The 72,089-nt window shown below is 34.5% G+C and overlaps 1 protein-coding gene and 1 non-coding gene across 3 annotated transcripts; one reads left to right on the forward strand and one right to left on the reverse strand.

The window, feature by feature from the left end:
* Nucleotides 1–19,555: 19,555 nt before the first annotated feature.
* Nucleotides 19,556–38,872, reverse strand: LOC110659184 (YTH domain-containing protein ECT2). 2 transcript variants are annotated; one of them, XM_021817048.2, is made up of 8 exons: nucleotides 38,676–38,872; nucleotides 37,558–37,595; nucleotides 37,276–37,453; nucleotides 36,470–36,546; nucleotides 35,985–36,389; nucleotides 32,508–32,969; nucleotides 29,551–29,763; nucleotides 19,556–20,324 (listed from the first exon to the last, which is right to left on the reverse strand). In XM_021817048.2, exons 1-8 carry the CDS (start codon nucleotides 38,719–38,721, stop codon nucleotides 20,037–20,039), a joined length of 1,707 nt encoding a protein of 568 aa, XP_021672740.2. In that variant the 5' UTR covers nucleotides 38,722–38,872; the 3' UTR covers nucleotides 19,556–20,036. The 2 variants fall into 2 exon arrangements, with proteins under 2 accessions (XP_021672740.2, XP_021672739.2); XM_021817047.2 differs by having other exon boundaries at nucleotides 32,508–33,032; nucleotides 38,676–38,870.
* A 28,687-nt stretch (nucleotides 38,873–67,559) lies between these two features.
* Nucleotides 67,560–67,666, forward strand: LOC131175187 (small nucleolar RNA R71). The gene has a single exon (XR_009145349.1). It is a non-coding gene; the product is annotated as a small nucleolar RNA R71 (small nucleolar RNA).
* Nucleotides 67,667–72,089: the final 4,423 nt, after the last annotated feature.

Here is a 72,089-nt window from a genome sequence, read left to right on the forward strand (position 1 = left end):
TTACCAGTGGTTTGATTCTATTAGGATTGTATGAAGTGCATGTCTAGGAAATGTTGTCTAAGGAGGTGGTACTTAAGTGAGACCATTGTGACTCCACCATCTTTTCTAGGCATTACCTGGTGCATTTTATATAATTCCAATAGATGATATTTCGCCTTACGCCCCCCTCCCCACACCTAACAACATACAGGTATCTATAATTTTCTCAAATTCCAGTAAGATTCGCAAAACCCATCCATTACCCAACAAATTTATAGCAAGATTAAACATCAAAAAAGTAGTGAATGGTTTAAGTAGTACATAAAAATTGAGAAGAAGAAATGCATTCCACGCAAAGAAGAATTATGAAGTTTTTCATCATCGGAAAAGGGCACTAACTAGTGTGAGGTAACGCCACCAGTGAGGTGTGATAATGAGGAAGGTTGGCATTTGGTTGTCGGGCGAGGCAAATGCAATGGTGGTGGTAAGAAGAGTCGTGCGATGGTAGGTGCAGCGCATTGAAGAAGGAGAGAGAGAGAGAGAGAGAGAGAGAGAGAGAGAGAGAGAGAGAGAGAGAGAGAAGGAATGAGATTTATGGCTTATGAAGATGGTATAGGAAATGGAAGAGTTGAGATTCGAGTTTGATGATGATTGTTGAGATATATTGAGGGTGGGTATAGAAGGTAAAAGTGAAATAATAAAGTAAAAAGAGAAATGGCATTGGAAAGAGTGATGGACATTAATTAGAGTTTTATGGGATCGAGTTTATTCAAATTTTAAATGCCCAAAAAAAAAGGTTAGGGAATCTATGAGAATCTCTTGGCTAAATTTTTTAAAAAGGCATGAAAGTAAATGAAAGTCCAATATCCTACCAGAATTAAGTGAAAGTCCAGTATCCTACTAGAATTAATTGTCCACCTAGAATGGCTTAATCAATGCTGTGGGCAATTGTTTACACTAAAATAATTTATTTATTTATTTATTATTTTGACCTAAAATTAATTAAATTATTTTTTTGTAACATTAATTTGATTAATTTTATTAATTTGGTTAATTAAAGGCCTGTAGCAGTTAATAAATAAAAATCAAAGAAGTTATCAGGTGTATTTTTAAGGAGTTACAAGGTAGTGGGCGGGTAACTGCTAACAAGCAGAACGTGAATGTGGCTTCCAAACTCTTCCAAATATACCTGTAGGAGAGATATAAAATTAGATAGGCAACAATGTTTACAATCGCAAAAACACAAATCAGACTTTATTAGTCTATTTATCTTTTATTTTATTAGTCTTTAATTTTTCAAGCTTTTGCATTAAATTTCAAGCCTTGTATTGACTTTGTAGTCAATCAATCAAAGCATTCTTTTAGTTTCTAGTTCACTTATCTTTAATTTACAAGTGAGATTGACGAAGCTGTATTTAGTTTAGTCAGTTCCCATAACCATTTGATTTAAAAAATCTATTGCATATTTAGGTGATTATTCAATATTTGGCATGCCCGCAAACCGTAAGCTGTGATGCAGCCAAAATTTCTTTTAAAGAAACAAACCCTTTTCTCTCCAGGAGTATTAGTCAAACTCAATTGGCAAGAGTCCTCCACATTTGAACTAAATGATACCTCTGACTTATGCAAAATCACCTTATGATATCTTAGTATTAGACATTGGCAATGTAGTAGTTCAGTCTATATTTTTAAAGGTGCATTGAGTTTTAACTTGATGCAATGGTAAGAAATGTGGATGTAGTGAGGTGCAACAAGTCCTACTGAAATTTTAGCAGCATTTCCCCATAGAAATTGCTTTGCAAAAATTTTCTCAACAACATTAGAGACACAAACAAGCTCATAAGTCATAAAATCCCAATATGCAGTTCAAGTTTCTTAATATTCAGTTGTCACATCATAGTTTTTCAAGATGCAGTGAACAATTTATCATCAATCAAGGTCCAAGCAAGTTCATAGGTGTACTAATTCAAAAGATTAAACAAGTTTCTTCATGATTTAGCATAACAACACATGGTGCAGTGAACAAAATTACAAGGTGCAGCATCAAAATTGTCAATTTTTCATTGTGCAGCAATGAGATCTTTTCAAGAAATTGCAGTAACCCAAAAAGAGAAGAAAATCAAAGAAACTCACCTAGTCCTTTCTTCTTTCCTTTACCTTTCTCTTCTTTTATTTTCTTTTCTTTTCCTTTCTTTTCTTTCCCTACGCCTTTCATTATACGCTGATTAGTCTCCCTCCCTCATCTTCATCTTTTCCTTCTGTCTCTTTCTTCCTTTCTTCTCCTTATTTTCCCCACCAATGTGCCTTTTCCTTCCTTACCACCACTTCTCTGTTCCCTCATGCGTCAATTCCCCTTCCCTGCTAGCGTGTTTTCTCTCCTTCTCTCCTCTTTTTACTGTCAAAAGTGGTGGTGGCTAGTTCCTTGTGGCCGCCAATGATGGTGAGCGTGTGAGTGTTTGTGGGTTTTAGGTTGTTAAGTGAGATTAAGTTGTGGTTTTGTTTAAGAAAGAAATTGAATGGGTATTTTATTTAGGTTGATTCAATTTTGGAGAGTGAGAGAGCTGTTTGGGTAGTTTTAGGAGAGAGAAATTAATTGAGAGCTAAAATTAAATGAATTTTGATTGGAGGAGAGAAGAATTAAGAGTTTGGGTAACTTTAGGTCTCTTAGGCAGGAGAGATTTTGCAAATTAGGTTTAGAAAAATTTAAATAAAAATTAGTTTTGTTTTATTTTTCGAAATAAGGTCTGAGTTGAATGAAATTAGGCTGTGAATTTGTGAGAGAGTTAAAAAGGAAAGCTGTGATTAAAAAAATAAATTGTTTGAGAGAAGATTAGGAGTTTTAGTTTTTAGAAAATTAAATTTTAATCTTATTGAGTAAATTTTGGATTGTAAATTATTAGTTAATAATTATTTAGTAAATTAAAATTACCTTTCTCTAATTTATTGGATAGAATTTTAGCTTTTAACTTTTATTATCCAATTTTTATTCAATAAATTAAAATTATTTTCTCAAAAGAACATCTCAAGATGGATGCAACAAATGGAGTAGTGTCACAGGAGAAACAATAGAAATTCAAGATTCTGTCCAAATTAAGCAGTAGTGAGACTGCCAAGGTAACAATTAAATACTTCCAACATTTATTCAGCTTAAATTCTCAAGTTATACCATAATTTGATTTTTTTTATTTTGGGCTCGAATTAAATAATATATTTGAGATATAAAATTAAATTATGTAATTAAAATGACCTCTCCCATGGTTCAAGCTAGTAGAAGATCAAAAGTCAGAGTCTAATAATTATTCTATAGCTAAAAGCAGTTAAGATGATTACCTGAACCAATGAGTGGTTACCTGAATCAAGGAAGTGATTACAAATCTTGGAGCACCACCTATTAGTTTCCTAAAATCAAGTAACAGAGGATAAGGTTGTTGCAAGGTAGTTACCACGCGTAGAAAGTAGTGAAAGTAGTGCAAGTAATGGGCAAAGAGGTTACAAGCATCAAAATCACATGATTTTATTAAGATAGCTGAATGTAACAGTGAATTTAAGGTGCAGAAAGCTAATGCAATGGGTTATAAATAGATGTATCATGGTTGTTCACCAAGTTTTACCTAATGCAATACTTGGTCACAAAGCAACTCAAGTCTATAAATACAGGATCAAAGCTTCATTTCAACATGCAATCAATCAACCAACACAAATCAACACAAACACAATGTCTTAGTTCAATTTCTCCTTAGTTCAATACCCTTTTTATTTCTTAACGTCATTTTAGTTTAGCCCAACAATCAATTTCAATTCCATTTATAACATCCCCACTTTTGGTATGTCACACCTTACTCCTCTGTAAGGCATAACATGATCCCATAGTATACCTAATGAATTACTGAACTTTGCCTACAGGTAACCCATTAAATATACTACAAGGGATTTTAAACTAATTTCTATTCCTTTTTAAAGTGGTGGGAAATTTTGAGCAGGTATTCAAAACCTCTAATTGAAAATAAGTCATGAATCAAATTTTTTAATTAATTTAAAACTCTTCGCAAATTTTATGGAAAATTCGACAGAGTGCCGTCTATAATTTAGGAAAACAGTTCTTCAAAAACCTGTGAAAAGCACTTCCAATATACATTTAAATCCCAACTCCATTATTCAATTTCATTTCACAAATCAGCACAAGCAACCCAATATATAGTTTAAATTAAATCAAACATTGAAACATCTCATTAAGGTAACAAAATTAATATTTACATTCATAGGAGTATTAAAAATTTAGTAATACAAAACTTTATAAGTACATAAAATCTCAAGATAATATTACAACAATTTGTATTTGATTACATTCTAAAAATAATATTACAAAAGAGTTGATGCAACTGCTCAAATGAAATTACATATATATAATTAAATAATTACATCAAAATCTAATGTACAAGGGTATACCTATGATATACCCGAAGATAGTCCCACTGTGTCTTCAAGTAATCTCACTCAGCTGCTCTATATTTTCTTTCACCTGCCACAGCATACAAAGCTATCGCTGAGTGGTGAACTCAGTGGTGCACAAACTAATAATTTAAAACTTAATACAAGTTATGCTTTGACAACTCATAACAGATAAAAATTTAAAATTTCTAAATTCTTCAAAATTCATGACATCCAAAAATCAATATTTTCAATCATACAAATTATTCATTTGAATAATATTTTGATCAAATAGTAACTATTTATCTACATTTCTTTTAAATCATGAAACAATATAATATTTTTGAATCAGTGACAAAATATTTATTTCAGTCATAATTTATCAAATTATGCATAATTTAAAGGGCGTTGCTAACAATTCACACAGTTGTACCCATGACACAAAATTTCATGATCGATGTCGTGTTGTAAACCACGACAAGGCAAACTCTCCCTATAATTGAGGCTGAAGGGAGGAACAAAGACTAGCTAGTATTTATGAGTACTCATCCAAACCCTTCCCCAACTGGCAAGCCAGAGAGGAAGGAACTCACCCCATCTAATGAAGGAGATATCTCACTAGACAAGCTAATGAAAACACAAAGCATATTGCCATGTCAACTGTGGTTTCAAATCATACTCAAAATAATTTCTATTCACAAAAGTGTTTACAAACTATTAACATATTTAATTCAAATCATATTTAAAACAATTTCTATTCATAAAAGTATTTACAAACCATTAACATATTTAATCATTATAAATTCATGCTCAAGGTTGGCAACACATCAAACTCACAATTTACAATTCTCAAAACCATGCAATAAATCCTTAAATGTATAAGAAAATTTATATTTAATTTATACAATTTCATTCAACAAGTTATAGTTCTCAACACAACAAAAATCATAAATCATACAATAAACTTATTCAAATTAATTTGGAAGTGAAAAATAACAAAAAGAGTTAGTTGCGCACAAACCTCTTTTGTTGACTTAGTTTAATCCAATTTTCTTTCTTCCTTTGAAAACTCCTTTCCAACTGATACACATAAATTTAAAGTGCTTCAGTATTCCTTCAAACCATTTCTAATAACTAATTCCAATAATTTTATTTTTGTATACTAAATTTACCTATTAGGTCTTATAAGTTGGATTCTTGTATTTAGGGTTATGGAGTTACTATTCATTTGACTAATTGGGCCAAATATTGACTTTTTCATACTTACTAAGTATACTAGTTCTAATTACACTCACATACCACATTTTGGGCCACAATTTTGTTGGCATTTTTTGCCAATTGAAATTCAAAGCTCCTTAAGAGTATTTCCAAAATTTCAATTTAGGTCACTCAATTCTACTGTTCCATTGGACCTTCTACAGTGAAAATTTGGCCAATTTTCCCTCATCAAAGTTGTTGCTTAATGTCTTACCTTTAATTTCCTTTTTGAATCACTCCATTTGGAGTTTTGTACCTCAAGTTATGGCCATTTAACCATAATTGATGGGATTGACTAAAGTCCAGATTTCTAGGCAAATTTTAGATTATGGCAGATTTGGTGACCCAATTTCGGTTGACAATTTGATTTGGTTATAGTCAGAATTTGAGTTTGTGTCCTGCATGAAAGTTGTTCTAATATCTCATAGCTTTCTAATGGTTTAAAAATTAGGTCATTTGGACCTTTCTACACCAAGTTATGACCATTTGAACATGTACAGTTTATATGGTCAGTTTTGCCCAGAGGCAGAGTTCCTAATCCAAATTCAACCTAATTTTAGACCAACTTGTAATCAGTTTTAGAGCAAGGTTTCTTCATCAAAATTGTGGCTTTGGGTCTTAATTTTCATCTCCAATTAGCCTCACACCAATTGGAGTAACAGATTACAAATTATAACCTTCTAAGTGGACAGGGGTCAGGCTGTCTAGATTGGGGCAGCACAACATTCACAATTTCACTCAATTCCAATCATTCAATTACACTCAATAGCTCACCAATTGACCAATTCAAGTACCAATTATGTCAATTGTTCATCAATTGACCAACACCCCCCCCCCCAAAATTTTACCCAAATCCTTAATGCCATAAACCCTAATTTTTCCAATCATCACAATTCCATGAAATTTTATGTCACTTAGTATTCTAACCATACATACCACATTATTTAAGCTCTAATTTATGTTTAATTTAACTAAACACCATCAAAACCCTAGGGTGCTATGGCTGGCCGAAATTTTATCTCCCTCTAACATACATGATTTTTCAATTTTTAAGCAAGTTTCTAGTTGTTCACCTTAGTCCTACAAATATAAACTAATTTAAATGTAGAGAGACAACTCCCCTATGTGAAGCTTTTCAATCTTCTTAAATCCTTCAATTTTCTTCTTTCCTTCTCCTTCAATCTTCACCTTGAAGCTTAATTTAAAGGTTTTAAATGGTAATTTAGAAAAATCATAGGAGAAGAGGTGGATTTATCAAGCTTTTATGGTGTGAAAATGGTGGAATTTGAGAGAGTAATTGAGAGAGAGAGGGACGGCATTCCTTGGTGGAAGAAGACCAAAATTGTGCTTTTTAATTTTCATTTTATTTTCTTTATACTTATCCATAATTAGTTAATTAAATTATAATTATTTTTTTGATGTCATGCTTACCTCACTAGGATGATGTCATAAAGATTTATTTTAATTTCTTTTCTTTTCTTTTCCTTTCTTTTTCCATAACCTCTTCAATTTAAATCTATATTTTGAAATTTTAATTTCTTACATTTTATTGGACATTTAGGCCAAGAGTCACCTCTAAGGGTAAATTAACCAAATTGCCCCTTACCGATCTGATCCAATTTTTCAATAACACTATATTGCTTCCGGAACCCTGATCCAATTATTTGATCTGGTTCTTTATCTTTTTCTGTGATTTTCTTATTTTTCCTAGCTTCGCAATTATTCCTAGGCCCACGGTGTCACAGTGTCTCATATGAATGTAGGGCAGCAACTGACCTCACAGTCACTTCCCGGTACGGTTACCTATCGCTGTGACCCCGACTCATTTAACCCTTTATGCGTTATTTCTCTTATTTCAATTTTTCCTTCTGGTAATTACTATTAATTTTTATTCATAGCTTTTCTAGGTGCCTTAATTATGGTTCTGAACATCCTAATTTTTCGGACAAACATCTATCGCTTGAATAGCAAACTATACAGGACTGTCCAATGTGAGGGTGTCACAAGGTAGTTCGTACATTCTACTATTCTGGTGACTAACATCTGTCCGGACGATTGGAATGTCTAGAAATACCCTTAAATTTAAGTAAGGAGTCATAATTTAAATTAATAAAGATCAAGTAAGGTTGAAGAACAAATAAAAGAAGTGAAGTAAAAATCTGTTAAATATGCACAAGTCCCGACGATGGGTAACACCACTGGAAAGTGACTATGGGCTTGGTTGCTACTCCACTTCATGTAGGACCTTTTAAGATTCTTGATTAAGGCTTAATTGAAGTATTATTATGAATTAATGAGTCAAAGAAATAAAAAGAGATAAGTTAAAATAGGCAGATTAAAAACTAAAGTGAAAAAAGGAGTCAAGGACTTATTGGGTATGATGAAAAAGATGAACAGAAACCTGGTAAGAGCAAGATTAGTGAATTAGATTTAAAAGTCAAATATTGACCAAAAATAAAATTATTTAAGTTAATGAAGTTGGATTAGCTTAATTAATTATAATTAAGATAATTAAGCATAATTAAATTAATTAGTCAAACCTAATGATTAGAAATTTTAAAATAATTACAAGTTTGTCATTTTCAAATAATTACAAATTTGCCATTAGGGATTAAAATAAGATAAAAATCAATTAAAAAATGACAAAGCATCATCTTCTTCTTTCCATCTCCTTTTACCGTCCCACTCTCTCTCTCTATCCATCCATTAAAGCTTCATCTTCCAAGCTTTAAAACCCATAAATTCCTCCATAATTTTTTATAGGAAATTAAGAGAAAACCTTGTATCAAGCCTTGATTTGAAGAAAGCAAGTAAGGATTACAAGAAATTTGGAAGATTAGTGAAGAAGAATTATTGACCAATTGAGATAAGTTATGATTTAAGCTTAGTTAGCTGTAAATTAATGGAATTTAAGCTTGATTATGGAGATTTCTATGCATATTGATTAAAATTATGGAAGCTATTGAAGGAGGGGATTTCGGTTTGGGGGAGAACAAGAAGGAAAGTCAAGGTTTTGGTGAATTGAAGGTTGATTGAGGGTGATTAGGACTTGTAATCAAGGTTAGTGCTAAGAAATTTCATGAATTTCTAAAGTTATTACTAATTAAGTTAGGATTTTTATACAATTAGGGTTTTCATTGTATGAAGCCTATTTAATGCTATTATGGTTGTATTATGATTACTAGATGTGTATTTATTAAGAAACATTAATGATATGGTGAAGAAATTAAATGAAATGGGTATTGTGCATTAAGTGTGAATCTGGATGGCTTGAGTCCAATGAGATTAAATGCTCATAACTTGAGCTACATAATTCCAAATGATGTGAAACTAATGGCAAATTAAAGATAAGATAATATACTAAAATTTTTGTGGAGACAAGTTGCTTTAATTCTATGTGTAGATACTTTGAATAATTGCTAGAAGTTGAGTTACAAAGCCTTGAACCTAGGAGCAGGGCACCCTAAACAGTCTAGATTAAAATGAGTATAACTCCCTCTAGGAAACTCCAAATGAGGTAATTCTTAATTTTTTGAAAAGCTAAAACATAAAGAAATAACTCTCATGAAGAACAAAATGACAAATTCTAATTGCAACTTGTTCAATTCTAGGCTCTAAAAACTACCTAGAACCTATCCTGTGAATTGTACCTTGTTGGAAAGCTAGGACACAAAGAAACAATTTGTATGAAGACCATGATGCTAAATTATGAATGTAACCTATCCAAATTTACTTGAAAAAGTAAGTCTATAAATTTGCCTGGATTTAGGAAGTAACCTGAAACTTGAGATTTGGTCACCTGAACAGTTTTGGCAAAATGGCCATAACTCAAGCTACACAAATGCAAATTGAATGATTCCAAAGCCAAAAGAAACATAATACATAGATATACAATTCTCATGAAGAAGGTATGACCTAATTTTTGCTGTACTTTGGCCAAATCTATTAACGAAGTTGAAGTACCAAATCTGGAATTTATGAAATGTAAGCATAATTGTTTAAAATGTGAATTGTGATAAATGCCAATGGCATGTTAAGCATAAATGGCATGTGAAATTGTGTTTGGGACCTATGTTGCCCGTGATGAATGAGATGATTACGGAATGATGAAAGAATGATAACGAAATGATGAAATAATGATAACGAAATGATGAAATAATGAGAACTTTGAATTGGTAATGGTAATAAATTAGCCTGAGTATGCCTAAACAGTAGTGCATGGGTTAGATAGATTGGCTTGCCAAAAAGGGATGAGATTAGCAGTACTGCCCATAGCTTCTATGCCTAGATAACATTGGCAGGCACTAAGTGTCCAATATGGTTATCCCTTATTCATGATTGCTTTGAATAGTCATTGGCAGGTGCCTAGTGTTCGATATGATATTTTCCATGGATTTTATGCCCAATTATATTGCATACCTGGTAGGCACCAATGTGTCCGATGACATGATGGCCCAAGGTACCGAGTGTCCAGTGCCAGTAAAACCCACGTATCTAATCCAAACAGTCCTATTAAAGGTTACTTTGGGCACTGAAATAAATTGAGTAAGTTGAATATCAAAATAACGAAAAGGAAAGATCCTATTAAAATAACTATTTCCAAAGATCATTAAAATATAAAAATATGAGAAAATGAGAGAAAAACACTGTGAAAGATATCCAAAACCATTATGTAATTAAACAAATGAAATGACAACAAAATTTTGATGTTATAAATTCTATATTCTTTTTAAATGATTTATGAATATTTAAAATTGTATTTTCCTTATTTTATACAAGCATGAAGAATATTTTTGTTTGTATATAGTATTTTTATTATGTTAGAGCACCACTAAGCAGAGGTTGTAATTAAATTTTGAGATGTATGATAAATGTGTACATTTTGTAAATGAATGTAATGAAGGAAATTTATGTAGAGAAATAGGTGTGAATAGATAAGGAAATATGATTTATGACTTGAAATTGTTATGTATTTGAGATTTTTCAATATGGAAAAATTAAACCGGACAATTGTTTAATAGGTCAATTATTAAGAATATGGGAAAACTCTTGCAATTTCCATTTAAATTTTCCTTGATGAAATTATGATGGAATTAAATTGATTATAAATTGAATAAGATAATATTAGGTGCTTTGGCACAAAATGTGGCATTCCTTTGCTCGGCTACATTGTAGATCAGGTAAGGGGGTGTTACACCATTATTATTTTCATTTCAAGCAATCAATTCATAATTCTTCTGTGACTATTTACATTTCTGCAATCAAGTTTTTTAGCTTTTAATGCAATTTACAAATTCTTGTTCATATTTCAATTCCTTCAAGTCAACTCTCTTTAATTTTCTCAAAGCTCACATTTACATTTTCCTATACATATTTACATTTTCTTAGCAATCAATTTATTTTTCAGTCAAGCACTCATGTCATGACCAGATTTTTAGGCCAGACCAGCACTAGGACTTGGGTCAGCATAAGACCTCCGAAGCCTGTAGTAAGTCTAACTATTTCTAATCCATTCATAAAGTCCATTAAGGTAGCCCAATTTTAAGAAAACAAAAGAACAGAGTGCAGCCATGAATTGGACTATCCAACGGAGAGCATTAACTTACCCAGTACTAGGACTTGGATTAGCATAAGGCACCCGAAGCCTGTAGTAAGCCTAACTATTTCTAATCCATTCATAAAGTCCATTAAGGTAACCTAATTTCAAGAAAAAAAAAATGAACAGAGTACGACCATGAATTGGACTATCCAACGAAGAGCATTAACTTACCCAACTTGTAAACAAATAATATCAATAATACGGGGAGCTCAACTCACCCTTACAATCCTTAAATCACATATTTAAATATTTGGGAGCTCAACTCCTTCCCTCATCAATAATAAACATCTCATATATCCATGCAATCTCACATAATTAATTTTACAACTCTAGAACTAAGTTATTATAGCCTAGATAAAAATACAACTATTAGTTCATGCGAAGTTCTAGATTTAAATAAAAGGCAATAAAAGCAAATCAAAATATTTTTCTATTTAAACCTATGGGGAAAGAAAGTAGGTTAATCACAAATAAAGCCACTTATCACCTGAGGAGAAATAGTTAAACAGGAGTAAGCATTCGACTCAGAGAGTAAGATATTGATTTTAAATATAATTTCTATAACTATCTAAATCTAATGCATTCCTATGTATGAAATGCAACACGTTCACATAGTTCAAACAATTGAACCAATATTCGCACAAAAGATAATTTGGAGTACGCACACACCCATGTGTCACATCAATATATATATATATGGGAGTTGATCCCTATAAAGCTCTCTTAATCCAATATCTATCAGTGAGGTCAACTCAAGCCAGACTTTTGCTTAATAATCCAAGTGCGGAGGCTAGCGAGATCAACTCAAAGTCGTGCTCAACCTGACTTATCCATATATAAGGATCGAGTCCCAGCGAGTCAAGCTCCAGCCGCGACTACCCGTCCTACCCATATCCATATCTACACCATACTCATACCAACACACACACATAGAGCTCCAAGTTATCTTAAGGCGACATCCACTGTAACACCCTCCCTGTAGCAATTCCGTACATTTTACTGTTCTAGTGATCGGTGTCGGTCCGGACAGCTAGAACGTCTGGAAAAATATTTAAACTAAAGTGAGGAACCATAATTAACTCAAATATTGATAAGAAAAATTTAGAAACAAATTTTAGAAATAAAATACAACCAAGTTAAATGAACCGGTGCCCAAGTGATGGGTAACCTAGTGAGAAGTTGCGGTTCTCGCAACTAGGAGCCCTAGACCCGAGAGAAAAATTATAAAATAATTTTTGGGACTCTAGAGAAGGGTCATTGAGGTTCCTATGGCATTAGAATGCCAAGAAAATATTTAGAAAAATTTTTCAATCGGTATAGACAATTTTGACCCATTAAGCCAAACGGAGGGCATTTTGGTCATTTCGCCTTCAGAGGCGATTTTTGGCTGACTTGTCCAATTACGTAAATAATTATTATGATCTAAAATATGAATAAATATTGCTAAAAATTGAATTGAAAATGAGTAGAAAAGAAAAGAAAAGAAAATGAAATAAAAGTCATATTTATGACATGAGCATGATGCAATTAAAATATTTTCACCCAACCAAATTTTGACACATCATTAAAAACTACTTAAACATGAATAAAAGGAGATAAAAATTGAAAAAGTGGACAGCCATCTTCAATCTTTGGGCTGCAGAAACGTTGAGAGAGAGAGAGAGGAGAAAAAAACTCCATGAAAGCTCTTGTTCAAGCTTGATTTTCCCTAAGCTCTCCACCCCAAAACCCTAAACTTCCTTCACAAAAAATTATCCCTAAACCTTGAGGAAGCATAAGGCAGCAGAAATTTGAGGAAATTTTGAAGTTGGGCAAGTCCAAGTTAGGTCACAAGTGAGGTTAGTGCCATCTTTCTTTTTTTTCTTTGGATAATCATGTTAAGGCACTAAGTTAGGCTAAGAAATTGTGGGATTTGAAGGGAATTATGCATGCTAGGGTAGAGGTAAATTTTGGCAGCCTATTGGGAGTGGGGATTTGATTGTTTTGATGGGCTTAGAATGGATTAGAGATGGTGTTTGAAGTGTATATACATATTGATAATGAATTAGTGTGTTTAACTAATGCATGTTGTGTGAATTGGAATGGGGAATTAGGGTTTTGAAGAGAAATTTGGACTTTGTTTATGTAATGTTGAATGAACATTCTAAGGGTCAATTAGTGACCATTTGAGGGAGATTGACCATAACTTGGAGTGAATTATAGCATTAGAAAACTGATTTGGTATGCTGCCTAGTGAGAGCAGCAGGTTTGGATGTAAGTCCAGCCTGTTTGGATAGCCACAACTTGGGCTGTGTAGGTTCAATTGGTATTTGGCCAATTGGACATGAAACTAGACACATAATGGCACAACTTTGGTGAAGAAACCATGCCCAAAAGACCAAACCAAGTGGACCAAAAACTTGCCTTAATCCGGGTGTCCTGCAACCAGTTTCTGCAGAATGACCAAATGAACAGTGATTATTCATTTGGCCATAACTCAGTGTAGAATGGCCCAATTGACCTGAAATTTTACCAGCAACAAGCTGAGATATAGACCAACAACTTTCATGGAGGAACCTACCCCAAATTATGACCTGAACCTATTCAACAAGAGAGTGGAAGTTATTGTTTACTGCACTGTAGATATGGTCAGTTCTGAAATTTTTCAATCCGACCAGTTGTGGTTTTTGGACCATAACTTGAGCTACAAAACTCCAAATGGAGTGATTCAAAAAAAAGAAATTCAACTAGACAAAATAAGGAACAACTTCATGTTTATCATTTTCCCAAATTCCCACTGCAACAGCAACTAATGGAACAGTAAAGATTAGGTATGAAAACTGAAAATTCTGCTCCATTAATTTTAAGCTTAGAAATGGTATTGTTAACCAATACCAACAAATTTTGAATGCAAAATGTGGTATGTTGAGAGTGTTAAAACCAATGTACCTATTTTCTATGCAAAAGTCAACATTTTTGTTGACTAATGAAGGGAATAGTAACACCAAAACTTGAAATTCAAAAATTGTAAAATTCAAAAGTATCAAATGCCCTAGTATACCTAAAAAGATTGGTTTGGATAGTTTGGCATGCCAATAGGGTTCAGTTAGCAGTACTGCACATGGCATTATGCCATTCTGTGATTTCATGGCTTTTAGCCATTCTGACATTGTGTTGATATTTGGCCTTGTGCCTATTGTTATTACAGCTTATTAGCTATTCTGTTGCACACCGGGAGATGGATATGTGACCGATGGTGTGACGGCCCGAGGTACTAGATACCCAGTGCCAGTTTACCCGTTTATCCAAATTCGATTCAAAGATAGGTTACTTGGGCAACCAAAAATGAAAGTGAATAAATTTAATGAAATAATGAATATAACAAGTACAAAATAAGTAAGACTACAAATACTCATCGAAAATTTATTTGCAATAAGACACCGATACATTCACTGCATATTTACTTCCTGTTATTTCTTTTTATTTTATTATTGGCACCACTAAGCATTATTGCTTAGCGTGTTGCTTTTGCCACGCATAGGTTCTAGAGATACTGACCGAGAGCCCAGTAGACCACAAGCTGGGTGAGACCTCCTGCAGTTCTGTATAGTGTCCGTGTCACCTCACCATCTTCAGTGCATTGGTAGGACACTAGGTCTCATTTTGGTATTTTGTAACTAAATTTTATTTTCTTTTGTGTAATTGAAACTTATGTAATATATTTTGATGTTCATGTAAATAATGGAAATTGTGTTTGTGAATGGAAAAGTGAATATTTATTTATGACTTTTACATGATTATTACATGAGATGAATGATTGAGAAATGGAAATGTTGTTGAAAAACATATTGAGATTTTGATATTGGAGTTTGAGAATGATTGAATATGATTATTGGAAGTGTTTTTCACAGGTTCCGAAGAACTGTTTTCTCCATTTTTAGCCGGTACTCTGCCGTATTTTTTATAAAATTTTCGGAACCTCAAATAAATTATAATTTCAATAAATGACTTAAATGAATTATATTTCATAAATTATATTCAAAACTATGATAAAAGTAAATTAAAGAAGAATAAAAATGATTGAGATAAAGTAGAGTGTTCCGGTACACCGTGTGACATATCTTACTCGGATATACTGTAGACGGATAAGGGGTGTCACATCCACAAATAAATTCAATAACATATGCAATAAAAGAGCATGCCTAGCATTTAAATAATTATATATATACATATAAGTGAATGCATGAGCATGCCTTGAATATAAATTAATACTATTGAAATTACAAATAAAATTAATATCAAACTCACAAATTATCCAGGTGTTATTGGGGCGACTGAGAAGAAGAGGAATGTTGACTCAGATCACCTAAACAATTATATTTAAGAAATTTATCAATAATAAATCAAAACAAAGAACTAAAGAGTCAAAGACACCCTAAATTTATGCCGAAAATACGGTAGAGTTTTCTCCTATACCTAGGACATACCCAACCTGCAAAACAACTCAACTAACACTTCTTAATCCAAAAGGCCTCAGGCCCACAACACAACAACAATACAATGCCTCTCCTGGGCTTGCCAAACCAGTCAATTCTCACATAAATACATAATTAAGCTATTAAGCTTAAAACTAACATTTGGCAAAAAAAAAAACTATCCAAATTAACCTCAAAAATTCTATAATTATTCCCTGCAATCCTTAACAATGTCATTCTACTATTGCAATTGGAATTATAATTTTCTAACTACCCATGAATATTTTATGAATATTTATTCTAAACTCAACATTAGGTACAAAGGAGAATTCAGAGTACGGGCTTACCTACACCAATTCTAACACCTGGAATGCATCTGAGGTGTTTGAAATGGTAGAAAACACTGTAATATTGACCCCACTTTTTAAGTGAGTCTGGTAGCCTACGCACCTGGCCCGAAATTTCAGTCTTGGTCTCTAATAAAATTTCTTGGAAACCAAAACACCTATGCAAAGCCTACAATATCAAGAGTTATAATATAATTTTTATTTAATTGAAAGAATCAAAAAATTACAGGCAAGTTTGTGGGACCCACCAAATTTTTTGTGTCAGAAAAATTCCACATTGGTGTCATTGTAAAGCTCTCAACATGTAAGATGCGCTAGTGGTCTTAGATTTTTGGTAGAATTTACGTTTTGGAAGAAATCTAGCCTAGAAGTCAAAAAGAGCTAAAACATTCAGGGCTTGATTCGCACAAACTGCATAATAAAAATTCATAAAATTGGTGTCTATGGAAAGCTTGTAAAATATAGAACAAGAAGGAAATAAGACACGGTCTAATTGGTGGCCGGAATCACCAAAAATGACGAGGGAAAGGGAGGTTTGAAGCATGTTTTCTTGCCGAAAAAATGACTGTAGACAGCGGGGAAGGAGACTAAGGGGCACGCCAGCGAGGGAGAAAGGCTGCAGATGGTGGCTGGCGATGGTGGGGAGGGAGGAAAGAGAAAAGAGAGAGTCAGGGCGGCGCAAAGGGGAACAAGAAAAGAAAAAGAAGACCAGTCCAATTTGATCGGTTCAATTCGGACCAGTTCGATTTAATCGATTCGATTCAAACACTCAAAATTTATTTTTGCTCTGCCCTAAGATCCAAAATGATACCCAAAAATTCCAAAAAAAATTACAGAAAACTTAGAAAAATTTAGAGTTAAAAAATATTTTCAAACTTGTCACTTGATCTTTAAATTAATTTTAAAAAATTAATAAAATTAATTACCTTGAAAATTTTAAAAACTAGAAAATTGAAATTAAAATACCACAATATTTAATACATTAAAATATCAAAATTTACACAAATGATAATTATTTAAAAATTTAGAACGTTACAGCTTAATTTATATTCCTTGCACAAATTTATTTTTTCAAATAAACCTTTAATTTTTTGCAATGAAGAACTTTTACTTTTCAAGTACAATCTTTAATTTTCATGCACAAGCATTCTTCCAATTCCAACAACCAAATTCTATTTTTCTCAAGCTTTCAAAGGTGATTTAGTAGAAATCTTGACCAAGCGCATCCTAGTGGAGTCAAGGAACCCAAGGAAAAATTCAATTCTTTATTTTCTGCTAATCATTCAAATTAGACGTCAAACCCACACATTCATATTTACAATTAGGATCTTAGTGTCCCTGGCACCCTACAATCCAATTCATATATGAGAAAATGCAATACGTGCTTTTGACACACTCAAATTGAGTAAAATTAATTTAGCGCAAAAACAGTTAATTGTTTTTTATGTTTGTTAATTGTCAAAAATTTATAAGATATAATTTTTTTTTATAGAGTAGAAAATTATAATTTTTTTAATTTTACAAATTGAAGATAGTTTAAGGAGTGAGAACAAATGAATTTTCATTATAAAATTATACTAAACATGAATTATATGAAATTCAAATTAATTCTACATTTTAAGTCGTGCCATATCAAAAGTAGAATTCATTTCAAATGAATTCTAGTTAGAATTCATTAAGTTTATAGTAAAATTAAACCAAACATTGTGATAATAATAATAATAATAATAATAATAATAATAATAATAATAATAATAATAATAATAATAATAATAATAATGAGTACAGTGGAGATATCATTATGTTAAGTAATAATAATAATAAGTTTATGTCTATCTATATCTGTCTATTTATATTTATATCTATATTTGTGTTTTTATTTCTGTCTATGTCCGTGTATGTCTATTTAAGGTCATATATGTCAGTATCTATCTATGTCTGTATCTATATATATTTTTTTGTTTGTATCTGTCTGTCTATGTCTATATATATTTGTGTCTATTTGTATTTGTATCTATGTCTATATTTATGTATATCCGTGTTTAACTGTCTATATTTGTATATAGTCTGTGTTTGTGTTTGTCTGTCTATGTTCATATATGTCTATATTTATTTCTTTTTATTTATGTCTGTGCTTGTGTCTATGCTGATTTTTATGTATGTCTATGTCTACGTTTGTACTTGTCTCCGTCTATGTCTGTGTTCGTCTGCGTATATTTGTGTTTGTCTATGTCTGCATCTGTGTTTGTCTTTTTATATTTGTGTATTTATGTTTGTATCTATTTGCACCTATCTTTCTATCTATGTATGTGTTTGTGTTTTTGTGTGTTTGTGTTTTTGTATCTTTGTTCTTATCTGTGTCTGTGTTTGCTTATGTGTGTCAATGTCTATGTCTATCTATGTATGTGTGTGTTTATGTCTATTTTTGTCATAGTCTATCTATGTCTATCTATATATTTGTGTATGTTTGTATATGTGTCTCAGTATTTGTATGTGTTTGTATCTATGTCTACACATATATCTATTTATGTTTATGTCTGTGTTCATGCTTGTATCAATATCTATTTATGTTAGTCTATATCCGTGTCAATATCTGTTTATGTTAGTCTATATCCGTGTCTGTATTTATATTTATTTATATATTTGTGTATCTATTACATAGACGAAATGCGATAATATAAATGAAAATAAAATAAAATAGAATGATATACAATAAGAGAGGGTAATTTTGCCATAAATTTGAAATTTATTTGCAAATTCTATTAATTTTAATAAAATTTGATTTAATTACAATAAATTTCATGAAATTGATTACTAAGAATTCGAAATAAATTTTCATTTAAATCAAATACTTAGATTTGAAATTTGCAAATGAATTTCATAAAATTTTATGAAATTCATTTATACCAGACAAGATTTAATTTTATTAATAAAATTTCATGAAACTTGTTTATACTAAACAAGATTTAAGTTTATAGTGGAAATGAAACAAAGCTATAATAATAATAATAATAATAATAATAATAATAATAATAATAATAATAATAATGAGTGTAGTAGAAATATAATCACCATAGATGATTTCTTTATAGAAAGAAGGTCTCTATCTCTCTATATTAGTCATTGATACTAAACGAGTAGCGACTGATTTAATTACTCCTTTCAAAAGCAACATTTAGCCTTCCCCTGTACCAAACACAACCTAATTAGTGTCATTTTTTAAACTTATCATTACTTTTGATGTAGTCAAACTTTATTTACTTTGATTTAATATTTCATTTCAATAAAATCATTATTTCTAGACCCTGATAGATTTCAGGCATGCTAAGTAAAATTTTATCTAATAAATTAAAAATAAATTAAGAGCAAATTCTTACCTCATTATGACAACAAAAATAAATTTTAAAAAAATGACAAATAAAAAATAAATGATTATATTAAAGCAAATTGAATTTCAAGATTTACCAATGGGTGAAAATTCAACAAGACAATTTTTGCAATTTTTCTCCTTTTAATTATTATAATTTTGTTACCCAAAAAGGGGGCAACTCTACAAATCTTTTCCACTAGCCAAGAGTCCTGAGAAAACTACAGAACCTAAAATTACATCCAAATTAGGCATCAAGCACAATAGTATGCAATCTACCCCCACATTCTGCAGCCAGTTTTAGCATCCGAAAAAGAAATCCAAAGAAAATCAAACATTTAATACCAAATTAGTGAGATACTAAAACTGTTGACTTCCTGGCCTGACCAACCTCCCAACATCTGGCACAGAAGCATCAACTACAAGCCAACTCCACTCTGTTAATACAACCTGTGGTCCGCTTATCGACAGCCTTAACCCTCGTGCTTACCATCCAAAGCGGGAGCCAGAACCTTGTTGCCCTCTTCTAAATTCAAAGTTTTTGACAAGCTATGACTAATGGAATTCTCAACAAATGAAAGCTCAGTGTTCAGATCATTAGTAGATTAAACTCCACAATCAGGAGTTGAGCTACAATTCGCTACCATTGCTGATGTTTCTTTACTACCATCTTCCAAGTGGAGATTTTGGGCAAAACTACCAGATATTTGATTTACAGTATCATCAGCAAGTAGACATGAAGTATCTGCAGTCAGATTTGCTGCTTGTTTGGCCCTCCTTTCCTTTAAAGCTTTCTCCCGCTGATTGTAAAAACCAAAATCATCTAGAATAGATGTGTGCACAGAGTGTTCCTTGAAAATTCTCAACATTTCAATACCTTGTTCCAGTTTCACCTGATCATGTTTCATGACCAAAAAGAAAAAAATCAGGTAAAAGAACCTCTTAACAAAGAAAATCAAAAGTTGATGCCCTATGACCAAAAAGAGCTATGATAAAATAACATATTCATCTAAGTGGGTAATAATTAAGGATTAACACTGATGAGAAACATGATGAAGAAGTAGATGACATGAGATGAGCTGGCTAATGAAAATGTATACTGAGAAGATAAAAAGGACTTCCAGGCGGACATGAGGCTCCCCACTTTGTGAGAGTTGAAAGAACATTATCAGGCAAGGGCAGGAAGAGAGAACCAGCAAATTGCCTGTTAACAGACATTTTCCCAGCTGACAGGTTGATCATTTCAGGCACCATAATGTATGCAGTTGATCATACAAAAACCAAGCAAACCAACCAACCATCCTCCCCCCCACCCAAAAAAAAAATGCCCGTTTGATGGTAGCAAAAAAAAATTAAGGGAAAAAAGTTGGTAGATGTTTTCATGTTCAATGTGTCAGTCCAACAGACAGTTGCAGCACAAGACTACAATATTTCCTCCAGAACAGAAAAGATCAGCAACCACAAATATGGCATAGTTTCACTGCCCTCTCAATGATAAGCAAGAACAAATTTACCCAAATGCCAAGAAAAAAGAGCAAAACAAGGTGTACACAAGGCCATACAAAAAGTTATTTGTGAAGAACATTATGCAGTTCACTTTACCATTTAGAGCTATAGTTATTGTTGTATCTATCCTAATACCAAATTCACGAAGTCCTAGTTAGACTCATTCACAGCCCAAGAAACCGCCTGGCCCACAAAAATGCCAGGCTTGGACAACAGATTTTTCCCTCTGAACCTAGCTTGATTCAACCTATTCCTAACCCTGACTAATTTTTGGGCATTTAAAGAATATTTTAGCTCAGACCAACCTGGCTCGAGTATATATTTATTATGTATTATACAAATATTTTATAAACATATTAACTTATACCTAGAGGTAGCAATTCTGGTTCTAAAAAGCCCTTTTATGGCACCAACTGACAATACGATTCAGTTGGAAGGCGTAGTTATCAACCGACTCAACGAAATTATCGAGGGCTGCAGCAGCCAACAAAAATAATAGGGAAGCAACCAATGTTGACGAGTGACAAATGCAAGAGTATAGTGCCTTATAGTGGACCAAACAATTCTATTTCTTGCACAGTTAAGGGAGGCAGCTATACCCAGATTCAATGTTTTGCTTTCCTACAATGAAAGGTGAACCAAGCAGAATTAAAGGAAGAGTTGGAACCAGTTTATGATGACTTTGATGAGGAGATAAGAGGAAGTTGATGTTAATCCTGCACAAGGTTAGTTCTTGGTGGTGTGAAGAGTGATGACAACAACAAACAACAACAGAAATGAAGATTGGAGGTGTTGTATCTTTCCTATACGTGTTGTTAATGAAAGGAAGGTTTGTGATCTTGTCATTGATGGAGGAAGCATGGAGAATATCATCTTGAAAGAGGCTGTACACCAACTGAAGTTCCCTACAAATAAACATCCTCATCCCTACAAAATCAGGTGGCACAAGAAACAGCACAAGATACCAATAACTTCTCAATGTATGGTAAAATTCGCTAAGGGAGTGATGTAGCACCAGAACAAGAACAAAGACAAAACAAGGGAAAAGCGAACTAATTCCCAATTGTATTATTCTCAATTAATAATCATAGCCCAAAGCTACTAATTAATAGAAAATTAGCTCTATTTATAGAGCTTACAACCCTAATAAAATTAGGATTAGGAAACCCTAATTCATATCTAATTAAGAATATTAGACTCTAATCAACTCAACTCAACTAAACTATACTAAACCTTTATCCTAAAAATTTGGGGTCAGCTATATGAATTCTCTTTCTTCACTCTAAACGATTTTTGATTAAATCCTCTGAAATGTGTAATGCTTCTAGGTCGTGTTGTACTACTCTCCTCCAAGTCAGTTTAGGTCTACCCCTTCTTTTCTTTCTATTCTCTAACCTAATGTGCTCTACTTGTCTAATTAAAGCCTCCGTATGTCTACGCTTCACATGACCAAACCACCTCAATCTCCCTTCTCTCAACTTATCCTCAATTGGCACCACTTCTACCTTCTCTCTGATACTCTCATTACAGACTTTATCTAGCCTAGTATGGCCACTCATCCATCTTAAGATTCTCATCTCCGTAGCTCTTATCTTAGACACATACGACTCCTTCAGTACCCAACACTCACTACCCAGTCGTATGGCTGTACGGTAAAATTTTCATTTCAACTTATTGAGAATCTTGCAATCACATAAAACTCCCATGGCACGTCTCCACTTCAACCATCCGGCTTTAATCCTGTTATAGAAAGTCAATCACTATATTATTTCTCTGTATATTCTATATTCTGTATTCCTATTTAGGATTTCTTCCTAATTAGTAGAACACAATTATAGGAATCAATTGTATATATATACCCATGTACAGATTAATTGAAATTAAGGAGAATCATCTCTTTCTACATGGTATCAGAGCAGGTCATCTATCTAGGGTGACTATCTGTTCTCACCAACCAGCTTAGGAGAAACCTTGGCCGCCGACCAGCGATCCCCTCTGATCCGGTCGCCGAAATCCAAGCGCGCGAGGCTCACACGCCCAACTCAAGTTCTCACCGTTTCTTCACTCGCCGGCGGGTGGAGGCACGTTCGCCGGCCGTTTGGACTTCGATCAACATCGCTAGCGTCTCCTCAACTCCCTCATTCCACCACTGTGTGCTGTTGCCTGATCTAGAACACCATTAAAGGACTTCTGAGGTTTGGCTCTCATATCCTATTTCGATATTTGCTTGATTTGTGATTTTGAGTTATTTTGCGGCTGTAAGCACTTTGGATTAGCGTTTTGATTAGTTTTCTTTGTCTCAACAAATGGCAAACAATAAGAATGTTATTTCTGATGTAATTCCAATGATGACTAAGATCACGGAATACAAACTTAATGGTTCGAATTACCTGGAGTGGAGTAAGACTGTTAGGGTCTATTTGCGTAGCATTGATAAGGATGATCACCTTACTAAAGACCCACCTACTGATGATACATGGCAAACTTGGCTAAGGGAGAATGCTCGGTTGTTTTTGCAGCTTCGAAACTCGATTCACAATGAGGTAATTAGTTTAATTAATCACTGTGAATTTGTTAAGGAATTGATGAATTACTTAGATTTTCTGTATTCTGGTAAAGGAAATATCTCCTGTATTTATGATGTTTGTAAGGCATTCTACCATGCTGAGAAAGAGAATAAGTCTCTCACGGCTTATTTTATTGATTTTAAACGGGTATATGAGGAACTTAATGCATTATTGCCTTTTAGTTCTGATGTGAAAGTTCAGCAGGCCCAACGAGAGCAACTGGCTGTTATGAGTTTTCTTACAGGCCTTCCTCCAGAGTATGAGACTGCTAAATCTCAGATTCTCTCCAGTTCTGAGATTTCCTCTTTGCATGAAACGTTCACACGGGTCCTTCGTACAGAGAGTACTCAATCTTCACAGCTTGCCAGTAGTGCTCTTATTAACCGTAATCTAAATGAACAACAGGGTAATAGAAGAGGAAGTAGAGGAGGAATTACCAGAAACAGAGGTAATCAAAGTAATGGGGAGGCTAGTTCTAATCAGGACTCAATAAGAGTCATTTGTTATTATTGCCATGAGCCTGGCCATACAAAATATAATTGTCAGCAACTTCAGAGGAAAGATCAGCGATCACAGATGGCAAATATGCCAGCAGAGGATTCTACAGTATCTTCCTCTGAGAAAACTGTTTTGGTATCTGCAGAGGATTTTGCACAGCTTTTCCAGTATTAGGCATCTCTAAAGCCTATCAGTTCCCCTGTCACTGCGATCGCTAAGTCAGGTAAATCCACTACATGCCTTATGTCTTCCTCATCCAAATGGGTTATTAATTCTGGTGCGACAAATCACATGACAGGTAATTCTCGTCTTCTATCTGCTTTTCAGTCTAATCTCACTTCCTCTACTGTTACTTTAGCTGATGGTTCTACTTCTTGTGTCATGGGTTCTGGAACTACAAACCCGACTTCGTTAATTTCTTTGTCATCTGTTTTGTGTGTTTCTCTTTTAATCTACTTTCTGTTAGTAAACTTACTCGTACCTTAAATTGTTCTGTTTCTTTTTTTCCTGATCAGTGTTTGTTTCAGGATCTTACGACAAAGCAGATTATTGGTAGAGGACGTGAGTCAGGTGGTCCCTACATTCTGAAAAATCACGTACCGCGGTCGCTTGTTTGCTCCAGTACCTTAACACCTCTTGAAGCTCATTGTAGATTGAGTCATCCTTCTTTGTCTACCATGAAGAAGCTGTGTCCACAGTTTCAGTCTTCATCAGTACTAGAATGTGAGCCGTGTCAGTTTGCAAAACATCATCGTTTGCCTTCTATGTCTAGAGTCAATAAATGGGCTTCATCCCCTTTTGAGTTAATTCATTCTGATGTTTGGGGTCCTTGTTCTGTTACTTCTAAAACTGGATTTCGTTATTTTGCTACTTTTGTTGATAATTACTCTCGTGTTACCTGGTTATATTTAATGAAGAATCATTCTGAGTTGTTTTCTATCTTTTGTGCCTTTTGTAATGAAATTAATACTCAATTTAATATTTCTGTGCGCATATTAAGAAGTGACAATGCCAAAGAATATTTTTCAACACAATTTCAGTCTTATATGACACAAAATGGCATTCTTCATCAGTTTTCCTGTGTTGATACCCCATCCCAAAATGGCATGGCCGAAAGAAAAAATCGGTATCTTCTTGAGGTAACTCGTGCTCTTCTTTTTCATATGAAAGTTCCTAAACACTTTTGGGCGGATGAAGTTTCTACGACATATTTTTTTATCAATCGTATGTCATCTTCTGTCCTTAATGGAAATATTCCTTATACTGTTTTGTTTCCTACAAAATCTTTGTTCCCTGTTGAACCCTGTATTTTTTGTTGTACTTGTTTTGTGCATAATGTTCATCCATTTTTCTTGTTTCTCTCCTACTCTTAATTGTTACCTTGTTTCTGCAGATGTCACATTTTTTTAGTTCACTCCATTCTTTCCTCAATCGTCCGTGTATGAGAGTCAGGAGAGGAGGATGATCTCTTAATATATACTGTCCAACCAATATCTAGTCCTCTCCCACAGCTTGTTCCTTCTGTCACTAGACCTACTCAACCTCCCGTTGTTCATGTTTATTCCAGGAGATTGAAGATTCCTGACTCAGATCCTCCACCCGCTACTTTGTTGGGAGATCCTGTACCTCATACTGATCATGATTCTGACCTAGACTTACCCATTGCTCTTCATAAAAGTAAGCATTCATGCACTTACCCTATCTCTTCTTTTGTTTCTTATAATCAATTGTCTTGTTGTTCTCGGTGTTTTGTTACTTCTTTAAACTCTGTTCCTATTCCTAATACTGTTGGTGAGACACTGTCTCATCCTGTCTGGTGTGCTGCTATGCAATAGGAAATGGAGGCTTTAGATGCTAATGGTATATGGAAACCGTTGCCTTTGCCCACTGGTAAGAAAGCTATTGGTTGCAAATGGGTATTTACAGTAAAGTTAAATCCTGATGGTTCTGTGGCTAGGTTAAAAGCACGCCTTGTGGCAAAAAGATATACTCAGACATATGGGATTGATTACTCTGACACTTTTTCTCCTGTAACTAAACTTACTTCTGTTCGCTTGTTTATCTCTTTAGTAGCTACATATGACTGGCCTCTGCACTAATTGGATATCAAGAATGCTTTCCTTCATTGTGATCTTCAGGAAAAGGTGTATATGGAACAACCACCAAGGTTTGTTGCTCAGGGGGAGTTGAGCAAAGTTTGTAGGCTTCAGAAGTCTCTTTATAGCTTGAAACAAAGTCCTAGGGCCTGGTTTGGGAGATTCAGTGGAGCAATACAGGAATTTGGTATGCAAAAGAGTAAGTGTAATCACTCAGCATTTTATAAGCAATCTGAGGCTGGTCTAATTCTCCTGGTAGTCTATGTAGATGACATTGTCATCACTGGGAGTGACTCTGCAGGTATTTCATCTCTTAAAACCTTCCTCCAAACCCAGTTTCAGACCAAAGACTTGGGATTGTTAAAGTATTTCTTGGGTATTGAAGTTATGAGAAATAAGAAGTGTATTTTTCTTGTCTCAAAGAAAATATGTCATCGATCTATTGACAGAGACAGGAAAATTAGGTGCTAAGCCTTGCAGTGCACCAATGACTCTAAATTTACAACTGTTAGCAGGGGATAGTGAGTTGTTTGAAAATCCAGAGAGATACAGGAAATTGGTAGAAAAATTGAACTACCTTACAGTCACTCGTCCTGAAATTACTTATGCCGTTAGTATGGTAAGTCAGTTTATGTTTTCCCCAACTGTTGCTCATTAGGAAGCCTTGGGACAAATCTTGTGTTATCTGAAGGGCGCTCCAGGAAGAGGTTTGTTATATGGTAATCATGGGCATTTGAATGCTGAATGTTTTTCAAATGCCGACTGGGCTGGATCTAAAGTTGACAGGAGGTCAACTACTGGATATTGCGTTTTGTTGGAGGAAATTTGGTATCTTGGAGAAGCAAGAAGCAGAATATAGTTTCTCGATCTAGTGCTGAATTGGAATACAGAGCCATGGCACAATCAGTATATAAGGTAATGTGGATACTTCAATTACTAGATGAGACAGGTTTTAAGACCTCCCTGCCTGCGAAATTATTGTGTGATAATTAAGCTGCTCTCCATATTGCTTCTAATCCTGTGTTTCATGAGTGGACCAAACATTTTGAGATTGATTGTCACTTTGTTCGTGAAAAAATTCAACAACAGATCATCTCAACAGGATACATCAAAACTGAAGAGCAGTTAGGAGATATTTTCACAAAAGTTCTGAATGGAGCTAGGATTGACTACATTTGTAACAAGTTGGGCATGATTAACATCTATGCTCCAACTTGAGGGCGAGTGTTATGTAAAGTCAATCACTATATTATTTCTCTGTATATTCTGTATTCCTATTTAGGATTTCTTCCTAATTAGTATAACACAATTATAGGAATCAATTGTATATATATATATACCCATGTACAGATTAATTGAAATTAAGGAGAATCATCTCTTTCTACAAATCCAATGACTAACATCCTCCTCACATCCCCTATCTACTTGAAGGACTGAGCCAAGATATTTAAAGTGATTACTTTGGGACAATACCACTCCATCCAAACTAACTTCATCCCTATCACCAGTTCGGCTTTTACTGAACTTGCAATGCATGCATTCTGTTTTCGTTCTACTTAACTTAAAGCCCTTTGACTCTAGAGTACTTCTCCAAAGTCTAGCTTTCTATTAACTCCTTCTCGCGTCTCATCTATCAGAACTATATTATCCGCAAACATCAAGCACCAAGGGATACTCTCATGTATATGTTTCGTCAATTCATCTAAAACTAATATAAAAAGGTAAGAGCTTACAACTGAACCTTAATATAATAATAACAAATTTCCTAAACAATAAAACTCTCTAAGTTTACTAATTCCACATTGAAAATAATTCCAAAATTATATTAGGATCTTCATCTTCCTATATTGCATTAGGGAGGCAACTAGAATGATGAGGCTTTTTGTGCTGTTGTACCAATAGATGTTGATCATATTCTCGTTGGTAGACCATGGTTGTTTGATGATGACATGGAACACTTATTCTTTGTACAAAGACAATAAGCGGTATACTCTTAACTCCTCTTAAGGAAAAGGCAAAGAAGTTGGTAGCATAGTCCTACAGCCAATAAAACTGAAAGAAAAATACAAGAAAAAGAAAAAAACAAGAAAAAGAAAAAAAAATCAATGGGTGTTTGTCTACTGAAAGTAGTGAAATGGAAGTCATGCACGCTTTAGTAAATAAGCTACTGGAGAATGACCACATTTGGGAGTCACCTCAGTATCCCACTAAATTCAGCATTTATGAAAGGGAGGAATTCAGAGAGCTGGTTAGTTAGCATTTGTCAAAAAATTTAGCACCCCACAGAGCATTAAAAACATTTTGCTTCTCTCTCCCTTCTCTCTCTCTCTCTCTCTCTTCATCGTTCTGTAAATTTGAAACTTACAACCACTCCCTCTCTCTCCTTCCCCTATCTTTCTGCTTCCCTCTCTAACCAAAACAATCCAAAACCAAAACAAAAAACCACAATGAAACAGCAGAAATTTATCTAATCGACAATAATCGAATATCAACCAAGAAAATTACAAATTTCAACCATAAATCACCAACCAAGAAAATCATGGGGCAGGATTTCTAATGAACTCTATCTAGGGGAGCTGTTTGATAGGTCTTGCAATGTCCAAGGAAGTGTACTAAAGACGTTGCCTGAGACAAGAAAGAGAGAAAACAGAAGACGGAGGTCTCAGGTCCTCAATTTGGTGAAAATGGAGCGACGGCACTTCTAAGGGATTGAGACATCAAAGGAGTTTCTAAGCTTGCTAGCAGCGACTGGGTGAGGAGTAATCAATGGTAGGGTGTATCAATGGTAGGAGTAATCCGTTGAGCTTGAGGGAGCTTGAGTGGATGAAGATGAGGGTTGCAAGGGCAACAGGATCACCGAAAATGAGGGGGTTTAGCGGTATTGGTCTGAGCTGTTTGTTCTTGGGTATCTCACTTCAATGATGAGGGCTTAAAAACACTCCAAAACTCCCTCCTCTCTTCCCTCAATATGTTGTTCCTTTTTCAAAAATGTCTGCCATGCAACGGGCCATAAAAGAGAACATTGCCCTCGACAGGGCTTGCCTATCCTTCATGTATTCCGAATAGTAACTTTTAGATATAAAATTTCCATCCCTACTATTCTTCAATTAAATGCATTCTTTATCACCCACATTGATGTCAATTAGTCAACATGGAAGAAAAAAGAAATTGGAACTTTTAATTCATGGAAGTACCCATTTTCCAATATTATGGTTTTCACAACGTTTGAAGAAATAGCACTTCTTTATCCATCATTACAAGAGACAAGGCAATCATAGTGTCGTAAAATTAACCTAAGCAAAGAAATATCTACAACCTACATGAACATGTATAAAATGCATGAGTCTTGAAAATGATTTCCATAACGTATAAAATGTCAATCAGTTAAACAATTCAATAAACGAGAAGAAATAAAAGCAAAGCACGTGGAAAAAAAGTATAAATTGTTCTACCTCCTGAGCATCCCGACTATGAGTGACAGGCTTGTTATCATTATTTTTTAGTAGTATGTGTCGGAATTGACGGTTAGGAACATCTTTGATAATATGCCACTGAACTGGGAACTGACCACTCCATCTGTCTTGTTGCCAGTAATCAGCATCTTTGTCAAAATCGACAGGTCCAACCATTTGAGCTACCCCGCAGAACTGCCCACTAGCATTGACCTGCACAAAGATGACCAACAAATCCAATATTATTCATAAGCCACACAAATACAACTTATTTCAGAAGAGCGATCAATTTAAAGAAAGGTAGCAACGGAAAAAAATTCACAGATAATTTTTAACTTCAGAGTAACTAAAATAAAAATAAATCAAATCTCTGTACTATATCAACTTAGCAATGTAAAGGAACCAAAAACTAGCAGTAATCCTGGTAAGATTCAAACCTGTTACCAATTATAAATTAGAAAAAGACCAACAGTAACTCCACAAACCATAAAATACAACAGCCAAATTGTTCATATTCATCTTCCATATAGAGACCATTGCAAGAAGGAATCCACCAAGAGACAATAGAATAAAGGATGCAAGCAGGAATACAAATGAGAAAAGTATAAACATGCAGGACAGTAATTCAGTTGATTTGGGTAAATATAATAAGACCACAAGCCCTCAAAGTAGACCTAAAATTTCAACTCTTCTAAATGTGTCATAAAGGGCTTTGCTAAAAAGAAACTGTTACCACAGCCAATGTAAATCACTAACGGTCAAATCAAGGTCTGTAAATGGTGCAGAATTTCAATGGCATAGAAAATAAAAGCAAACTATGAACATGAGACTTTCAAGTATGCTGCATGTACCACAGATTGCAACATAAAAACCACTGCCATAGTACCGCGCCAATGTCAACCAAGGCCTTGATTGTTCTGCAGAAAGCATGTCCAAGAAGTTGAAATTCCTGTGTCATGACCTTGTTGAACTCTTGGGTGGAACACCCGTGCAGCACTAGCAAACTCTCTTAGATTGAGTTAGCTAGTCAGTCTTTCCCTCTCCACTTGGGCTGCTAGAAAACTAGCAAGCACAATGTGGAAACTAAGTAAACATGCACAAGAGTTGGCAAGAATTGCCCGAGAGTTATATTCACAAGAAAGCTTTACATAGTATGCTTAAGTGGCCGTAATATTGGCCTGCACAATTTCTGCCTTGGTGTTGGGTGTTTTCCCCTATTTATAGGCTATTATAACCTCACAACTGACCTATGCTTATGGCCAGGATTAGCCTTCCAGAAATCTCTGGCTAAACAATCTGACTAAGCCTAGAGGACTCTAGAACCTTATGGCACTGGATGGCCAAATGGAACCTCATTTGCTGGCTGTCTGGCCAATTCTGGATCCTCCAGCATGCAGCTCTCTCCCAGTGGAAGCTCACTAGTAACTTTGCCTAGGAGCTTCTAGAGCATTCCACAGTGGAACCTCGCTGTCACTGGCTGGCAGAATGTTCTAGCATGCTCTAGCACCCCTCGCTACTGGGGCCAGCCAACCTGATGGGCCAACTGACTTGCCCAATTGGCCTGTTGGCTTGGACTAGCGTTCGAGCAGAAAGTTGCAACAATTTTTGTGGGATGACTTTCAATAGGCAACACTAGGAATTAGGTGCAGTGATCATGTTTAGTTTGCTAGGATTAAAAAAGAAAATGTAAGAGAAGCTAGACTTCCCTTTGACTACTCAACCTTCTTGAATCTAAGTAACTTTCTAGCCACATGACAATAGGGTTCAACTTCCAAGATGGAAGTAACAAGAAACTTAGAAAAATAATCTAAACTTAAATTAGGGTTTACTGGGATATAAATTATAGAATACCTTAAAGTCCTTTCAGACTCTTATTGACATGTATATTCAAATAAATTAGCTACTAATGCAATATTTTAATATTTTTGTAATGTCCTGCTTTGCTTGATAGGTTGGTTGGATGTTTTTAAGAGGCTTAATTTTATATTGGGTGTGCTTATTGGTCTAAAACAACATTAATCCTTATTTTCTTTGGGAGTCCAGATCCTGGAGAGAATTGGGGCAGCCAATGTCTTTAAGGTTTATGATTAATTTGAATCTATAAATGCCAATGCCCATAATGGTTATTATTCAATCAAAAAGATTCAAGCAATTATGATTCTTGGATTGTGCTACAACCCTAGTGTAATGCCAATGAGAACCTTGCAATGCCTAAGCAATTTTCAGCGAATAAAATTCAACCCTTGCAATGCTTCTTCAGATTGTGCGACACAATTCTACCCTATTATGATGCCAGTGGAAACCTAGTAAGCCTAAGGAAGTTCAGGTGTGAATACAGCTACTGTTTGTAGTGTCTGAACTGCACTACAAATAGCCCCAGAATCCTCCCTTTCGTTTTTAATTCTGCTTCTTAAACCTATTCTTTACAAGCCCTAATTGTCCAACTAAATTTCTACTCATTCTCGGTTTCAAATAAACCCAAAATCCAGCCTGAAAAAACAGCCTCACAAGCTATCCTATGCACTAAGTTAACCTTTAAGCTTGCAACTTCTAATATATCCAGTGTTGAGACACACGACTTATTAAGATGATCAGCACACCTTTTAAGAACTAAACGCTACAAAGTACATGTCCCTAGTAAATGATTCTCAATATCAATTATGACGAAGTAACTTCCTAGAAATAGACATATACAAACCAAATGAGATTCAGATATAGACTTGTAAATGCAAAGGTCAAGTTCAAAGAAATCGGAAAAGGACATTATCTCAGCCTAATGGAAACATACTCAACCTATCTCACAGACGGTTTTGTTCATATTATCATGTTCGATCATTCATTAGCATTGCATCAGCTAACACTTCTTAATATTAGCTCTAACCATGATCCATTAGACAAGTTGCCCCAACCATAATAGAAAATAATGAACTAATTTAATCTAATCCATAGTCACATACCGAAAACAACAGAAAGACCGGACAGTTGCTTCCATTCTCCTTTGCCTCGTGATATGCAGCATCTAGTTTTTTATTTCCATGCGGCGTGCTGGCCCACACACTGTACTTAATGCTTTTATGGACATTGTCTTCACTGAAAGATTTTATTACAAAGAACTTGGCATTCTCATAATCAGAGACAAAATCTGGCCTATTGTACAAATCTAGCTGAAATTGAGAGCTAGATGAATCATCTTTGCCATTACCAAATTGAGAGCTCTGTTCAGTCGTCTTGCCCTTAATCTTTGAAGCCCTTGGTCCTCGATTACGGTCAAAACTAAAAGAATCATTAGAAGTGTAAACTGAATCCTGATCCCTCTCTCTTCTTCTACCCTTATCAAGAGAAAGCTGCACCCGATCATAAACCCCCGGATAAGAAACAGAACCACTGCCAATATTGGAGCTCTGAAAAGAGCCACCATGCTGGTAGCGTCCAACAGAGGAAGTTGATGTTAGTCCATATCCATGCAATCTTTGTTGAGAAATCTGCAATTAGATAATGATGCTCAAGCAACAAATATATTATATAAAAGAATCAAAATGGCAACTACTTGTTCAAGGTTACATGTGCAAGAGTAACCACTTGTTCAAGGCTAAGTGTGCAAGAGTTATTACACAAATCAGTACATATGGTGGCAAAATTTAAATTTCCTTGTGTAAGAACCATTAACTAACATGAATCTTAACAAGTTGCTCCATTCCAATAAATTGGCATCTTCAAGTAATCATTAATTCCCAGCTCCCAAATGTGATTTTTCATTAATTTCTTATGAAAAAAAACAATAATAAACTAGAATACACATAATAACTAAATCCCAAAGTGTTTCCAAACAATTAAGCAAAACTTCTAAGTGAGTATTTCCTATACAAGAAAGGAAATGAAAAGTTTACTTACCTAAGAAGTTCCAATTAGAAACTTGTCTATTAATTAACCAAAACATAATAACAAGCAAACGTGGGAGGCAAGCAATGGCAGGGAGTATGAAAAAATTGAAAAGGAAGGGGGAAAGGGGACAGAGGAGGGCAACCAAGTCATATTGGAGTCTCTATATGGACAATAGAAAAGTGCCAATATCATGACTATTTCAGCCCCTACCAAAAGAAGCAACTTATTTACTAGTTTATAATAGTCATGAATGCCACTATTGCAGCTGCCTAAACTTTTCATTAAAAAAAAAAAAAAAACGTGTAAAAGGTGAAGCATAAAAGAAGAGCCATCTAAAATATTTCACTCATTGAGATGGAATCCCGATAGGTAAATAATTTTGTGTTCCATAAGCTGGGTGAGAGTAAAGACCCATCTAACCAGAATCTCATTGTTATACAAGAAACCCTACTATTGTTTGGATTGAAGATGCTACTAAGAAAATCACATTCTTAAATATGTTGATTAGAGGCCATTAAAAATTGTTTGCAAAGTACATTTGACATGCTTTTAGTCATCAAAACTCTAAAAGAGCTAAACACAAATTGCATTTTGTAACATCTAATATGGTCTCCTTTTCAAAAGTAGTTTTTTAATCTCAATGCCAAATCTATAATTCTGTCTATAATGCATATAAAAGTACGAATGAGGAAGAGCAAACTTGAGACCTGACTGAAAAATACATTGTCAAATACACACACACACACACACACACACACACACACAAATATCCATAATTATAAATTAAATTACTTTAACTACAATTTTCATATAAATTTTCGGTACTTATTAATTAGATATGCAATTGCAAAATGAGACTGTATCTATCTATTTGGTTTGACATCAGAATTGTAAAAGAAGAACAATTTGATTAATTATATGAAAATTCATATCTATTATAAGAGGAGGAAATGTTTTAAAAATTATATTTTTATTAGTATTTTTTTTTTTAATAAGTTTTAAGAAATTCTACTTCTGAATCATTAGATATCACTAATATAACTCTAGAAGAATTACACACACACACACACACTATAATATAAACATCTCATGAATACTTGAATATCAACACTACTACACATGACAAAGAAAAAAATATGGTAAAAATTAGGAACTATTAGAGGCCTATAATCCCTTTTAAATTGCAATACCATGAAAAGATTTTTGATGTATTCTTGTATCTAACTAAAATGTTATTCCAATCAATATAATTTATAATTTTATTTAAAATACATGTTTAATTATCTAATTACTATTATCTTTTATGGTTTTTAGACATTATTAAATGGAAAATTAATTAGTGCGATTCAAATTATAATTATCTTAAAGTCATTTTCAAACTTAAATTTTTTTAGAAAAAATTAAAGTGGTTATAATTTTTTTAGTAATAATTTAAAAAAACATATTAGTGAGATTTTAACTTTAATATGTACTTTTTTTCACTTTTTGATAAAAATCTAATTATAAATGTTTGAATATCAAAATTCATTACATCTTTTTAGTAATATATGATTAAAAATTAAATATTTTCTTAAATTGAACCACGATTATTAGCTAACATAAATTATAAGATAGTTGGGATTTTACTTGCTTGAAATTATAAGTTGTGTTGAATATTTTATATATTGTTTTTATTCTATTTTTTCTCACGAATGCATGAAATCAAATTTTGATTTTTTGATATTTCCTTTAAAATTATAAAATTTTTTTATGGCTGGCATGAAGACAAATACCGGAATCTAGAAATCCTCAATTCCAGGTCTAAAGCTAATGATGCCACTTTTTTAGATTAGGTTTGGTCGCTTCCATCGATTCTAATTAGGTTTGGTTGTATATTTATCTTTATGCAGCTTAAAGATGATATTTCTCATTTACCATGCAAATTCTAATACTACATTCTCGTCCACATCACTTCGGCTGCATGTCCAAAATAGGCCAGTCACTTTATTGCCCCTTTTAAAAAAAAATTAAAAAAAATCCAATTAAAATAAATGAAAATTTGTATACAGTCAGCATTTAGTCACAATCAAATCTTTTTGGTGTTACCTCACAGAAATTGGTGAGAGTAAATAGGGAAACCCCCTCCTACAAACACCACACTCTATAAGCCTGGGGGTAGACTAATTGGATGAGATTTGCCTAAAGCTTAATGTTACCCATTGCCCACCAGAGAGACAGAAAGAGAGATGTTATGCAATCCTTGCATTTGAATAATAGTAAAACGTAACCATATGCATCTTGAGGATGTTATCATGTGTAATCTAAACAGCATTGCAATACTTCACAGAATGGCACAGCGGTAATGCACTATAATATAATAGATTGGTTACTATTGGTAATGATAATTATGACAAGATGACAATGACAGTAATGCAGCCGATAGAGCCAACAATAATGACAACAACTATGACAATGAAGAAGGCCAAAAAAAAAAAATGCAAGCTTCAAATGTTTGCTTAAAAGGAATGATAGAATTTCACAAAATGGCGATAGTCCAAGTGATAAAATCAAACCTGTTGCATATGGTGTTCATATGGCCCAAGTATGCCCATTGGTTGAGGATATACTGCTGGGGATGTTAATGGGCCAGAGCCAGGTATCCCAGACATGTTCCCTCCACCAAACGATCCAAACTGTACCAAGTAACCAGATCCTGGCCCAAAACGCGAGTTATCAGTATTACAATCTGATGTCATGAGCTCAGATGAAGAAACAGGAACTGATGAAGGCACATTGGGAGGAGCATGTTGTGGATAGAAAGATGGTGAAAATGGGATCTGCTTCGGAGAGTATAACGGGCTTTCTAGCATTATAGAAGGCAAAGGTGTAGCAACTGGAGAATACTGCCCATATGCCATCTCAGGATTGAAGCCATAACCAGAATGAAACATGAGAGAGGGATTATCATTGTAGACAACCTAATTAATGTCATGACAAACTGGTGAGTTTAATATACAAATGAATACGAAAGGTTCAAGAATGAATGCATCATTCTCACCGGAGATATATGCATGCCATCAGCAGCATTAAGATACTGAGGATATCCATCCCAAGCACTGGCACTATTGCCATAACCTAAAGCCAATATCAATTGAGACATGATCAAATAAATATCACATTACGATGCAGCATAAATAAACAAGGGGGAAGGGAGGACAACATTTATCATTAGGTTTCTACTTTCATTTCAAAATAAACTCTAAAGCTAAAGGGAAAATATCAGTATAACATTTAGAAATTCCCACAAAAGTTGGATGTATTTTATGAAAAGAGAGATATTTGGTCTAAATCTCAAAATGGTCAAATAAAATGGGAATGCACAAGATTCTAAATCATGAATTAATCAAAAGTTGGAGTCAACCATGGATCCTTTTCTTCCACTTCACCTAGTTTAAAGCTACCTTGTCAGGTTTACATATGGTTAATTTAAAAAAATAAATAAATAACTTACAGAGGTAAGTTAATTAAACCTTAATGTTTAAAATGTTGCATAACATTATTGATGTATCTCAATTTATAGCATCCATTAACTACCATTAGATGCCTCAAACAAAAGAACCACATCATAGTCATTCATGGGTCAGAAAAATGTAATAATTTATCCTCTTACATTCCCTATATTTGTACCCCTCTTTCACAACTCCCTTTCTCTTGATCAATTTGGGAAGGAAAAAAAAAGAGCCTCCATGACCATCAAATCCCAATACAAAACACCAACAATCCCTCCTCTCCTCAAAAGCATTCTAGATAACTAGATGATCTTAAATCATTAAAAAAAGAATAGCAAAAGATCAGTATACTTACTGCCATATGATAACATCTGTTCATGTGAAGCATAAGTATTGTGCGGAGGTAGAATACTAAGATCTCCACCAGCATCAGAAGATTGTGGTTGGTCTGTAACATCTCTTGATGGCCCTATGATGGCTGCATCCGGAGAAGGATTTGCTGAAACAATCCTTTCATCTTTGGGCGAAAGAGGCTGATAATATATTACAAATAAAGAGCTAACGGAACATATTCATCTAAGCTTAACATAACAAATATAGTAAAAACAAAGTATTAAAAGAATTCACAACTAAGTACCTGTTCTGTAAAAGTGTCCCTTCTAATAGACGTCTCTCCTGCACCCAATTTTAAAAAATTAAATGACATTCACAAAACATAGGAATTAGACACATCAACTTTACTCACTAAGCCTTAATCCCAAACTAATAGGTGGTCAACTATATGAATCAATTTCCATTCCATTTATTTTTAGAGCTGTTAAATCCAGAAAGTAAGCACAACTGGCTACAAAAAAATAAAGATTATATGTAAACAGAAAACATATATAGAAAAAAGGCATAATGTCCCCGAAAATAAAAAAATTTATCGTGTCAATATTATTCTCATTTTTCAATTGCGTTATATCCTGAACTTTGGGTGTTAGTGTCCATTGTAGCACATTACCTACAGTGGTCTCATTTGGGGAAACAATAGTGGATATAATGTAGTATTTTGATATATCCATGACTTGCAAATAAACAAGTCAAGTCAGTAATTATAAAAAAATAAAGAAAATAAAATAAATGCATTAAATGTTGGCATGACATATCTATTTAAAAAAAAAAAAACTTTATGTGACATCTCTATTTTGGAGTCACAAAGCATGTAAGCAAATCATGTCATCTCCATGGTAGACTATCAAATGACCAAATAAGGCCTACTGTAAGGGATAGCTACAATTGACACAAATAATCAAAATTTGGGGATCAAATTTGCACTTTTGAAAGGTGTGCTAAAATTGACACTACATTAAAAATTTGGACTTTGTCAATAATTTTCCCTAGAAGAAATTGTTAGTCCTTCATGCGCAGCTTACACTGTAGGAACAAGAAAAACAAAATTCAAACCCTTCTTCCTTTCCTTTGAATGAATGAGATATACAAGAAAAACAAAGCTGAAGTGAGTTCAAAATCATGATTCTATTCCCCTTCAAGAAGAATGGAATTTCCTAATCCCCAAACACAAAATCCTAAACCTAAACCCTGAAAAGGAAGAACGATACTAAATACTAGCATTTGACCTAATAGAGAACAAAACCCTATGCCTCAAGCATGAATGTGATAAAAATTATACTACATTTTCGTTCAAAAGGAAAGGAAAACAACAAACAATAGAGCAGTCGAGGGTGATCCTCCGAGAGAAGAGTAGGATTTTACCGGCAATAGCGATTCGAGCGTGATCCTCCAGGGAAGGCGAGTCCATGAATTGAATCAGAGATCTGAAGAATTAAAATTTGAATTGATGAAAATAGAACAATAACAATTTTTAATATTTCAGAGGGAAACGGAAGAATTGAGAGATTTTTGGTTTTAGGGGTTTTGGAGGGTTTGGGAATTTTTCGAGAATATATATATATATTTGTAAGTAACATCAACGTGTTGTTGTAATTAACTTAAATTCAAACTTATATATAATTATTTTTTGAATAACTATATTATTAATATAAGAACTTATAAAAATTTGATAATTTAATGTTGCAACTTATTTTATGTCAATCAAGTGTCGAAATATAGGGTAATGAGAAGGTAACCGTAAAAAATTACCTTATTTGAATTTGAATTTAATTATTATTTTTAATATTTAATTATATTTAATTTTAATACAATTATTTCTTAAAAAAATATGTGTATAATTAAATTTTTTATTGTAATTTAAAATAAAATTTTATAAAAAAAATTAATAGATTAATAATATTTAATTAAAAATAAAAGATATCCTAAATTAATTAAATAAAATAGTTAGAATTTTATTATAATTATTATGTGTTTAGTAAAAAATTAAAAAATCAAAAATTAAATGCAACTTTATAAGTTTTAACCTTGAAGAGGTATTTGATACAAGATTAACAAGAGGTAATTGTTATCCTTATAAATTTTCACCTCTCATTAATATTGTTTGAACTATTAAATAGGCAGGTTAACTTTTTATCTTATTGATATTTATGCTTTTTTGAAAGGTTAAATATTAAGAGTGTGTTTTGTAGAAAGTTAAAAAATCAAGTGGTAAATATTATTATTATAAGTTTTAACCTTTAAGGAGATATTTATTAACTTAGGCCCCCCAAGATATAAATATTAATGAAGCGAAAAGTTAAACTATTCTCTTTTAAATATTTAAATAACATTAATAAGACTTAAATATGTTAGACCTAAGGGTCTTAATTCATGATTTTGATGATAATAAAAAATTACTGTGCCATTAATATACTTTGAAAATGTTTGTGTTAAAATTGTATATCCCAAATTCAAAATTATAAAATTACTTCAAAATAAAGATTGAAAGAGAGCAAAAAAAAATTGAAGCAAAAATCATGGGAGACTCTACAATGTAATTTTATTTTCTTTATATTTTGTGAATCTCAATTAGTTGATTATGTTGGCTCAAATCTAGATATTTTCAAAATTTCTTAATGTCTTTATTTTTACTTATTTCTTAACCAAGGGGGAGTGAAATGAAATTTTCATTTTTGAGAAATGCAAATATTGGTTTTGAAAATATTTTTATTGAAAAATTTAGTAAATTAGCTTTCCAACGACTTAAATGGATTGAAAATCTGAGTTTGGAATAAAAACTTATGAGTTTTTTAAGCTTTTATGCCTTTTAATTTAGAGAGGATTTCGGCAGCTAAAGTCAAGTTTTTGAAACTTAATTTTAGTGCCCCAACTCTCGGCAGCAGAAGTAAGAGACTTCAACAACCAAACCTGGATTTTTGCAACCCAATAAAATGTGGTTTTAGATAGTTGAACGGTTATAATTGCATTTAATGCTTTCCAACGGTTATTTTCTTGCTAAAACTGTAAATAGATACAATTTATGACTAGAGGGAAGTTACAACAATTGACTATTTGAGAATTTATTTAGTTTTGAAGCTTTTCCCTACTTTCTCTCTCTAGAACTTGAGTCATTTCAATTAATTTCTTGAGAGTTTATTTTGAATTGTAATTATTATGTTTTAAGAGTAAGATTGAAGTTTTGGGAAGTATTTATTGTATGTAGAGTGTGCTGAGCATTAAGTTACTCTTATGAGAAAAGGAATTTGTAAAAGAGCAAAGATTTGCTCTTGTAGTTTTGTAAGAGGTTTGTTCTTCACCCAAAGAAGAAAAATAATAGAGTTAACTCTCATAAAGAGCCTTGAGGAGAGGACGTAGTTTTGGCATGAATGGACCTTTCACCCCAACCAAAGTGGTTAAAGGTTTACATATGGAAGAACCAAAGGGTAAATAGAGTGAGCAAGAGAAGAGAAGTGTAGCTCTAAATGACAAAGCTATTCATGTTTTGTTTTGTGCTCTTAGTAGAAGTGAGTATAATAAAGTATGTATGAAGTCTAACACATATGAGATTTGGGATACTTTGGTGATTACTCATGAGGGTACTAGCCAAGTAAAGAAAAATAAGATGGATTCCCTAATATATCAATATGAGTTATTCAAGATGAAATCGAATGAGACTATAAGTCAAATGTATGATAGATTTGTGGAGATTATTGGAGGAATCATGTAACACCCTCACAAATCAAATCCCTTGGGAAAACATTCACAAATGAAGAGCTAGTAAAAAAGATTGTAAGAAGTCTTCCTAAAGAGTGGCTACCAAAGGTAACCTCACTCAAGGATTCCAAAGACTTGAGCAAGGCACAAATTGATGAACTTTTGGGAAATCTCATTGACTATGAGATGACTCTCAAAAGAGAGCAAGTGAAGGAACCAAGCAAAGCTAAGAAGAACATTGCTTTTAAGGTGTCTTTTGAAAATTCTAATGATGAAGATGAAGAGTTTGATGAGAAAGAGTTGGCTTTAGTAACAAGGATAATAAGGAAGATGCTCTTCCACAATTAGAAGTTCATTCCAAACAGAAACTTCAAGAAGAATATGGGTGAGAGTAGCAAAAGGGTTCCTACCATATACTATGAATGCTATAAGCCTGGTCACATAAGAACGGATTGTCCCAAGTTGAAGAAGCCCTCCATGAAGTTCAAGAAGAAGGCACTCAAAGTAATATGAGATGAATTAAGTGACTCCGAAGACAAGGAGATTGGTGATGAAGTTGCCAAAATGTGCTTCATGGAGTTAACTTTAAGTGATGATGTTGTTGAATTTTTTTATGGTGAGCTTGTTAATGCTCTTAAAGTCATGAAAGATGAACAAGAGTTGGGTTATAAGAAAAATAAGCTTTTGAAAAATGAACTAGTTAGTTTAAGGAAGGAGAATGAGACCTCATCTAAGGATATTAGACCTTTAGATAATTATATGAAAAAAAAATCCTTAAATGAGCACTCTTTAGAAAATGAGAAGTTGAAAAATGAAATTGTTAAGTTAAAGACTTTTCTTTCCAAATTTGCTAAAACGAATGACAAACTTGATGCAATTTTGGACTCTCAAAGGTCTCCTAGCATTAAATATGGACTTGGCTATAGCAAATTTGCTCAAGCACCTCCTTCCAAGACCATATTTGTTGAAGCTGCTAGTTTTAGTGAGCTTAGCCCTAAAAAGTCTAGTCCAAAGGTGTCCAATTCTAAAAGGCAAAAGCCAAAGACATCTGGTGGCAATGCAACTAGGAAGACTCCACATCATCAACATGTCCCTGGATAAAATTTTAATAGGGCATATACATATAGGAGATTTGCATCTAGGCTAAACTCCTATAGGGGACATGCTACTAGGCCTCACAACCATTATCATACTCACAATACCTCATGCTTACATGCACATGATGGACACAAAAAGAATGGTCACATGAGACCATATACACACATTCATGCATATAGACTAAGAACAAGAAGGTTCAATGATCATTGTCACTATTATGGCAAGTTTGTTCATGCTAACTTGTTTGTTGGTTTACAACCCTATGAGTGCTTGAATCGGAAATAAGTAATACAATCGTGAGTAGAGTATCATTCCCATGAAAAATTTATAGGCACAAGTACCAAGCTAGACAATAATTTTGACTGTTTAGACTAACGAATATATTGAAAGATTAAATTTAAACTAGCTAAAAATGTGAAATAAAAAAAGACAAAGTAATAAACTTAAACTTAGAAAAAAAATTAACTAAAGTAATTTCAGAATTAAAATTTTACACTTCATCCTTATTATTGACTTAACCTTACCTATTTAACAGATTGAGATTAATCTTAAGATATCTTAAGTCCTTAAGGCACCTAAGGTGTTTTTTAATTAACCTGAACCCTATTTTTGTGGCGATTAATCTTAATTAAAACCATTTAAGCTCTTTGATTAATTATGGGATTCCCCAAAAGATTTTAGCCTATCTCTACGTCAGATTTTCTAAGTTTAAAATCCTGATTTATAATATTAATATTCACCTTTTAGTTTTTCCATTAATATCTTATATCATGATTAACTGGGTACCAATACATAGCATGCATTAAGAATATAGAATATTGAATTAAAGAACAAAACTCAAATCCATTAAATAACTTTAGTATATATCCATAACAAAAATTGAAAGTGTTACTCTCTTAATCCTATAATTAAATAAACTACTCACTCATAGTAAGTTTAACAAACATAATAAAATTAAAAAAAAAAAAGAACATAAGACAATCTTTAGATCTGCAACTTTGAACTTTGGGAACTTTAGCTGAGAGTCCTCCTAGAGCTCTGATGCAGATTCTCTCCAAATTGCTTAGAAGACTAGGGTTTGAAAGTAAGGTGAACTGTTCATCCTCTTCTGCCTATTTTGGTCTTTTAATATTTATATAATGTACCTAAAAGTCATGTTTCAAAGTCCCCAAAGCCTTAAAAGTCTATTCGGAACGAGTGCTGGAGAATTTGGGTCGAAATAGAAGTTTGTCTGGTGCAAGGTACATAGCCCATGTGGCACTATATGGCCCTGGTTCGTGTAATTCTCTGGACTACTTTATACTTCGCATTTGAGGGAGGATAGCAAGTTACACAGGTGTAAACAAGTTACACAGGCAATTCACGCAGCCCATGTATTAAGGTCCTTCTTTGGTTCTTCAGGTTTTCTTAACTTCTAAACTTGTCCAATAAACTCCTATGCCTTGGATCTTCATTAAAACACCTGAAAAGATATAAAAAACATGAAATTAAGTAAAAATTAACAAAACTAACAAAAACTAATGATCTTAAGTAAAATGCATGCAATTAATTACCTAAATGCTGTGAAATGCAATGCAAAAGTGCCTTAAAATATCTATATGATATAAGTGTATCAAATACCCCCAAACTTAAACTTTTGCTTATCCTCAAGCAAAACAAAACTTTGAAAACTCATTAAGGTACTTGATTTTTTTCTTAGAAACATAACCAAAAGCTTAATTCGCATATAATTGAACTCTCTCCAACCTCATGCCAATTTTCCTACCTTTAAGGCAAAGAGACATCAATGTTCTTCTATTAAAATTTGCTTCCTTTGATGAAGTTTTAACCAATCATTCATCTTACAAAGCCATTAATAAGTCATAAATAACCTGTTTTACTATGATAGATTTGAGAAATACTTACCTCAAATTGCCTCTATTATGGATGATTATGATGAAATGAGATGATATATTTCTAACCCCATAGGCATATCTCAATTTTTTTATCTCCACTAATGTAGCATATACCTTCCAAAAGGTCTTTAATAGGGTTGTAATAGAGCTAAAGGGTAGTGACTTGGCTGCCAATGAAAAGGTTTTAGGGAATGTAAGTTTGAGAATTGCTACTATGCAAAAGTTTCAAATATACTAGGCTTATTTCTCTTATTTTGCATGGAAAACAAAGGGAGCATTCTTATTGATAACTTAGTTTTAATGCTAAATATGCTTGGTTGGGACTTCTTTGATTGTTTTCTTCTCTTGGCATTTGTATCCCTTTAATATTTACCCCCAAACTCATTCATTTTGATGGGATGGAAGGGTAATTTTTTACGTTTTTGACTACATACTTGCACTTCTTTTTAAGTTTGCATCCTCTTTCCATCTTCTTTTCTCTCTTTTTATACATCTAGCATACCTTTCACCTATGCACTTTAGCTTCCTCATAAGGTAGGATAAATGTTTAGGTTAGGAGCTAGGACAATGTTATAGGTTATCAAAGAAATCATATAAGGAATAGATATAGGCGAAAATTGGCTGCAAGAGGTGAAATTTTGATTTAACGTGGCTAAGGCTGTAATGAGCTTATGAACAAAGAATTTCTTAATCATCTTTTTATCAAACATGTGTTAAGATTTCACCTCAATAGGTCCAACAGACATGTTTTAGGGTTGGTGAAGCGTATTTGGACTTATTCATATTTCAAAAATTTTCTCCTAATTTTACAAGTCCAATGTGACAAACTGATGGCTATGAAGGGATTTAATTTGTTTGACTTTACGTTGGTTATTGAATTTTCACAAACAATACATTAAAGTCTTTTTGCCTATCCAGTTACAAATGTTCCTCTTTCCAAGAGAGATCAATTATTAGTTTATTAAGGTTTTTAATTATAGTTCTAAGATAAAAATTTTTGAAAAAGTTTAAAAATTGCAAAATTTTACTGGACTTGGATACACAAGCATAATAAAGGTAAAATAAAACAATGCAAAATGACTAAGATGAAATCTAATGCATGACTGTACCCTCAAACTCAAATTTAGCATTATCCTTAATGGCAACATATTATGCATGATAAATAAAGATAAGATAATAAACACATGATATCAGTAAAACATATATGTATTAAGGCAAGACATATGAACATAGGAGCAGAGTTTTATACAAAATAAGCCTACTAGACTAGGTAGTAACTAAGACTAAGGCCTAAGCCTGTACAATATATCAAAATATGCCCTAACCTACTATCTTATGCCTAGAAAGTTTGTGATGGTGAGGAAGGTGTCCTCTCATCCTGCCTTTCAAGGATCATATCTAGTTTGTTGTAGGCCTCCTAGAGATTGTCCTTTATGGCTCTAATCTTGTCTGATACAATAGTCTCCAGGGTCCTCATTTGGTTGCTGATGGTCATCTCCATCTTCTGTGGGTATGCAAGGACTGTGTTTATAGGTGGTATTGTGTATAGAGGGACTCAGTTTGGTGATCCTTAAAGGACGCAATCCAACTCTTCCTGTTGCTGTTACTACTCCTGTACCTGGGAAGACTCTCCTCGCTCTGCTACTGGCCTACGAGGAATGATGTTCCCTTATGCATCGATCAATAGGCAAGTGTCCTGTACTCTTCTGCATAGGCCCATAGACATGCAGATAGTCTGATTAATCTGAGTGGTTCCTATGATGGGGCGAAGCCTAATATGTGCTAGCACAAACCCATAGTGTAGGGCATGTGCTGTGATGAGACCTCCCACCACTATGTGACCCATGGCTTAATGAGAAATCCTCCTGAGTTGCTAATAGAGGAAGTATCTAGTGCTATATCTCCATCCAGTCACAATACACCATAAAAAGAATAACTCATTAGTGTTTACCATGCAAAAGCTATCACTACATCCCATAATGGCATGGGCTATAAGTCTGTGTAGGTATCTTAATGCCTAGTTTATCAACCTTGATGACCTAGAGTGGCTGGAGTTATATATCTTAGTGTTGGGTGCAATCGTCCTCCAAAAGAAAACGCTATCGTATTCTAGTCTATTTTGAGGGATCTCCTAGAGTTCCTTACTGTCAAATTCAAAAACAGAATTGAATTCATACATGTTCATGACTCTATCTGTCCACCCCCAAAAGTCTGAACTCAATCTTGCCCCTATCTCCCATATCCATAACCCATAGGGTGGCATGAAAACTGCCCAAGAATTCTAAAGTAGTGTCCTTGTAAGTCGAGTAGTGTAGTTGGGCGAATCTCATCCACCCAATGTTGTTCAAGAACCTATCCACTTCTTCATTAAATCCGAGTTGCTCCAGTAACTCTATGTCCCTATATTTCATGGATATGATCTTCTTGTTGTTTAGCTAGGTGCAGACATCACAGTGTGTAGCATTCTTGAAATGCTGGGCTAAAGCAAACTCTGGTTAGGGTTGGGGTTGTAGCTGTTATTGTGGTTGGGGTGCTTCTTGTCTTGCTTACCTTGTTCTTGGCCTTTAGGGTGGTGATGGTGAGTCACTCTTCCCTTAGATAAAGACGAGATAATTCCTGTTGGTCTTTTTGTGGGAGTTATAGAGAGAGAAAATTAAGAATGGGTTAGGGTTTGGATGGGAAACATCAAGAGAGAGGGGAGAGTTTTTGGGAGATTCTTCAAAAAAAAGAGGTTTCATATTATAGAATAGGGTATTGAAACATTTAAATAAGAATTGGAAGGGTCTTCACATCATTTCATGAAAATTTTTTACACCTCTTTAGATTGCATCTGTGAAGATTTACATGGGGTTGTGCGTCACTACATGGGTTGCCCAGTGTAATCTTCTACCTTAATTTTTTTTTCGAACCCTGGCTGATTATGTGGGTAGTGTACCACTGCACGCAGGTGACCTGTGTAACTTTTTGTTCCTATTTTTCCTTTTGTGTTTTAGCTCTACAACATACACAAGTAGTGTACCACTGCATAGGGCACCCCGTGTAAGTTTTTGTTTCTTTTAAATTCCCAGTCTTATTACTTCTTTAGTTACACAACCATGTGTCCATGCATGGGGTACCCCGTGTAATTTACTGGAGTGCTTAGTGTGTGTGTGTGTGTGTGTGTTTTGTGCTCAGTAGGTTACACAGGGTGTGCTTCAAAGCATGGGGTACCCCTTGTAACTTCCTGGATCAAAATTCTAGGCATTTTATATGCATGCTTTTTCCTATCCCTTTAAGTTTGTTAGGGTTTGGATGGGAAAGATCAAGAGAGAGGGGAGAGTTTTTTGGAGATTCTTCAAAAGAAAGAGGTTTCATGTTATAAAATAGGGTATTGAAACATTTAAATAAGAATTGGAAGGGTCTTCACATCATTTCATGAAAATTTTTTGCACCTCTTTAGATTGCATCTGTGAAGATTTACATGGGGTTGTGTATCACTACATGGGTTGCCCAGTGTAATCTTCTGCCTTAATTTTTTTTTTCGAACCCTGGCTGATTATGCGGGTAGTGTGCCACTGCACGTAGGTGACCTATGTAACTTTCTGTTCCTGTTTTTCCTTTTGCGTTTTAGCTTTACAACTTACACAGGTCATGTACCACTGCACAGGGCACCCCGTGTAAGTTTTTGTTTCTTTTAAATTTCCATTCTTATTACTTCTTTGGTTACACAACCATGTGTCCATGCATGGGGTACCCCGTGTAACTTACTGGAGTGCTTAGTGTGTGTGTGTGTGTGTGTGTGTGTGTGTGTGTTTTGTGCTCAGTAGGTTACATAGGGTGTGTTTCAAAGCATGGGGTACCCCGTGTAACTTCCTAGATCAATATTCTAGGCACTTTATATGCATGCTTTTTCCTATCCCTTTAAGTTTTCATGCTAACTCCCTGGTTTTGAAATTTTCCCTCTTGTGTGGTTTTGACTCTTTGTCTGCACCCATTTTTTCCTTTCTATTCCTTTTTTTTTACCTTTAATGTCTAAGGTTAGAGTTTGGGATTCCAACAAAGCTTAAAGAAAACAAAAATAAAATTAACTTAAAAGAAAATTTTAAATTCTTGGGTTACCTTCTAAGTTGTGCTTATTTATAGTCGTTAGCTAGACTGTCCCTTTTTACTCAACGCTGTGCAGGTGGGTTGCTAAAGGAGTGCATTGCTTCTTTCTCAATTAGTTCTTTCGAGAAGTATGGTTTTAGTCTTTTGCCATTAACCTTAAAGGCTCTCAATGTTTCACATCATACTTCTACTGCTCCATGTGGGAAGACCTTGAAGGGGCTAGACCACCTAGATCTTAGCTTTCCTAGGAATAGCTTCAATCTAGAGTGTAAAAGTAAGACAAGGTCTCCTTTAAGATCTTAGCATTCTCATAGGCATCTTATCTAATCTCTTCCAATTTATTAAGCTGTAGAAGCCTCTCTTTTCTAATAGTTTTAAGATCAAAGTTGAGTGTTTGGATTGCCTAATAGGCTTTGTGTTCAAGTTCAACAGGGAGGTGGCATAACTTCTTATACACTAAGTGAAAGGGAGTGGTTCTAATAGGTGTTTTGAAGGCAGTGTGGTAGGCCCATAGTGTATCATCCAATTTTGGGTACCAGTCTTTCCTTGAGCAATTTACTATCTTTTCAAGGATCCTCTTCAATTTTCTATTTGAAATCTCCACTTGTCCACTTGTTTGAGGGTAGTATAGTGTTGCCACTTAATGAGTCACTTTGTATTTTATAAGTAAAATTTCAAACTGGTTATTATAGAAGTGACTTTCCCCATTACTAATTATTACCCTTGGTGTACCACATCTTTTAAAGATGTAATTCTTGAGGAACGTGATGACTACCTTACATTATTTATAGGTGAGGCTATTGCTTCTACCCATTTGAATACATAATCCACACCAATAAAGATATACTTATTGCCAAATGAAGATGGGAATGGACCCATGAAGTCTATGCCCTAGACGTCGAATAGTTCAACTTCAAATATTCCATGGAGTGGCATCTCATTTCTTGTTAAAATGTTTGCTGCTCTTTGGTACTGATTGCATATCAACACAAAATTTCTCACATCTTTGAACAAGTTTGGCCAATAGAATTCTGCTTATAAGATCTTTGCTGCTGTTTTAGAAGTGTTGAAGTGGCCTCCATAAGGTGATGAATGGCAATGCTATAACACACTTTCTACTTTCTCCTTTGGTATGCATCTTCTGATAAGGCTATCATTGCACCTTTTGTATAGCAAGGGTTCCTCCCAAGTGTAGTCCCTTATGTCATGTAAGAATTTCTTCTTCTGCTAGTAGGACATGTTTGATGGCAAAACTCTGCATACAAGATAATTAATAATATTTGCATACCATAGGGGTCAAGAAATGGAATCGAGGTGTTCATTCAGAAGGAATCATCAATTGGTAGGTCCTCAGTAAGAATTCTATTGTGATTCCTCAAGGACAGACCAAGACACACTAAGAAGAAGTTTATCCCAACTATCTCCAAAATAAAAAACCAAACCCAAGCAACTTCAACCCTTCAATGGAGGCCAAGAAGAACCAAAAGCAAGCAAAGGGAATAGCCAAGAACAAGTCCAAAATTCCAAGATGGAAGAACAACCTTGAACATGCCATGAAACTTAACAAACTAGGTTGCATTTGTTAAGAGTAGGATTAAGTTTCAAGAAGAACTAAGATTGCAAGAATATTTTCAAAGCTCTCCAATGAGAGAAAATTCAATTCTGATCTTTAAAATCTATTCAAAATGAAAGAGAAATCTCCTTTTAAAAAAGGCAATCCAGCAAGCATGGTAATGACCAATGTGTTTTCCCATGCTTGGATATTACACTTCTTAAGCAAAAATGGAAAATAAGTTCAAACATAAATAGTATGGGTACAATCAGATATAATCAAATTGAAAAGGCTTTGATTGACATAATTTAGCCTTGAAAAGTATATAAAACAGTTGTCAAGTTGGGCTACTGGTGTATCCCAAAAATGGAGTTGATGCTTTTTCCTTGGCATATAGATGGACAAACTCTTCTCTAACAATTAGGCAGTAATGGGACAGCTTTGGGGTAGATTAAAACACATATTTGGAGCATGTGGAGTGTGAAATAATGTATGAATGGGCAACCTAGACCTTGGTCCCAAGTGGTTGAACCGATTCCTCTCCATGGTGCACAAATGGTTCGGCTAGCATATCAACTACCATGAAATTGATGTTCTTGAGTGCTTCCTCTTTTGAACTGAATTCTTCCATCATGTTGAGCTTGTTAATGTGTTTGGACATCATGCCTTGAAGCTTTTTTACCATTAACCTTGTAATTAGATCTTAGTACGGCAATGGTGTAATCAGTTCCTCATCATCCTCTCCCTCTTCGAAAGAATTCATCCTCGAATTATCATCATCTGTATAAAAAGGAGAAAGGTGAGTAACATTAAAAGTGGCACTCACATTGTACTCACTTGGAAGATCAATTCGGCATGCATTATTATTAATCCTCTCAAGCACTTTAAAGGGTCCTTCACTCCATGGTTGAAGCTTGGATTTCCTTCTAATGGGAAATCTTTCTTTCCTAAGGTGCACCCAAACAAGGTCCCTGGGTTAGAAGACCACAAGTTTTTGCCCTTTTTTGAATGGGACTGTTCTCTTCTCATTCACTCTTTCAAGTCTTTGCCATGCTTGCTCATGAATCTTCTTCACCAATTCTGCTTTCTTTTTCCCATCTAGACTAGCAAGCTCATTAGTAAGCAAAGGCAGCAAGCCAAAAGGAGTTAGTGGGTTAAAGCCATAAACAATCTCAAAAGAAGAAAAGCTAGTAGAAGAATGCACATTCTTATTGTATGCAAGCTCAATGAATGGTACGCAATCTTCCTAAAACTTCAAATTTTGTTTAATCATGGCATGCAAAAGTGTTTGTAACACCCCGAACCTCCGAGCTATGAATAGTACCATTTTTGGTCAGTGACTAGTACTATTCAAAGATACATTGAGGATAAAAAATAAAAGGAAAATTAATTGAGATACAAATAATAAAAATTTAAGTAAACCAAAAACCTATGGATTCATCGGGGATTATGAAAAAGAGGGATTAAAACCCGATGAAGGGCATTTTGGTCAATTTATCTCAAAAGTTGACTTTTGACTAAAATGTCAATTAAATTAAATGAAATTAATGAATTGAATTATGAGATAATTTTTTTAGGAAAAGAATTCAAGTATAAAGTAAAAAGAAAATAAAAGAAATGAAAGCCTAAAATTTTAATTAGGTCATTGTAACACCCCGAACCTTCGAGCTATGAATAGTGCCATTTTTTGTCTGTGACTAGTACTATTCAAAAACACCTTGAGAACTAAAAACAAAAGGAAAAATTAATTAAGATAGACACAATAAAAATTTAAGTGAATAAAAAACCTAAGGACTTATCGGGGATTATGAAAAAGAAGGATTAAAACTTGATGAAGGGCATTTTGGTTAATTCACCTCAAAAGTTAACTTTTGACCAAAATATAAATTAAATTAAATGAAATTAATGAATTGAATTATGGAATAATTTTTTTTGGGAAAAAAAATTTAAGTATAAAGTGAAAAGAAAATAAAAGAAATGAAAACCTAGAATTTTAATTCCATTTTAACCTAATTAAAATTTTAGGACTAATGGACTTTGGACAACTCAATTAAAATGATTTAAATAAATAAAAAATTAAGATAAATATAAAAAGGAAATAAGTCTTCTTCCCTCTCCCATTTTGGCCACCCCACCTTCCCTCTCCCTCTCTCTTTCTTTATTTTTTCTTCTTCCTTCTTTCTCCATTGACACCCATTCTCAAAACTTAATTCCTTACTTTTCCTCCATGGGTTTTCCATCTAATTGGTAGAGAATATCAAATTAATCTTTGATTAAGAGATTAAAAGCAATGAGAACAAGAGATTTGGAAAATATTAGAAGATTGGAAAAGTCTCCATAAGAGGTAAGTTTCTTTTCTTGCTCAATTAGTTACACAAACTTTAAATCAAGTTAGATTTTGATAAAAATTACATGAGAAAGCATGAGAATCATGCATGTATGAAGAGGTGTGATTTTGGCCAATTTGGAGAAAACTTAGGGTTTGATATATTCTAGCTAAATTGATGATGAATTCAAGTTTAATTAAAGTAGTATACATGTTTGGGGTAGTGAAATTTCATGAGAATTTCATAAATTAGAAAATGAGAGATTAGGGTTCATGAGAAATTAGAGCTTTTATGTGGTGCTATGCAATTGAGATTTATAAGACCTAATTATGGTCATTTGACATATTTTAGTTGAGAATTTATGTTGAATTGATGAAGTGTATATGATTGGTGAAGTAAATGTTATGGAATTACATGAATCTTGAAGTTGGGAATTTGGAGGTTTAAGAAAAATTTAGGGGTTTTGTCCTATGAAGTATTATGGATGTACTAATTTTTAATTATAGTCATTTGGGGTAAATTAAATGTGAGTTGATGTTGGTTAGTGGAAGTAATTAGTGAGGGACAATTGAATCCTAGGGCAGAAAATTCTGGACCTGAGTCTAGCATATTTAAACAGCCATAAGTTGAGCTACACAACTCTATTTGTGTGAAACTAATTGAAAATTAAACTTAAGACATAGGTCTAGAATTTTCATGAAGATACCCTGCCCAAAAAATGACCATAAGCCATCCTAAATGAGCCTTGAAACTGGAGGTGGAATTCTAGACACTAACAGTGTGACCACATAAATAGTAAATTTTGCATTATCATAACTCTCTCTAGAAAACTCCAAATTAGGTGATTCTTGAACCGATGAAAACCTGAAACATAGTACAACATTTCATATAAAGAACTTTAGGCCAAATTATGGACTTAACTCAACCAAATTACTGAGCAAATTTGGGTCAACTAATCTATAGAAACTGGAAGCTGCAGAATTGGTATACGTGAATAGTAAACTTTGAATTATTATAATTCACTCTAAGAAACTCCAAATTAGGTGATTCTTAAACCAATGGAAACCCTAAACATAGTAGAACATTTCATATGAGAACTTAAGACTAAATTATGAACTTAACCCAACCAAATTGCTGAGCAAAGTTGGATCAATGAATTTGCCAGAATCTGGAATCTGCAGAAATTGCTCATGTGAATAGTAAATTTTGTAATATCATAACTCTCTCTAGAAAACTTTAAATTAGGTCATTCTTAAACCGATGGAAACCTAAAACATAATAGAATATTTCATATGAAGAACTTAAGGCCAAATTATAAGCTTAACTCAACTAAATTGCTAGGCAAAGTTAAGTCCCCAAATCTGTCAAAACCTGGACCACGTGAACAATAACTAGAAATTTAATCATAACTTGAGCTACAGAGCTCTAAATTTGGTGATTCAAAAAGGAAAATAAAGTTAAGACCTAGATGAATAATTTTCATAAAGAATACTTTATCAAATTATGATTGAAACTAGGTAAAAAATTGGGTTCAAAATTCAATGCACCAAGCTGCTAGAAAACTAAAACTTTTTGAAATTTGTGACTCTAACTTGTGATGCATTAAACATTCATGTAATGAGTTCTTGGTAGCAATTGAGATTAGCATTGAGGTATTCTATTTGTATGTTTTTAGTAGAAAAAGAACTTGGGACGGACATGGAGAAGTAAGTAACAAGGAAGGAGAAGTATTGAAGGTTTGTGCACAACTAACCTTTTTTTTTTGTTTTAACATTGTAAATTGATTTGAATGAGTTTGATTTGAATGAATTTATTTTGAATGAGATATTGTTTTTCTCTTGTATTTGAGAAATTTGGGTGTTGCCTCCTCTATATGGGTTTTATGATGATTTGAATGTGTTTATCGGTTTGCAAATGTGATTGTTAATTGGAAAACTTTTGGAAATTGTTTTGAAATCTCAGTTAGCATGACAGTCCCTTTCAGAACTCTCCAGTAGTAACGGCTACTTAGGGTTTGATATTTGATTATGATTATGCCCTCCATTAATAACTGTTAGTGGGGTGAGAATATGAGTACTCATTAGCTAGCTAGCCCTTCCCTCATTAATAACGTTTAGTGAGGTTGAGATTGCTTTATCATAGTGTATAACACGGCATTGATTGTGAAATTTTGTGTCATGGTCTAAACTGTGTGTTAATGTTGACAACACTTATGATTTGTGATTGTGAATTATGACCTCTTCATTGAAAGGTGATTTCCTAAATGATTCTTATGGACTTAGAACTTTTGTGTGATGTTTTCATGCTTATAAAAAATATTATTTTTTATGTTTTGACAAGTTGTGCTTTATTTTAAGTTTTAAAGTTGTTAGTTTTACACCACTGAGTGATATACTCAGCGATAGCTTATTTATGCTGTCGCAGGTAAGGAAAAGGGGAAGGGTGCCGAGTGAGAGACTTGGGAGTAGCATTTTGTATTAACTGAGAGTATATATATATAGTAGGTATACTCTTGAAATTTAATTTTGATGTATTTTGTGACTATATGTATGAATGTATGGACATTGAGCAGTTTGTATTAAAAAGCATTACATTGCTATAATGTTTTGCTATTTTGCAACCACCGCAAGTGCACGGATTGCTAACAAGTAATAAAGTGATGAATAGAGTATCGTTTCCACAAGGAATTTATTTAGCAAGTACCAATCTACATTGTAATTTTGACTGTCTAGGCTATTGAATACTTAGGGAATGAAGTTTGTTAATTTTAAACACTAGAATGGTAAACTTAAAATGAAATAATCTATTCTGGAACAATTCTGGAATTAAGATTTTACACTTGAATCTTACTATGGATGTTATCTAGTTTATTTACTTGGATTGAGGGTCATTTTCCTTGATGGAAACCAGTCCTAAGCTATCCTAAATCCTCTCTCAAGGCATCTAGGGTGTATTCTAATTAACTCAAACCCTACTTTCATGGCGATTAAATTAATTAAAATTCTTTAGGATTTTTGACCAATTTTGAAGTTCCACAAAGGTATCAGCTTATGTCTAGGTCAGAATTCCTAGGTTCAAGATCTTAATTTTCTAATGTTAATCTTCACCTTTCAGTCCTTCAATTAACATCTACAATCATGGCTAAGTGGGTACCAGCACATAGCATGCATTAAGATCACAAGAAATTAAATCAAGAAATGAATCTCAAATCCAATAAATAAAAACTTAGTGTTCATCCATAATAATAATTACAAGAGCTACTCTCCCAAATCTAGAAAAAGAATACTACTCACTCATGGTGAGTTTAGCAAACGTCATGATGAAAGGTAAAAATAGTAAAAACAAATCATGCAGAAGAAATAAAAAAAATAAAGATTTGTCTAGGGAGATGAAACGAAGGAACCGAAGAGAGTTTGTAGCTTTGATCTTGTGGAGCTTCAGCTGGAAAACTTCTTTTGGTACTGATGTAGAGCCTGACAGTAGTAGCCTTCAGCAGCAGTTCCGACCACGATCCCCCCCCCCCCCCTTTCTTCTGATGTTTTCTTTTCTATTTATATTGGTTGCTCTAGGGTTAGGTCATTTTGAGTCCAAAGGGCTTTAGAACTCTCATTTTAATCCAAAAATCGGAGGAGAATTCGAGTTATAAAACTGGCTGCAGCATAGTACACGGCTCGTGTGTCACTACACCAGTCCCGTAATGTAGGGCCGTGTAACTTGCTGGAGGAGAATTGCGAAATCTTGTTTTGGCATAAAAAGTTACACAGGTCTGCACCAAATACACGGGCCGTGTACTGTTGTTCCCATAAGGTTTTTCAAGCTTGCGTCCAGTAGAGACTTACACGGGTCTACTTACACGACTCGTGTACTTGTGTTTCTCATCGATTCTCTTGGCTTTCTTCTGGCAGAGAGTTACACGGGTTTGGGGCTTGGTTTACATGACCCGCGTACTTTGTATCAGCAGCAATTCTCTGTCTCTTGACTCCTCTAAGCTTTCCTTTGCACTTCTATAGTTCTGGGGCTTCACCCAAACACCTAAAATGATACAGAAAACATGGAATTAAGGGCTTTACAATAGAAATTGCTAAAACTAATGAAATCAACTATTATGCATGAAAATACTTGCCTAAATGCTATGAAATAGTATGCAAATGTGCTTAAAAACATCTATATAATTCAAGTGTATCAAATAACCCCAAACTCAAACTTTTGCTTGTCCTCAAGCAAAACAAAAACTTTATTTTAAAGCACATTTCTGGGGATACTTAGGAATATAACCAATAACTTAATAAGCACAAAATTGAACTCCTCCATCCTTCATTCCAATTTCCCTCTTTCAAGGCATAAGGGTTCTAATAGTTGCCTGTTTAGAACTTCACCTCCTTTCATGGTGTTTCAACTAATTATTCCTCTATACAAGACCATTAATAAGCCACAAATAACCTGTTTTGTCGGGATATATTTGAGAAACACTAACTCCCCCAAATTTGCCTCTTTTGTGAGTAATTGTGGGGAAGTAATTCAATTCCAACTCCATAGGCATATCTCAATTTTCTATCTCCACTAATACATCATGCACTTTTCAAAAGATCAAAAAAGTCTTTTAAAAGGGTTGTAATGGGGCTAAAGGATAATGACTTGGTTGCCAATGAAAGGTCTTTAGAGAATGCAAATATGAGGATAGCATGTATGCATAAAATACTGACTTTATATGGGGAGGAAGGGCTTTTGGCTTTTTATAGTGCCAAGCATGCTCCCATAATACTTATCTTGGGACTTCTTTTTTTTTTTTTTTTCTTTCTTTTTATGTCCCTTTTATCCTCTCCCCCAAACTCATTGCTTTTACTGGTTTGGAAAGGCAAGTTTTCCTGTGATTTCAATTGCACACTTGCACTCTTTCTTGAGTTCTACATCCTCTCTTCATTTTCCTTATGCATATTGTTTCCTCAAAAGGGGATGGTAGGTGTTTAGGCTAGGAGCTAGGTAAATGACATGGGTAAGCAATAAATTTTAAGGGATAAACATAGGCTTCAAGTTGGCTATAAGGGATATACATTAATTAGGGGTGGCTAAGGCTTAGTGAGGTTATATCAAAGAATGCCTTAATCATCTCTTCATCAAGCATATGCTAGGATTTAGCCTTGATAGGTCCAAGAGATATGTTCTAGAGCTAGTGAGGCAATTTTTTAAGGTTTCCTTGTATTTCAAAAATTTTCTTCTAACTTTACAAGTTCAATGTGATAAATTAGTAGTTATGAAGAGGTTTAACTAGTCTAGTTCCATTAGAGAGATTAGTTTCTTCACAAACAACATGTTAAAATCCCTTTTTGCCTATCTAGATACGTTCATTCCTCTATCCCATGGAGTCCAATTATTAGCCTACTAGAATTTGGTTATAGTGCTAAGTTTCACAATTTAAAGTTCAAAATTTTTTCAAAAATTTTCAGGAATTTTAATACACAAGAATAATGTAGCTGAATTTAAACAATATAATGATGTGCAAATGTAATGATATGCAATGCACTTGTATCCCCCTCAAACTCAAATCAGACATTGTCCTTAATGTTAAAATAATATGCAAAATCAGAAAAATGTACAAAGATTAATAGGAAGCATATTATTTATTAAGCATGGAAAATTTTTGGACATAAAGCAAATAAAAGAGACTTATGATTGCAGTATAGGACTAAGGCATGTAAGATATTACAATAAAGGTCCTATCCTTATAGTCCTAGCTCTAAAAGGCCTTTGATGATGATGTTGGTGATGCTGGCTCCTCTTCCTCCTCATCTAGCTTATCCATTAGCATGTCCAACTTGTTGTGGGCTTCTTGGAGGCTGTCCTCGATAGCTCGCATCCTATTGTTGAATGTAGTCTCCATGCGCTGTAGGTATGCGAGTACCAGATTTGTTGGTGGTGGTGTGTATGGAGGTACTCGAGCAGGAGACTCCTGAAACATTGGCTCTTGGCCTTCTTTTTGAGGTTGCGAAGTCTCACTGGGTCCTTCTCTTGCTTCGTCTCTCCGAGGGATGGCGTTCCCTTCAGCATCCAGTAGGTAGCATGTGTTACCCACCTTCTTACATATCCCCATGGATATGCAGATAGTTTGGTCGATTCTTAACGTTCCAGTGACAAAGCGCAGTCTGTGGTGTCCTGGAACGAAGCTAAAGTGGAGGGCAATGGTTGTGACAAGGCCACCAAGCACGATGTGCCTAGTAGACTGTTGACAGAGGTGTCGAAGATGGTTGCACAAAAAGAAGCCAATGCTGCAGCGCTGTCCAATTACCATGCACCATAAAAAAAATAGCTCACTGGCATTGACAATGCCAAGGCTATCTCCACAGCCCATGATGGTGTGGGCGGTGAACTGATGCATATATCGCAATGCCAGACTTGTGATGCCTGTGGATTTGGATTTACTAGAGTTATAAGTCTCTGCATTCGGGGCAATTGAATTCCAGAAGTTGATGTTATTGTAGAGCATGCGGTTCCTTGAAATCTCTTAGTGGCTGGCGTTGTCAAAGCCAAAGTTGGCATTGAACTCGTCCATGTTCATTACCCAATCGACACCATGGAGGCGAAACTCAATCCTACCCCTGTCTTCTCTATCGGTAGGCCATAATGTAGCCTTGAAATTGCCCAAAAATTCCAGTGTGGTGTCCTTGTATGCTGGGAATTAGAGTTGGGTGAACCTCATCCACCCGATGCTATCAAGTAGCCAATTAATTCATCTTGCAACCCGATTTGCTCCGAAAGCGAAAAATCCATATATTTGGTGGAGGTTATTTTCCAGGCGTGAAGCCGGGTGCACATTGCCTTGTGAGCATCATCACGAAATCCCCAAGGAATAGAGATTTCAGGTTGTAGAGCGGGTTATGGCTGTGGTTGCTATGGAGGATGGGATGGTTGGGATGGTTAGGGAGTGGCTACCCTCGTTCTTTGGCGTTGGGGTGGAGGCTTAGGTGGAGAAGGTGAGAATTCTCCTCTTTGCCTTGAAGAAGAGCCGATCCTTCTTACAAATCTCTTTGCAAGAGCCATGGATATGTTTTTGAGAAGGAAAAGAGTAGGGTTTTGGTGAAGGGAGATGAGATTTGAGAGCTTTTCATAGGTAAGGAAGGGAGGAGATGAAAGGTTTTGTGTTTATGAAGAGTTTCAATGCTAGGGGTGTATTTAAAGAGCCGTTAGGACTCTTCGTTTCACGCGTTTTGTGCCCCAAGAGTTACGTCTGCGACATGAAACATGGGTCGTGTATCACTACACGGGTCCCGACATGTAGGACCGTGTAAATTTTTGCCCGAAATTTTCAAATTCTGTCATAGTACACGGCCCGTGTAAATGAGCACTGGGACCCGTGTAACTTTCTGTTTCTCGAGTTGCTTTTCTAGATATGTTACACGGACCGTGTCAAATATAAGGAGGCCCGTGTAACTTTCTAGGTTTTAGTTTTTCTGCTAGAGACATTACAATGTCCATGTAAATTGCTCTATGGACCCGTGTAACTTTCTATATCCTAAAGAGTTGAAAATGTATGAAATTTACGGAGTTTCAGAAAGTTACATGGGGCGTGTAAAACCAATACATGACCCGTGTAATATTCTGATTTTTCAAATTTTTGTCAAATGAAAAATGTTTATCATCACAACACATGGAATGGATTTAAAGTTTAGTAATAGAGCTACTTCCCTGGTTTTGTCTAATTTTCCCTTTCGTGGTTTTAACTTGGTGATTCCTTTCCTCTCTTGATCTCTACTCCCTTTTTCCAAAAATCCTACAAAGTGAAATGCTAATGAGTATGAAACAAAAATCAATATGAAAAAGAAAGAAAGAGAAGTTCAGAAAAACTTTTGGGTTGCCTCCCAAAGAGCGCTTGTTTATAGTCTTTAGCTGGACTTTGCTTGTTTATGATCCGTCAGTAGGATGGTCGAGGGTGCAATAGACTCCCGTTTCTATGGATTCTCCTTGAAAGTAAGGCTCCAGCCTCTACCCATTGACCTTGAATGCACCTTAGATTTCGCTCCACACTTCTACTGATCCATGTGGGAAGACTTAGGTGACTTTGAAAGTTTCGGACCATCTTGATTTAAGCTTCCCTGGAAAGAGTTTCAATCTGGAGTTGAATAAGTGGAAAAGATCTCCTTCTTTTATCTCTTTCCTTGCTATGCTCATGTCATGCCATCTTTTGGTTTTATCCTTAAAGATTTTGGCATTTTCCTATGCATCCTATCAGATTTCTTCCAATTTATTCAGTTGTAGGAGCCTTTTCTCATCAGCAGCTTTGAGGTCAAAATTTAGGATCTGAATTGCCTAGTAAACTTTATGCTCAAGTTCAATAGGGAGATGGCATGATTTTCCATAAACCAGTCAGAAGGGTGTTATGCCAATTGGTGTTTTGTATGCAGTACGGTATACCCATAGTGCATCATCTAACTTAATGCACCAGTCCTTCCTGGATCTGTTTACAGTTTTCTCCAAAATTTGCTTAAGTTCCTTGTTTGAGATTTCTACTTAACCGCTGGTTTGAGGATGATAAGTTGTGGCAACCTTGTGAGTCACTCCATACTTTTTCAGTAGTGTTTCAAATTGTTGGTTGCAAAAGTGACTTTCTCCATCGCTAATTATTGCTCGCGGTGTGCCAAATCTTGTGAAGATGTTCTTCTTAAGGAATCTTATGACCACTCTAGCATCATTGGTTGGTGTTGCAATTGCTTCTACCCATTTTGACACATAATCAACTCCAACCAAAATATACTTATTTTCATGGGAAGAGGGAAATGGGCCCATGAAGTCCATTCCTCATACATCAAACAATTCTATCTCAAGTATACTATGCAGTGGCATTTCATTCCTTTTTGAACTGTTACCTGTTCTTTGGCACTGATCACAACCTAGCACAAAGGATCTTACATCCTTAAACAAATGTAGCTAGTAAAACCCTACTTGCCAAAACTTAGCTGCGGTTTTTGAGGTGCTTAAATGTCCTCCATTATGACACCCCTTACCCGTCTACAGGGTAGCCGAGCAGGATATGCCACACAGTGTGTCAGAGCACCAAATCATATTTCCATTACAATTTACCCTTTTTAATTCATTTATTTATAATTTTGATTAATCTGAATTTTTCGTAAATTTTATAGAAAATTTGGCAGAGTGCTGGCTGTAAATTGGAAAAACAGTTCTTCTGAATCTGTTAAAAATACTTCTAATATAACTATATTATCGATCTCAGTCAACCACCAACATATTTCCACAATTTTTCAAATAACTTCAATATTTTCAATTCCTTTCATGTTATACTAAACTCAATAAGAAATACTCAAATTTATTACTAAACATGATTTATAGATAATTACATCAAAACATAATTACATGAGTTTATAATATACATGACAAAATAAAGGTCTGATTACACAAGTTTACAAAATACAAAATATCAAAAGTAGCCTAATGTCCTACTAATGCACTGCAAATGTGAGGTGACTCTGGACTCTGTGTGAAAATCTGAAAGTTCACCCGGTCTGAGGTCTGTTGGACTCCCCAGCTATGTCTCTAGTACCTGTGCGTGACAAAAGCGACTCGTTAAGCAATTCTGCTTAGTGGTGACAATATAAAATAAAATAACTAAAATAATATAAATATACAGAATATATGTTTACATTTTAGGTAGACTTAATATTTGGCATTTATTGCAGTATTATTCGATTAAAATTTGATAAGATTTATTTTCATTGCCCGAGTAACCCATACTAGTTGACTGGACTGGATAAATGGGTAAATTGGCACTGGCTACCAAGTACCTCGGACCATCACACCATTGGTCACATTGTGTCTCCCGGTGTGCAATAGAACAGCTAATAAGCTGTAATAATTATCAAGGATAAAACCCAAGTATAACAACTCAATCAACATAGCCTAAGGCTATTATAACACAGAATGGCACGTGAGGCCATAAAACACAGAATGGCATGAAGCCATATGCAGTACTGCTAACAGAACCCTATTGGCATGCTAACCTATCTAAACCAATCTTGTTAGGTGTACTAGGGCATGTTACACTCTTAAATTGTACAATTCTTGAAATTTAAGTTGAGGTATTACTATTCTTTTTATTAGTCAACAAAAATGTTGAATTTTGCATAGACAATAGGTACATTGGTTTTAATACTCCCAACATACCACATTTTGCATTCTAAAATTGTTGGTATTGGTTGCCAATACCATTTCTAAGCTTAATGTTAGTTGTTCAAAATTTTCAGATTTCAAGCCTTGTATTTACTATTTCATTAGTCATTTTTGCAGTGGGAATTTGGTAAAGTTGTCAAAATGAAAGTTGTTTCTTATTATGTCTAGTTACATTTCTTTTTTTGAATCACTTAATTTGGAGTTTTGTAGCTCAAGTTATAGGCTAAATATCATGACTGGCCGGATTGCCAATTTCCCAGAATTTCTGGACTAACCAAATCTATAGTATTTTGTGCAGTGACTGCAGGTTACCTTTTGAATATGTTATGGTCAAAATATGGGTTAAGTTTCTTCATAAAAGTTGTAGGTCTATGTCTCAGATATTTTCTGGTAAAATTTTAGGTCAATTGGACCTTTCTACACTGAGTTATGACCAAATGAATAAACAGTGTTCATTTGGTCATTTTGCCCAGGCAGAATGCAGGTCACCCGGATTAGGGCAATCTTTAGGCCAACTTGGTTTGGTTTTCTGAGCATAGTTTCTTCGCCAAAGTTGTGCCATTTTGTGTCTAGTTTCATGTGCTATTAGCCTTGCACCAATTGAACCTCTACAACTCCAGTTATTGCTGCCTAAACCTACTGGACTCATGCCCAGTCCTGCAGGTCACCAAGGGCAGCAACACTAACTTCAATTCCCACTTAACAAACCACTTAATTTATCATTCAGACATAACCAAATGGTCACTAATTGACCATTAAAACTTACTTTCACCCTTGCATGATCAAAGTCTCAATTTCATACCCAAACCCTAACTCAACCATCTCAAATCATGCATTTAACTTGCATTTCATTATCCCACTCAAGAGATTAGTACTAAGGGCAGCCATGCTACCATTTTAGTTCCATGAAATTCTCAAAACCTTACCACATCCAAGGCTGCTAAAAATTTGGGATGGGCATACACATGATATTTATTCCATTTTCTTATAAATTTTGCATTCAATTCACTCCTTTAACATGAATTACAAGAAAAATAGTGAGTTTGGTCACTAACCTCTAATGGAGTCACTTTTCAAGCTTGCAAAAGCTCTTCTTTGTCACTTCTTTTTGCTACCTTAACCTTGCCCAAGGTGCAAAGACCATTTTTTATGAAAGGTTTAAGAGGTTTTATGAGGGAAATTGAAAGGAATCAAAGCTTAAAGAAAGAAAAAGCTATGGAGGAAGAGAGATGAATTTCGGCCACAAGAGAGGAGGAAGATGATGAGTGAAATTTTTTGGTGAATTGATTTGGTCTTTATCCCTTTAAAATGTTTGGAAAATTCTCATTGGTTGAAAATTTTTATTTGGTTATTTATGACATCATGCTTACGTCATAAACCTCATTTAATTTTAATTTCTTTTCTCATTTTTTTACTCATTTCTAATTAAATTTTTAACAATATTTATTCACATTTTATATCATAATAATTATTTACTTAACTGGACAAGTCGGCCAAAAATCATATCTGAAGACGAAATGACCAAAATGCCTTCCGTTTGGCTTATTGAGCCAAAATCGTCTGTACCAATAGAAAATTTTTTCTAAGCATTTTCTTGGCATTCTAATGTCATAGAAACCTTAATGACCCTTCTCTGGAGTCCCAAAAATTATTTTATGAATTTTTCCTTGGGTCTAGGGCTCCTAGTTGCGAGAACTGCAACTTCCCACTGGGTTACCCATCGTTAGGGCACTGGCTCGTTTAACTTGGTTATATTTTATTTCTAAAATTTTTTCTAGAATTTTTTTTTTAATTATTTGAGTTAATTATGGTTCCTCACTTTAGTTTCAATATTTTTCCAGACGTTTTAGCTGTCCGAACCGACACCTATCACCGGAATAGTAGAATATACAGAATTGCTACAGTGAGGGTGTTACATCCATATAGTGATGAATGGCAGTGATAAATGATATTTTCCATATCTTCCTCTGGTATGCATCTTCTTATCAGTCCATCATTACATCTCTTGTATAATAGAGGTTCCTCCCATAAATAATATCTCATGTTTGGAGGCAGTACCCTGCATATAAGAAAATTAACAAAGTCAGCGTACTATGGAGCTTTGGAGAATGCAAGTAATTGCTCATCAGGAAATGAATCGTCAATTGGCAAATCTTCTGGGTACTCCAATTTTAATTTAGAAAGATGGTCAGCTACTACATTTTCGGATCCCTTTTTGTCCTTGATTTCAAGGTCAAGTTCTTACAGGAGTAGAATCCATCGAATCAGCCTTGGTTTTGCTTCCTTCATGTTCATAAGGTACCGGATTACAGCATGATCTGTGAATACAATGACTTTTGACCCAATGAGGTAAGATCTGAATTTGTCCATTGCAAACACCACTGCTAGGAATTCCTTCTCTGTGGTGGCATAATTGATTTGCACCTCATCGAGTGTCTTGCTAACATAATAAATAGCATGGAGCTTTTTATCTTTTCTTTACCTGAGCGCTACACTAACTGTAAAGTCACTCGCGTCTCACATCACCTCGAATGGTAGCTCCCAATTTGGTGGCTGCATTATTGGTGCTGATATCAGGGCTTCTTTTATCCTATTAAAGGAGATAAAGCAATTTTCATCAAAATCAAAGGGAACATCTTGACTTAACAAGTTAGTAAGTGGCTTAGCTATTTTGGAAAAGTCCTTGATGAATCTTCTGTAGAATCCTGCATGTCTCAAAAAGCTTCGCACTCTCTTGACTGATGTTGGGGGTGGCATGTTTTCAATGATCTCAATTTTTGCCTTATCAACTTCAATTCCTCTTTCTGATATCAAATATCCTAGGACTATGCCTTCCCTTACCATAAAATGACATTTTTCCCAATTTAGGACCAGGTTTGAATCTTCATATCTTTACAACACCTTAGATAAATTAGCTAGGCAATCATCGAAAATAGTTCCATAGACAGAAAAATCATCCATAAAAACTTCCATGATATCTTCAATATAGTAAAAAATGATAGCCATAATGCATCTTTGAAAGGTAGCAGAGGCATTATAAAGACCAAAAGGCATTTTTCTATATGCAAATGTTCCATAGGGACAAATGAATGTTGTCTTTTATTGGTCTTCTAGGTGAATAGGAATTTGAAAGAATCCCGAATACCCATCTAGATAACAGAAATAAGAGTGTTTCGCTAACCTTTCTAATATTTGGTCGATGAAGGGGAGAGGGAAATGGTCATTTTTGGTAGGATTGTTCAACTTCCTATAATATATGCACATTCGCCAACCAGTGACTGCTCTAGTAGGGATTAGTTCTTTGGTGTTCGATTATAGGTTTACTGTTTTCTTCCATGGGTATCCTATGCATGCAAATTGAAGGGTTGATTCCTTTCAGGCCTTCTATTTTATACCCTATGGCTTTGTTATGGATCCTAAGTTCTCTTAGCAAATTTTCCTCTTCTAACTTAGACAGGCTAGCATTGATTATAATAGGATAATTAGAATTTGAGTCCAGAAATGCGTACCTTAGCAAGGAGGGGAGAGGTTTAAGCTCTATCTGTTTAGCATTTTCCTGGAGCTTACCTTTGGTTTATTCCTCCTTTAACTTTTCCATCTCGGAAGCTTTAATTGAGGGTATGGGTGGATGAGCTGCCAACTGTTGCGCACAGGCTGCTATTTCTGCATTTTCATCATCCACTGTATGGCTATGCACAATACACACTTCAAGAGGATCTTTAAGATGTGTCTTATGAAATTCCTTTTCAACTTGTTCATCAATTAAGTCAACCTTGAAGCATTTATCAGGTTCAAATTTGTGTTTCATTGTGTCGAACAAGTTGAACTCCACTTCTTCTTCTCCTACCTTGAGGGTTAATCGCCCATTTTTGACGTCTATGATGGCTCCTACGGTTGCCAAGAATGGTCTTCCCAGGATGATAGGAATTTGAACATTTTCTTCCATCTCAAGGACAACAAAGTCCACTGGAATGAAGAATTTGCCCACTTTGATAGGAATGTTCTCAAGTATGCCCACAGGATATTTAATAGATTGATCAGCCAATTGCAACGAGATTGTTGTGGGCTTCAGTTCTCCGATCTCCAGCTTTTTGCATATCGATAGAGGCATTAAACTAACGCTTGCCCCAAGATCGCAGAAGGCCTTATCTATTTTCTTGTTACCAATGAGACAGGGTATGGAGAAGCTTCCTGGATCTTTCAACTTTAGAGGCAATTTATTCTGTAGTATAGCACTGCATTCCTTTGTTAGAGCTACTGTTCTATAGTCTTCTAGCTTTCTTTTCTTTGACAGAATCTCCTTAAGAAATTTGGCATAAGATGGCATCAGAGAAAGTACTTCAGTAAAGGGGATGTTGATATAAAGTTTCTGTAAAACTTCCAAAAACTTCCCAAACTGCTTGTCCAATTTGACTTTCTAAAATCTCTGAGGAAAAGGTAAGGGTGGCTGGTATGGCTCTGGTAATTTCTTTGTCTTCCTTGCTTCCTCTTCCTGGTCTTTCTTGGCTTCCTCCTCCTTTTTCTCTGCTTGGCCTTCAGAATTTTCTACGGTTTCCTCTGTCTGTTCTACCTTTAGTTATACTAGAGTTCTCTCACTCCTCAGTGTAACTGCCTTACAATGCTCCCTTGCATTCATCTCTGGTTGGCTAGGCAGTTTGTCAGCAGCTTTACTTGAAGAACTTGCTTGCTGAGCGATTTGATTCTCTAGCATCTTGTTATGAGTCGCAAGTTGGTCCATTCTGGAAGTCAGCTATTTAATCAATTCATTTTGTTGTTGTTAAGCTACTAGAATCCTTCCATCATGGTTTCCATGATCATTTTTTGTTCAAGTTGTTGAGGTTGGAGAGGTAGTAGTGGCTGTGCAAAGTTTTGACCTCTGTTCTGAATTCTAGCGGGTGCTGGTGGTTTGTACTCTTGTTGCTTGTTTATTGGCTAGTTCTGCTGATTGGACCATGAGAAATTTGGGTGGTTTCTCCATCCAGGGTTGTAAGTATTTGAATACAGATTGTTGGGCTGCCTCTGGTTGAAGTTTCCTCCATTATTCACATAGTTCATCTATTCTGAGGAGGGTTCATTGAAATTGCTATATTCTAAACTCATGTATCCTCCTCCATAACTGTCCTCATGTTGACTATTTGTACCAACTGTGTTGGCTTCCATTCTTTTGAGTTTCCTTGTGAGCTGATCAAACTGAGTATTTATCATGCTTAGGGCGTCTACTTCCAGGACCCCTGCAGTTCTTCTTGCATTTCCTCTTTCATTTGACCACTCATAATTATGGTATGCAACCTTTTCTAGAAGTTCAAGTGCTTGTGGCACTATTTTCTCCATTAGATCACCCTCTGCAGCTAAATCAACTGTGCTCCTTGTAGAAGGTAGTAATCCATTATAGAAATTTTGCACCAATAGCCAATCTTCTATGCCATGGTGTGGACATTCCCTCTGCAGGTCTTTATATCTTTTCCATGCGTCATAGAGTGATTCTCCTTCCTTTTGTCTAAAGGTGTTGAGCTCTAGCCTCAGTTTTGCAGTCTTTGCAGGTGGAAAATACCTCGCTAGAAAATCTTGAGAGAGGTTTTCCCAAGTAGTGAATGTTCCAGCCGGTTGAGAAAGTAACCACTTTCTTGCTCTGTCCCGAAGGGAGAATGGGAATGCTTTGAGTCTTATTACTTGATCAGACACCCCATTCATTTTGAATGTGTCACTTAGGGCAAAAAAGCACTAGAGGTGATAGTGCGGGTCTTCTGTGGGTGAACCTGTAAACTGGGTTTGTTGATCATTTGGAGCCATGCTGGTTTTAATTCAAAGTTGTTGGCTTCCACTGTGGGTCTAGTGACACTGGGCTGAAATCCTTAGATAGATGGAGCTCCATAATCTCTCAAGAGTCTTGGTCTGTCATTATTATCGGCTATGGTTAGAAGTTCAGGATCTCCTTGACCGTGCTTTTGATGTTTCCTTTCTCTCCTGATAGCTTTCAGAGTTCTGTCTATCTCCAGATCGCAGTTCAAAATTTCTTCTGGCTTTGTTCTGGTCATATACTAGATCGGGTACCTAAGAAAAAAAAAAGAAATACAACTAGTAAAATAAAATTAAATAATAAATATAATTGGTTAAATTAGCTAAATCACCTATCGCTTGATATTACTAAAACCAAATTCCCCGGCAACGGCGCCAAAAACTTGTTTCGCTATTTTGCAACTATTGCAAGTGCACGGATCGCTAACAAGTAATAAAGTGATGAATAAAACATCGTTCCCACGAGGAATTTGTTTAGCCTATACCAATCTACACAGTAATTTTGACTGTCTAGGCTATCGAATACTTAGGGAATGAAGTTTGTTAATTTTAAACACTAGAATGGTAAACTTAAAATGAAATAATCTATTTTGGAATAATTCTAGAATTAAGATTTCACACTTGAATCTTACTATGGATGTTATCTAGTTTATTTACTTGGATTGAGGGTGGTTTTCCTTGATGGAAATAAGTCTTAAGCTATCCTAAATCCTCTCTCAAGGCATCTAGAGTGTATTCTAATTAACTCAAACCCTACTTTGGTGGCGATTAAATTAATTAAAATCCTTTAGGATTTTTGACCAATTTTGAAGTTCCACAAAGGTATCAGCCTATTTCTAGGTCAGAATTCCTAGGTTCAAGATTTTGATTTTCTAATGTTAATCTTCACCTTTCAGTCCTTCAATTAACATCTACAATCATGGCTAAGTGGGTACCAGCACACAACATGCATTAAGATCACAAGAAATTAAATCAAGAAACGAATCTCAAATCCAATAAATAAAAACTTAGTGTTCATCCATAATAATAATTACAAGAGCTACTCTCCCAAATCCAGAATAAGAAAACTACTCACTCATGGTGAGTTTAGCAAACATCATGATGAAAGGCAAAAATAGTAAAAACAAATCATGCAGAGAAATAAAAATAATAAAGATTTGTCCAGGGAGATGAAACGAAGGAATCGAAGAGAGTTTACAGCTTTGATCTTATGGAGCTTCAGCTAGAAAACTTCTTTTGGTACTGATGTAGAGCTCGACAGCAGCAGCCTTCAGCAGCAGTTCCGACACGATCCCCCCCGCCTTCTTCTGATGTTTTTTTTTTTCTATTTATATTAGTTGCTCTAGGGTTAGGTCATTTTGAGTCCAAAGGGCTTTAGGAGTCTCATTTTAATCCAAAAACAGGAGGAGAATTCGAGTTATAAAACTGGCTGCAGCATAGTACACGGCCCGTGTGTCACTATACCAGTCCCATAATGTAGGGCCGTGTAACTTGCTGGAGGAGGATTGCGAAATCTTGTTTTGGTTACATAGGTCTGCGCTAAATACATGAGCCTGTTTACACGGGCCATGTACTATTGTTCCCATAAGGTTCTTCAAGCTTGCGCCCGGCAGAGACTTACACGGATCCTTACAGATTACACGGGTCAACTTACACGACCCATGTACTTGTGTTTCTCATCGATTCTCTTGGCTTTCTTCTGACAGAGAGTTACACGGGTCGAGGGTTTGGTTTACACGACTCGTGTACTTTGTATCAGTAGCAATTCTCTATCTCTTGACTCCTCCAAGCTTTTCTTTGCACTCCTATACTTCTGGAGCTTCACCCAAACACCTGAAATGATACAGAAAACATGGAATTAAGGGCTTTATAATAGAAATTGCTAAAACTAATGAAATCAACTATTATGCATGAAAATACTTGTCTAAATGCTATGAAATAGTATGCAAATGTGCTTAAAAACATTTATACAATTCAAGTGTATCATATAACATTTTGAGTTTGTAACTATTTGTATTTCCTTTTGGAGACTTAAGTAAATGTAACTTTTGTAATATTAAGTTTATTTCCTCTAATGAATGTCTATTTAGAATATATTGAATTTATTATGTTTATGAAATGGATTGAAGGAAATCTTTTACTAAATTTATTTCGTGGTTTCAACAGGTTATACTTTGGGTTTTGTTAAAGTTTTAACTATCACCGTACAATTTTCTTGTGACGCTCCTTACCTGTCTACTGTATAGCCGAGCCAGAAGTGCCACATTCGGTGCCAGAACACCCTATCTTGTTTTATCATATCTATTGTAAACTTTTGATGTCATTTAAAACATGTATTCTATATGTAGATTTTTTTTTTAATATCTTATTTCTGTGGAGACCCGGACAGAGCCTCTCCTATTTTATTAGCATCTGGCGGGTTTCCACTAATCACTTGTTAACATGTCCATATTCATTTCACACATTTCCATATCATATTCTCTTTTATCATATCATTCACAACTATTTATGAGATCTCAAAATGAAGTATCATCTATTGCATTCATATGGAAATTCATAGATAATAATTTACAAGTTTTCATTTCAATCTCAAGTTTAATTACGAGTCCAAAATGAAATACATCATTACTAGACATAATGAACCAAAATATTAGTCTATACATGGGCCCTACCAAAATACAAAAGACTAGTGAGGTGACTCTGGTCGGTGGCAGATTTGGTCGAAACTCTGTCCGAACACCACTGTGGCCACTACTGTGGCGACTGTTGATCTTCAGTGCCTACGCGATGGAAAACCAATGCGGTAAGCATAACGCTTAGTGGTGCATAATTTATAATAACAATAATTAAAAAATTGAATTTATATCTGCAAATCATAATTTCTGGGTCTTTTACATTTTTATTGCTCTTTGAAAACAATTAACATTATTGGAATCTTTTATGATTACTTATTGTATTTTAAGTCTTAATTAATTTTTATCAGTGCCCAAGAAACCTATAAAAAATTATAAAAGCTGGATGCACGGATGTATATTGGTTAAACAATCATATGTCTGTCTAGTATATGTCTGTCAGGCACGAGGCCAGCTGTCAGGCATGAGACCTGCTGTCAGGCTTGTAAAGCCAGAAATAAAGTTAGGCACAATGGCCAATAGGTAGGCATATAGCCTGTAGAACAATCATATCAGACATATATTGTCAATTCATGATTTGCTCTGTAAGCAGTATTGCTATCTGTGGTTCTTAATTGGTATACCAATCGATACAACTATATACATATAAGCCTAGGCATACTTTGGGCAAATTAGTACTATTAAGCACTTATAGTTTTATTATTTCATGCTATGTACTATTAAGGGTTCATAACATATTTTTATTTCACTTCATGTACTACCTATGCTTTATACCATTTCCATGTTATTATAATGGGAACATAAGTCTCAAGCACTTATTCATATAACTTATGTATTTATCACTCTCATTATTTTATGTCATGTACTATACATATTTATAGTATTATTATTTCATATATGATGGAAACATAGTTTCCAAGTGTATTTTCCTATGACTTATGTGTTTAGCAAACTATTTAGGTAAATTTATATTTTATGTATCAACTAATTTCATGTCACTTTGTAGTGAGAAAGTAGGTCCCACATACCTATTTCATGTAATTTAGCATGTGGAGACTTATTAGGGATAAGTTCTTACTAAAAACAATTTAATTCAAGAACCTTTCTTTAGGTTCAGTTTTCACTGTTTTGACTTTACATATTATGTTGAGCAATTACACATTATTACTTATTTCTTTGAAATGTATATATATAACTTTATAGTGGGAAAATAGGTCCCATATACCCTTTTATGTGGTTTAGTGTTTAATGGGTTGTGAGGGTTAAATTCCTACCATAAGATAATTTATCTCATGGACCTTTCTTTGATTTCAGTTTTTGTTTCTTACTTTTACCTATCCATATGATCAGTTTGTAGCCACTGTTTGGCCACACTTCCTTCATGGAAGTTGTTTCTCTATGTCTCATCTTTATTTTACCTTTTGAATCATATCAATTTGATTTTTAGAACTCAAGTTATGGTTGGATAACCATAACTGATGCATTCCTAGATTCTGGTTCCTTAACTAAGTAGCTTTTGG

Source organism: Hevea brasiliensis, chromosome 16 (assembly GCF_030052815.1).
Source record: "Hevea brasiliensis isolate MT/VB/25A 57/8 chromosome 16, ASM3005281v1, whole genome shotgun sequence".
Taxonomy (NCBI): Eukaryota; Viridiplantae; Streptophyta; class Magnoliopsida; order Malpighiales; family Euphorbiaceae; genus Hevea; species Hevea brasiliensis.

Coding starts and splice junctions, on each gene's coding strand:
- LOC110659184 (XM_021817047.2), bottom strand. CDS start 38,721: ATGGACTCGCCTTCCCTGGAGGATCACGCTCGAATCGCTATTGCCG. Junction 36,547..37,275: donor ACAGATGTTATCATATGGCA/GTAAGTATACTG, acceptor TATTGGCTTTAG/GTTATGGCAATAGTGCCAGT. Junction 20,325..29,550: donor ATAGTCGGGATGCTCAGGAG/GTAGAACAATTT, acceptor AAACATGATCAG/GTGAAACTGGAACAAGGTAT.